This window comes from Primulina huaijiensis, chromosome 4 (assembly GCF_012295235.1).
Source record: "Primulina huaijiensis isolate GDHJ02 chromosome 4, ASM1229523v2, whole genome shotgun sequence".
Lineage (NCBI taxonomy): Eukaryota > Viridiplantae > Streptophyta > Magnoliopsida > Lamiales > Gesneriaceae > Primulina > Primulina huaijiensis.
In genome coordinates this window covers 25624936-25694676 of record NC_133309.1, presented here as the reverse complement: position 1 = coordinate 25694676, position 69741 = coordinate 25624936, and the positions used below count along the sequence as shown (strand labels likewise).

The 69741-nt window shown below is 36.0% G+C and overlaps 8 protein-coding genes and 1 long non-coding RNA gene across 14 annotated transcripts in view; 7 read left to right on the top strand and 2 right to left on the bottom strand.

Annotated features, from left to right (window-relative positions):
* The window catches only part of LOC140974829 (putative Peroxidase 48), a 2577-nt gene extending 1577 nt beyond the window's left edge, over positions 1–1000 (bottom strand). Inside the window, exons 1-3 of the mRNA XM_073438319.1 lie at positions 624–1000; positions 258–446; positions 1–165 (exon numbers count right to left, since the gene is read on the bottom strand). The exon at positions 1–165 is cut by the window's left edge and continues 1 nt beyond it. Of these exons, the coding sequence (XP_073294420.1) occupies positions 1–165; positions 258–446; positions 624–965 (696 nt within the window). The 5' untranslated portion in view covers positions 966–1000. The remainder of the gene's footprint in view (positions 166–257; positions 447–623) is intronic.
* A 15867-nt stretch (positions 1001–16867) lies between these two features.
* LOC140975789 (uncharacterized) lies at positions 16868–24085 on the bottom strand. Its single transcript, XR_012175034.1, has 2 exons — positions 19699–24085; positions 16868–17829 (listed from the first exon to the last, which is right to left on the bottom strand). It is a non-coding gene; the product is annotated as an uncharacterized lncRNA (long non-coding RNA).
* A 5789-nt stretch (positions 24086–29874) lies between these two features.
* Positions 29875–32831, top strand: LOC140975787 (uncharacterized). Its single transcript, XM_073439700.1, has 6 exons — positions 29875–30201; positions 30338–30470; positions 30947–31050; positions 31138–31282; positions 31571–31711; positions 31806–32831. The coding sequence occupies exons 1-6, from the start codon at positions 30161–30163 to the stop codon at positions 32637–32639; spliced, it is 1398 nt and encodes a 465-aa protein (XP_073295801.1). The 5' UTR covers positions 29875–30160; the 3' UTR covers positions 32640–32831.
* Positions 32832–33671: 840 nt separating this feature from the next.
* Positions 33672–36939, top strand: LOC140975785 (uncharacterized). 3 transcript variants are annotated; one of them, XM_073439696.1, is made up of 9 exons: positions 33672–33937; positions 34315–34413; positions 35019–35092; positions 35331–35433; positions 35621–35671; positions 35779–35929; positions 36012–36150; positions 36360–36462; positions 36653–36939. In XM_073439696.1, the coding sequence occupies exons 1-9, from the start codon at positions 33775–33777 to the stop codon at positions 36802–36804; spliced, it is 1035 nt and encodes a 344-aa protein (XP_073295797.1). In that variant the 5' UTR covers positions 33672–33774; the 3' UTR covers positions 36805–36939. The 3 variants fall into 3 exon arrangements, with proteins under 3 accessions (XP_073295797.1, XP_073295796.1, XP_073295798.1); XM_073439695.1 differs by having other exon boundaries at positions 34312–34413; XM_073439697.1 differs by having other exon boundaries at positions 34312–34413; positions 36600–36667.
* A 415-nt stretch (positions 36940–37354) lies between these two features.
* Positions 37355–42446, top strand: LOC140975784 (developmentally-regulated G-protein 2). The gene is made up of 12 exons (XM_073439694.1): positions 37355–37511; positions 37754–37833; positions 38212–38279; positions 38427–38503; positions 38834–39014; positions 39125–39181; positions 40153–40227; positions 40328–40447; positions 40818–40988; positions 41154–41267; positions 41434–41604; positions 42130–42446. The coding sequence occupies exons 2-12, from the start codon at positions 37764–37766 to the stop codon at positions 42226–42228; spliced, it is 1203 nt and encodes a 400-aa protein (XP_073295795.1). The 5' UTR covers positions 37355–37511; positions 37754–37763; the 3' UTR covers positions 42229–42446.
* Positions 42447–44102: 1656 nt separating this feature from the next.
* LOC140975786 (uncharacterized) lies at positions 44103–45721 on the top strand. Of its 2 annotated transcripts, none has more exons than XM_073439698.1 (3): positions 44103–44821; positions 45167–45238; positions 45458–45721. In XM_073439698.1, exons 1-3 carry the CDS (start codon positions 44234–44236, stop codon positions 45494–45496), a joined length of 699 nt encoding a protein of 232 aa, XP_073295799.1. In that variant the 5' UTR covers positions 44103–44233; the 3' UTR covers positions 45497–45721. The 2 variants fall into 2 exon arrangements, with proteins under 2 accessions (XP_073295799.1, XP_073295800.1); XM_073439699.1 differs by having other exon boundaries at positions 44104–44821; positions 45452–45721.
* A 1021-nt stretch (positions 45722–46742) lies between these two features.
* On the top strand, positions 46743–50005 carry LOC140975783 (uncharacterized). 2 transcript variants are annotated; one of them, XM_073439693.1, is made up of 9 exons: positions 46743–47003; positions 47381–47479; positions 48085–48158; positions 48397–48499; positions 48687–48737; positions 48845–48995; positions 49078–49216; positions 49426–49528; positions 49719–50005. In XM_073439693.1, the coding sequence occupies exons 1-9, from the start codon at positions 46841–46843 to the stop codon at positions 49868–49870; spliced, it is 1035 nt and encodes a 344-aa protein (XP_073295794.1). In that variant the 5' UTR covers positions 46743–46840; the 3' UTR covers positions 49871–50005. The 2 variants fall into 2 exon arrangements, with proteins under 2 accessions (XP_073295794.1, XP_073295792.1); XM_073439691.1 differs by having other exon boundaries at positions 47378–47479.
* A 411-nt stretch (positions 50006–50416) lies between these two features.
* Positions 50417–55543, top strand: LOC140975782 (developmentally-regulated G-protein 2). Its single transcript, XM_073439690.1, has 12 exons — positions 50417–50577; positions 50820–50899; positions 51278–51345; positions 51493–51569; positions 51900–52080; positions 52191–52247; positions 53219–53293; positions 53394–53513; positions 53884–54054; positions 54220–54333; positions 54500–54670; positions 55196–55543. The coding sequence occupies exons 2-12, from the start codon at positions 50830–50832 to the stop codon at positions 55292–55294; spliced, it is 1203 nt and encodes a 400-aa protein (XP_073295791.1). The 5' UTR covers positions 50417–50577; positions 50820–50829; the 3' UTR covers positions 55295–55543.
* A 1298-nt stretch (positions 55544–56841) lies between these two features.
* LOC140975780 (uncharacterized) lies at positions 56842–58451 on the top strand. 2 transcript variants are annotated; one of them, XM_073439688.1, is made up of 3 exons: positions 56842–57551; positions 57897–57968; positions 58188–58451. In XM_073439688.1, the coding sequence occupies exons 1-3, from the start codon at positions 56964–56966 to the stop codon at positions 58224–58226; spliced, it is 699 nt and encodes a 232-aa protein (XP_073295789.1). In that variant the 5' UTR covers positions 56842–56963; the 3' UTR covers positions 58227–58451. The 2 variants fall into 2 exon arrangements, with proteins under 2 accessions (XP_073295789.1, XP_073295790.1); XM_073439689.1 differs by having other exon boundaries at positions 56843–57551; positions 58182–58451.
* The last annotated feature ends 11290 nt before the right edge of the window (positions 58452–69741 follow it).

Sequence of the window (69741 nt, the reverse complement as noted above, 5' to 3'; positions counted from 1 at the left end):
TAATAGACTGACAGTCTCTCTCTCATCAAATCCTCTAGTTGAAAACGATTCAATGGTTTTCGAGAGATGATCTTGCGGACTAGGTAGCTCGTATGTCGCTTCTTCGAAAAACGACACCGTGCTGTCTTTTCTACCAGTGTACAGAGGGTAGAAAGGGCCACCAGCCTGAAATATCAACATGTAAGAGATGAAAAAAAAATTCAAACATTTACAAACACGCAGTCGCACATGTATTAAAATCACAGGGGAAGGCTTACAAGAAGAACGCTTTCTCTAGCTGACAAAACAATAATATCCGCGCAAGAAACGACTCCAGGGCACGATTCTTCGAGCTCGGATTTGATAATGTCGATAACATCAAAGCCCTTCAAGGATACATTTGGTGGAGAGTCTTTTTCACTCTCCATTACATCAGTAGCATCCAGTAAAACTGAGGCATCGCATCCCTATGCAAAAATTGGGCAGAGTAACGGAATATACAATTTTTATTAAATACAAACAAATAATCGCGGCTCAAGAACAAGAACAACGGGAATCATGGAGAAAATCGAAAGAAAATCTGTTGCCAAAAAAGTGAAATCTTCATTTCAAAATCAAATTAATAAAAACAGAGGAAAACTTACCTCCACAAAGCAATCATGAAAGGCAAGTCTCAGCAGAGCCGGGGCGACATCGGGCCGCAGCTCATACAACTCTCGAACAATTGACCGGATTATCTGCTCAGCGAACGGGCAAGATTCATTATAGTAATCATACCTGAGCCATTCATGAGGAGGGTCCCCTATTTCATTTTCTTGGAGCTTTCTATCGATCGATATATCCCCGAGAATCGAAGGCGGATCTTCTCGAGAGTAATCTGCATTCTGAAACACACCCTTTCTATTAGTTTCCGCACTTTGGTTCTTGAGAGAGATCAAAACACACAGCAGAAACACAAGAAAACTCAGTTTTCTAGTGAAATCCATGCCAAGAACTTCAACTGAAAAATCCCACTTTTCAATTTCTGCAATGGAGTTTGCGATTAATTTTGTTTGCTGTTCAGAAGATTTGAGTGGCGGAAATGAGTTTAATGGGACTTGTGAAGCCAAGTCGTTATTCTGTTGAGAAGCGGGAATGGACAAAGGCAAATTGACTTAGGTGCCCTTGTATTATTGTAAACAGAAAAGCGAGATTGGAGGAGTTATTCGACAAATTACAAATTACAAATTAGTGGGATATAATTTATTTTTTAAATATATAGAAGCGGAAATTATTTTTATGCTGGAATTTATCATTTCATTATTAAAATGATATTGCGCCGCTAAGTAATAATATTTTTACGAAAACTCTTATAAGATTGTTTCACGAGTTAATTTAATGAGACGACTGTCCTGTGCCAAGCCGACTTATGAAAAATATTAATTTTTTTTATGTAAAAAATATTGCTTTTACTTGCATATATGGATTGGATCTACACATCTTGCGGATATAGATATATGATTAAGAACAACAATTTACAAATTTTTGGAAGAAATGAAATGAGCATGTTTCTTGTGAGACGGTTTTACGAATCTTTGTCTGTGAGACGGGTCAACCCTACTGATATTCACAATAAAAAATAATACTTTTAACATAAAAAGTAATAATTTTCATGGATGACCCAAATAAGAGATTCGTCTCACGAAATTGATCCGTGAGATCGTCTCACGAGAATTTTTGTGAAATGAAATAAAGAGAAATTAGAAGCAATTGGATTTATTTTAGTTATAATTATTTGGATTTTAATGTGAATGCAAATATATTATGTTTACATTTTTGTATTTGGATGAGTGGATTCAAGAAGTTGAATTTCAAATCCATTAGAAAAAAATGTCAAACATGATGTAATCTATACAAGATTTTTAAAACCTCCAAAATTTAAAAGTGCCAATATTGTAAATTGCTTAATTTGTTTGAGTGATCACACGTAAACATCTAAATATTAAGATCGATCAAAACAAGGTAAAATGATAAAACCAAATCAATGAAAGATCACAATCCATCAAAACTAGGTGGAAAAGTACGTAACAACATACGACTATAAAAGTTCTATTCCACTCTTCTCAACCTTGAAACGATGGAGTCCCAAATCTTTGCAGCAGAAAACCATTTCCATCGTCTTCCACCGGAGCTAATCATCTCCGTTTTCGACAAAATCTCAGATGCCAAATGCCTGTGCATTTGATGTTCGGTCTCCAAGCATTTCGCCGCATTTGTTCTTCAAACCTCATTCGTTTCTGTGCAAATTCCAACCGTTGTTCTCCCATTTGCTGGGGTTCCAATGTTTTCTGCTGATCCTGTTTGGCCACCAGGAGTTGCCAGCTTCTTGAAAAAATTTCATCGCCTTGAATCTGTAACGATTCGATTTTCATTCTGTAAATCCAATATTGGCTGGATGAGACAGCATAGATCTCTACCTTTACTTAGGTGGAGATCGGATTCATCTAGCTTCATCTTTGTTTTAGTCAGGAATTGCGTAGCTTCGTCTGATGATGGTAGTACATGCACGGAGGCCACAAGTACATGCATAGTAAAGCAATTTTTTCGCCAGATTTTAACTCACCTGCAAGATGCCACTTTGAGGTTTTCTTATATCAAAGAGCTTCTTGCTGTTCTTCCTAACGTAAAGAAAGTTTCGGTAGTGGACTCTTTGAACCAGGGGAGTGTTGTTTTCGTAGAAGAAGACATTGCTAGTGCGAAAAAGGAGCCATCGGAGGGTCTCCATGAATGCTATGTAAAGTGATGGAAAACATCCCAAGTGAAACTACCATTTTCTAGATGTGTGATGAAGGATGTGACCCTTTTTTCAGTTCAAAAAAATGAGGCTTGTGATGTTTTCAAGGCGGAGAAGTTATTCGAAGAGAAAGAATACCGTGAACTCGCCATAAGTTTGATGAAGGAAGAAGCCTCTTTTGAACCTACCTTTTCCCTTCCCATCGAAGCCAATTTTGCCGACACTGTAAGTATGGCATTGTTGAATTTCATTCTACAACTGGAGAACTGCAAAGGTCCATTTGGTCTCATTTATTGAACTTCGTTTTCAAATGTACAATAAAAAAATCATCGTTCAAAAAGGTGTACCCTAGGCAGCGTCCAGCGCGGGGCACTCGCTCGACTTTTAAAACCACCTAGGAAATTTTACTTTTTTAAAAAAAGGTTTTTCGACATATTTTTTAATCAATTTGTATCGGATAAAGATTAGTAATATGTCATTAATTTTGAGTATATAGGAGAATTATTAGAGAAATATATAGATAAACAAGAAGAAAACGCCGCATAGGCGCTAGGCAGTGGGTGATCGTTTCTTTTGTTACACTTCGGTTACGTTTAAGTAATTAATTCAATTACAAATCAAGTATAACTATGTCACATCAAAAGAATTTTACAAAAATGTTCATTCAATTTAAAAAACTATCACATTAACTGTAAACAAATATATCTAACATAATTGGTCCATTGATTTTCTAAAAAATTCAACCCATTTCAATGGCATATCTATACATGAAAACTCAAGAATTTGATTTAGATCGACAAAATTTATTAATATCTAATTTTACTGTTACAAATGCAATACGTGTTCATGAGTCGCTAGTACATATATAAATACTAATTACTCAAACCTCATTAAAATACCTAAAAATATCAAACATTTTATTATTAAATAAAACAAATAGTTCAAAAAAAATATAACAACCACGTCCAAATAAAAAAAACAATAAATAAGTATTGCTTTGATTATTGTATCTATTTAAATCTTTTATAGAGATATTCTATCAACAATCAATCAATTTTTTGAAGGAAAATGTAAAGATGCATTATCATATTTTAGCAGTAAAACTGGAAGTATCAAATCTTAAAACCATAACCACCAACGAAAATTTAAATCGAACCAAATCAACCAAAATTTATTGTTCGGTTTGGTTTTTCGGTTTCAACCATTTAATGCGCAACCTAGTCGAATCTCACCTAAATGGTGCAGCCGGTCCTTGATGGATCATTAAGCTATTTAAAATCTGTTTCGACTTTCAAAATCGTTAGGGTTCATCGGTGTTGCAGACCCGATTTGGGTAGCATATTCATGAAGTCAATACAAAAAATTAAAGTAAATTAAATTAAATGAAGTGTTAATTATTTGATACCCCAACTTTCTTTAAAATTTGTAAAGCTTCACTATTTTGTGGGATTTGCTAATGGAAGAGTGAACTATTTAGATTTTGTAGATGACGCTATTTTCCACGACATTTAATATAACTCCTAACTTTCATCTTAATTTTTTTATATATATAAAAAAAAATAGAATCTTAGATGATAATAATATGGATTGGATCAATAATTAATAGTTAATGAAATTGTAAACCTTAAAATGATAATGAATTAATAGTATATTATTACTATGATGAACAAACAACATTTATCAAAATCAAATCTTTCAAAACAAACACCAAATCAATGAAAGATTACAATCCATGAAAAATAGGTGGAGAAGTTACACCAAACGAGCATAAAACTCTACTGAACCTTTGGAAGAAGATGATGGAGTCTGAAGATCAAAACCATTTCCATCTTCTGAACCTTTGGGAGAAGATGATGGAGCTTGAAGAAAACTATTTCCATCGTCTTCCAAAGGAGCTAATCATCTCCATTTTCGACAAAATCTTGGATCCCAAATGGTTATGCATTTGTTGTTCGGTCTCTGTTGGACAAATTCCACCGCTTCCACCGCTTCAATCATGTTCCACCGCTTCAATCACGTATCATCCCAATAATTTAGCTTCTATTACAAATCATTCCAATTTGCTATTCCTTAATGATTGTAATTATTGTTAGTTTCTATTATTACTCTTTTTTACCTTGTATATTGTACTTGTAACCATTATATATACATTGTTCGATAATGAATGAATACAAAAAAGGTTCACAAAGTTCACATGGTATCAGAGCGGTGAACAATCCCATTTCATTTTTTATTTTTCCTTCATCATGGCCGAAGATGAAGAGATATCAAACACCACTATGCCACCATCCATCAAAACAAATTCCTACGCCATTCATCATTCTGATAGCCTGTCCACAATCCTTGTCACTCCTCTCTTAACAGGAGACAATTATGGATCTTGGAGTCGTGCAATCACGATGGCGCTTCGAGCAAAAAACAAACTGATTTTCGTTGATGGCTCTCTTCCGGTTCCTTCCGAAAAGGATGACATTTCTAATTGGGAACGATGCAATGACTTGGTAAGTAGTTGGATTCTCAACTCTGTTTCCCCGAACATTCGTCCGAGCATCTTGTACGCTGATACTGCAGCACAGATCTGGATTGATTTAAAGGAGCGCTTCTCTCAATCAAATGCGCCCAAAAGTTATCAACTGAAGCAATCTATTGCTGCCCTCAAACAAGAAGGCATGTCTGTCTCCTTGTATTTCACACAACTAAAATCATTATGGGATGAACTCAACTCCCTCATTCCCATTCCTCCTTGCATCTGTAGCAATGCAAAAGGCATCATTGACCATCAACATCAAGACCGTGCTATGGAATTTCTGCAGGGACTTCATGACAGTTTCTCGGCTGTTCGAAGCCAAATACTCCTAATGGAACCATTTCCTTCTATTCAGCGTATATATAATCTGGTACGCCAAGAGGAGAAGCAACAAGAAATCAATATCCGGACAATTCCCAACATCGACTCCGATGCACTTCAAGCATACAAAGCAGCGCCTCGACCTTTTGGAAAACGTCCGCGCCCTTTCTGTGATCATTGTAATAAACACGGCCACACACTCGCCACATGCTACCAACTCCATGGATTTCCCGACAAACAAAGAAAAAAATCAGTCCCGTCACCAACCACTACCGTTGCCCCTCCTACTCAATTGACGCCTGACCAATACAACAAAGTCCTTGCACTCATGGCCGCCAAAGAATCAGATGGACCATCTGAAAGGGGATCGGTTACGGTGACCGGAAGAGCAACGGAAGTTTAAAAATCAAATTTTTATGTAAAAATTTCGGCCACCTCCATATCTTGGTGTAGCAAATACAAAAACAACAAAATGTCATACATAGTGTGTTTAGAAAAATACCTATCAACCTCTTGAGGTTGATGATGGCTCCAACTAAGGTGTAAACACCTTAGCTCTTGTATGGCAAGAACTTCTACAAGCTTCCAAAGAGCACTCCTTGCTCTAAAATAAAGCCCACCACCAACTAGGTAGATCCCCTCATATTTTGCACTAGAAAAATATGAGGATTTTTCTTTGAGAAGTGAGTGTTTTCTCCAACCATTGAAGAACAAAAAAAATGGAGAGAATGAATAGTATTTTCGGCCACTATTCATGCTAGGAGAGAAGGAGAGACATTTTTTTGTTGTGGGAAAAGTTAAAGTAAAAAAGTTGCATGCCAAGCCTTGATTATACAAAAGTTGTCTCCCAACCTTTCACCTCCCATGCATGCAAGTTATATTTGATTTTTAACAATTAAAAATCCATGAACTTATTTTTAATTATCTCAAACATATTTGAGACTAATTAAACATTACTTGAATTTACTCAAGTCCCACTAGTTAAATAATTATTTAAATTGAGCACTACAAGACTCAATATGATTTAATTAATTCAACACTTGAATTAATTTAATTTAGTCCATAATAATGTTTATGAAAATCACAATTTTCAAATACATTATTTATTTGGCCAACTTTTAATTTAAGAACACATTCATAAATTAAAATTACATTTCTCTCATAGAAGTCATACTTCTATTTTTCCTTACGCCTATAAACTCATTTATAAGCCGTTCAACACATTGAACTATTTTCTCCTTTATAGAAGTCATACTTCTAATTTTCCTTACGCTTATAAACTCCTTTATAAGCCGTTCAACATATTGAACTATTTTACTTCTCAACGGGATCTAGAAAGCTAGTACTTGTGTGGCCCTCAATGGTTCATTGATACAACTAGCCGTGGGTTCACATCTCCATGTGATTCGGACTAAACATGTCCTTATTTGAGCATACCCCAATTGCTCCACTCTTACTTATCAACTCCTTGATAACAAGAACGTCAGAACTCAAGTCTGATAGTACCCAACCAATCATGTTAAACGCCTAGCAGCATCGCTTACAAGATTCCCTAGGTATCAAATGATAGTGCCTGCAAGAACCATTCAATGATGGTTAGCGTACAGTACGGTCTCTTCATCTCATATATCCCGATCGATTCGACAACCATTTGTTTATCGAGAGTTGCCAATGAATCGATACTATGTGTCATGTCGTAGTTGCATCGATGGTGTAATCTATGAAACCCCTTTCATAATTACCACCATACTCTGATCAGAGATTTCAAACTACACGCACATGAAAACACATAGGATATCCATACCCGTAGGTAAGCGGTGAATCCCCGACTACAATGCATCGACTCCTATATGTTTAGACAGAACACCCAACCTTGCCACCTGATGACCCCATGAGAGTCGGTAAACAAGTCAAAGTGTAATTCTAGCACATAGAGTCTCAATGTTGTCCCGTGTCATAAGGACTAATGGTGTACAACCATAAACTAGGACTTTTCCACTCGATAAGTGAGAACCACTTGGAAAGTTCTTTAATGGAGGGTTGTTCAGTGCACTCTACCAGGAGCACCTATCTGCATGCTCGGATATCACAATGTCACCTACCAATGAAACATGGTACTCACATCGCAGATACTAGTCTCAAGCTCGAGCGGCCTATATCCTTCTTAGCGGCGGCTGAATCGACTAGGAACCGTTTAGAATATACAGTATTCCAAATATGAGTTTCATGATACGCATCATATGAGCATCTCATATTCTTTCTACTATTTGTATATTCAAGGGCTTTATCTATGCAATTAGCATGGGTATATAGATAAAGATGTGCCAAAACAATAATTTCAAATATTATTAAAATAAAGATTGTTTATACATAGAGTTTCATTGTGAACACTCGGCCAACACTTGGCTCGACGTGCACCTACTCTAACACCATCAGCTCACTTAGCAGGTACAATTCTAACTTGTTCTTTCCCTTATTGGATTATTGATTCAGGGGCATCAAACCATATATGCACATCTTTATCCTCGTTCTCTTCCTATGCATCTGTCGACAATCCTTTATCGGTTCAGATACCCGATGGTTCTTATGCGCCTGTGATTCACATAGGCACTGTTCGCTATTCTCCATCGCTCACGCTTGAGAATGTTTTCCACATACCATCTTTTAAATTCAATCTGCTATCTATATCACAACTAACAAAATCAAGTAATTGTGATGTGATTTTTTCTTCTTCTCAATGCCTATTTCAGGACCGAACAACGAAGAAGATGATTGGTCGGGGTAGTGCTCGCAATGGACTCTTCTATCTTGATGCACATTTATCTTGCAATTCTGCCCTTTCATTTCAATTATGTAATAAGTTTGATATATGGCATGCTAGACTCGGCCATCCATCAACATCTCGTTTTAATTTCATTGTTAAGAGTTTTCCCAACGTTAATGCAAATAAAAGTTTCATTTGTGACGTTTGTCCACGGGCTAAACAATAATGCCTCTCCTTTCCTCGCAGTACCTCGAGTTCTTCTCATTGTTTTGAATTAATTCATGTTGATATTTGGGGTGCTTTTTCTATACCATCGCATAATGGTTCACGTTATTTCTTGACGATTGTAGATGATTATTCAAGATGTACTTGGATATATTTAATGAAAAACAAATGTGAAACCTTTAATATGTTGAATCATTTCTTCAACCAAATCAATCGGCAATTTTACAAAAAAATATCAAAAATAAGTTCTGGTACAGGAGGAATTTTTCTCCCTCAATTGCAAGTCATTCGTTCCGACAACGGCACTGAATTTCTTTCTAAGCAAATGCAAAATTGGTTTCACGCTAATGGCATTACTCACCAGCGAAGTTGCGTTGCAACTCCCCAACAAAATGGGATTGTTGAACGAAAATATCGTCATCTTCTTGATGTCGCACGAGCTCTACGATTTCAGGCCAATCTGCCACTTTCCTTTTGGGGAGATTGTATTCTTACTGCAGCATTCCTCATTAATAAACTTCCAACACCAATGCTACAGTACAAGTCACCTCATCAAATTTTACTTGGAACCGCTCCATCGTACTCATCCTTACGGGTTTTCGGCTGCTTATGTTTTTCAAAAAATATGCACATTCAACATAAGTTCGATGCACGAGCCAAACCCGGTATCTTTGTCGGTTACCCTTTTGGACAAAAAGGATATCGCGTTTATGACATTACCACGCGACGAATATCCGTTCCCCGCCATGTCATCTTCCATGAATCTGTCTTTCCATATCGTGATATTCATTCTCCATCATCAAGTGAATCAATCTCCATCACTCCACTTAATGACGATGAAACATTTGATATTTCTATTCTTTCAGTGCCTCGTTCTCACAACAATGACGCGCCTTCATACATGGACAATATTTCTCATAATGTTCCATCAATGACTGCGCTTCCAATCAGTTCACAACCTAATTCAGATAATGCTTCACAACCAGCGGAAACACCCTCATGTTCTACTACACCAGTACCCACTCATCCTCAACGGGCTCGTCGCCCCCCACTCATCTCGACGATTACATATGTCATAATGTTTCTTCGTCCACCAATTTTCCTTTGACGAATTATTTTTCTTTATCGCGCTTTCACAGCTCTCATCGCGCTTTTCTCTCTACCGTACTTAGTAATCACGAGCCACGCTCTTATTCCCAAGCTGTGAAATCGGTCCACTGGCGTGAAGCAATGTCAAATGAAATTCGTGCCCTTGAATCAAATGACACTTGGTCTTTATGTCAACTTCCTCCTAATAAAACACCTATCGGTTGTAAATGGGTATACAAAATCAAATATCATTCTGACGGTACAATCGAACGTTATAAAGCACGTTTAGTAGCCAAAGGATATACTCAAATTGAAGGTGTCGATTATCATGACACCTTCGCACCAGTTGCCAAACTTGTCACTGTATGTCTCCTCCTTTCCATCGCGGCCATAAAAAATTGGTCCCTTAATCAACTCGACGTCAATAATGCATTTCTCCAGGGCGATCTCAATGAAGAAGTTTACATGAAACTTCCCCCTGGCTTCTCTTCCACCGATCCCACTCAGGTCTGTAAACTCCATAAATCACTTTATGGTCTCAAACAGGCTTCCCGCCAATGGTTCTCCAAGTTTTCATCGGCCTTAATTCAACGTGGTTTTCAACAATCCATTTCAGATTACAGCCTCTTTACCTACCACCATGCTAACACTTCTGTTTTCGTCCTTGTTTATGTCGACGATATCATCATTACTGGCAACAATGACACAACAATCTCTGATGTCAAACTTTTCCTTGCTCAATCCTTTTCCATCAAAGATCTTGGTTCTCTACGTTATTTCTTAGGCATCGAGATCTCTCGTTCCTCTAAAGGCATTTTCCTCTGTCAGCGAAAATATGTGCTTGATATATTAAGTGATTCTGGTATGACTGGATCTCGACCTTCCAATTTTCCGATGGAACAACATCTTCAATTACGACCAATTGATGGTACTCCACTTTCCGATCCGGCCAGTTATCGTCGTCTCGTGGGCCGCCTTCTTTATCTCACTGTCACTCGCCCTGACATCCAATATGCTGTAAATACACTTAGCCAATTCATGCACAATCCTCATTCTGTTCATCTCGATGCTGCTAATCGAGTTCTTCGTTATCTCAAAGGTTCTATTGGTAGAGGACTTTTTCTCTCCGCATCCAGCCCTCTATCTTTGGTTGGTTATGCTGATTCTGATTGGGCTGGATGCCCAACTACTCGTCGCTCCACTACTGGATACTTCATCATGCTCGGTTCTAGCCCTGTTTCGTGGAAAACCAAGAAACAACCAACTGTTTCTCGCTCGTCTGCTGAAGCAGAATATCGCTCTCTCGCTTCCCTCACGTCTGAACTACAATGGTTATGCTACATTCTCCAAGATCTTGGCTTTCCTCTCCAAGATCTTGGCTTCCCTCATGAGCAATTGGCAGACATCTTTACTAAACCACTTGGAGCAGAAACATTTCATCACCTACTTCGCAAGTTGGGTGTCCTTGACCTCTCAATCCCACCTCCAACTTGAGGGGGGGTGTTGGACAAATTCCACCGCTTCCACCGCTTCAATCATGTTCCACCGCTTCAATCACGTATCATCCCAATAATTTAGCTTCTATTACAAATCATTCCAATTTGCTATTCCTTAATGATTGTAATTATTGTTAGTTTCTATTATTACTCTTTTTTACCTTGTATATTGTACTTGTAACCATTATATATACATTGTTCGATAATGAATGAATAAAAAAAAAGGTTCACAAAGTTCACAGTCTCCAAGCATTTTGCCGCGCACTTGTTCTTCAAACCCGCTCCGTCTCTGTGCTGATCCCATCCGAAATGATCCCATCCAATATGGTTTCTCCTGTTTGGCCACCAGGAATCATAGACTTTCTGAAAAAACTCCACTTCCTTGATCCTGTAACGATTCGATTTTCATTCGGTACATTGTGGAATGCGGCACGCGAGTCTAAATCGTTGGTTAGGTGGAAATCTGATTCATCTAACTTCACACTTGTTTTCACCAACAAGTGCGAAAACAATGATAGTATACGCATGTTGGATGATTTTTTTAATATTGTTGTATCTTACCTGCATGATAACACGTTGGGGATTTGTTATATAAAAGCGCTTCTTGTTGTTGTTCCAAACCTAAAGAATGTTGCTGTGGTAGACTCTATGAACCAAGGGCGTATTCTTCTGGAAGAAGAAGGCATTGCTAGTATCATGAAAAAAGAGAGCCGTGTATCCATAATTGCCACGTAAAGTGGTGGAGAAGATCCCAAGTGAAGTTGCCATTTTCCAATTGTGTAATTAAGGATGTGATCCTTTTTTCCATGAGAAAAACTGATGGTTTCATGGAGATTGAGAATTTATTTGAAGAGAAAGAATTATGTGAACTCGCCATGATCCTAATGAAGGAAGAAGCCACAAATTCTGTAACTTCTACCCATTTGCGTCCCACGGAATCCTGTTCTCATTTCTTCCCCGAATTTGTGATTTTCATGCATCGAATAGGGGTCTGTAGAGGTTGAGATGGTCGGATTATTTGTTCAATTTCTTGTCATTGCCAATAATTTTTGTTCTCATTAATTAATTAAATTATAAATGCATCATTTTATTTTATAATAAATTTAGTTAAGATTTAATATGTATATTAAAAATCGCAAAACATTTTTTAGGAAATACGTGCACACCCCCTTTATATACCTGCTATTACTTCTCAACTTTTAACCCAAATATATACATACATAAAATTTATAAATGAAGAAAATGATGTAATAAAAATCAAAACATATTATAACTAATTAAATAAAATAAAAGGTTATATTTTTAATGGTGATATATCTTCTTATTTAGAAATTTAAATTTATATGTCAACTTTATAGATTCATTCATGAGATTGTTGCTTTTTTGTAATAGTCATATAATTTTACGCATAAAAAAATATGATGGAAAGAATTAAGATAAAATCATGTGGGATGACAACGTCGCGTATACAATGTTTTATTCTTTCTATATTTTATTTAATTAATAATTTTTAAAAAATATGAAGACGTCGATCAATAGGTTATCTCGCGAATTTATTCTAAAATAAAAGATGTGCTAACCACGCTGTGGAAAAGAATCAACTTTTTTTTGCAAATAAAACCATAGTGCTAAAATACTTTTACCTAGTCGTCCACTATCTTTATGTTAATTAAATTCAATTATACACAAAGGCAACGTATTTTGTGTTTATTTTTTATTAATCCATTAAACTTATTTTAAATCATAAAAAATTAAAATTGATCTCTATGATTTCTAATAATACTGATTTCAATAATCTATCTTTCACACTTCACATACAACAAATTAATAGTTATGATATGATACATATGGACAAGTAGTATTAACTTCATATTTTTAAAAGAATTTATATTTCATAAAACTCTTTGTGACTAAGTGAATTAGACTTAGTCACACTTCAGCTTCAGTTAATAATGCCCTGGTTTGTAGATTAGGTTTGAATCATTTATGTAACGTTTCCATTTTGTTCTACATGTCTGTTTTGTAAGGCTTGTATAAAGCCACAATATTATTCATTCAATAAAGTGAGTCTTGAACCTACCATTTTGGGTTAGAGTTTGAGAGCACAACAAAGTGGTATCAGAGCGCCATAACAGGGGATGATCGAGTGAAGTTTAGAACAACAGTCTTCTACAAGAAAGAGAGAGAGCAAAACAGAAAGTGAGAGGTGAAACACTTGGTGAGAATAAAGACAGTTCGAAGAGCATATGGGACTCAATGGGTCAAAAATATCAAGGGTCAACATGAGTCAAGAGGGCTCAATTACAGGCTTTAAGAAGAGAATTCGAAGAGCTGCAAATGAGAGAAGGAGGAAAGGTGGACGAGTACTTAGCTCGGACACTAACAATCGCAAACAAAGTGAAAGCTCATGGAGAACAAATGGGGCATGTTGTCATCATTGAAAAGATTTTGAGATCTATGACCTCGAGATTTGATTATGTGTTATGCTAGTTCAATGATCTGGATAAGTTAACAATATATGAACTTCAAAGTAGCCTACTTGTTCATGAGCAAAGAATGAACAGTCAAAATGGCAGAGATGAGCAGGCTTTGAAGGTCTCTTATGAAGAAACGGATAAGACGCAGAGGCAGAGGTGGTCCAAGTGCATTCAGAGGTTGCGGAAGCAGCAGATGCAGATAGACATTCAACAAGTACTTTCTATGTGTGGAAGTGGTGCAAGGCATTAGGGCAATATTCATAAGCCAAAAGAAGCATGCTAATGAAGTTCTTGAGATGTTTGGCTTGAAGCATTGCAATCCTGTGAAAAATCCAGCAGTACCAGGGTTTAAACTTGGAAGATATGAAGATGGTATCAGTGTTGATGCTACTGTTTATACACAAATGGTGGGCAGTATCATGTATTTAACTGCCACCTGACCTGAGTTAACATATGTGGTGAGCTTGATCAGCAGGTTCGTGGAGAGGCGGACAGAATTACATCAACAAGCAGTGAAGAAGGTTCTTTGTTACTTAAAGGGTACTACTGAGTTGGGAATATTTTACAAGAGAGGTGGAGAAGAGAAGTAAGTGGCCTACTCAGATAGCGACTATGAAGGAGAAGTAGAGGATCGGAAAAGTATGTCTGGGTACGTGTTCTTGCTTAGCTCATGTGCAGTAGCATGGTCCTCAACGAAACGACCGGTAGTCACTATCTCCACCACTGAAGCTTAGTTCGTAGCAGCAGCCTCTTGCGCATGTCAGAGTGTGTGGATGCAAAGGATTCTCGAAAAGCTTGGTCATGAACAAAGTAAGTGAACAATTATTATGCATTGTGGTTCAAAAGATTAGTATGCTGACATTATGACTAAGCCCTTGAAGCTGGAGGTGTTCACAAGATTAAGGGAGCTGCTTGGAGTTTGTTTAGTATCAGAGATAAACTGACAGCAATTTTCAGGTTAGTTTAAGGGAAGATATGTTGGTGTCTTTGTGACTAAGTGAATTAGACTTGGTCACACTTCACTTGCTGCTTCAGTTAATAATGCCCTAGTGCTGTAGATTAGGTTTGAATCATTCCTGTAACGTTTCCATTTTGTTCTACATTTATGTTTTGTATAAAGCCACGATATTATTCATTCAATAAAGTCAGTTTTGAACCAACAATTTTAGGTTTAGAGTTTGAGAGCACAGCAGTATATCACATCAAACAACACTATCATTTGTAACCATATAATTATACATATGAATTACTCAAGGAGATGATGAGGCATAGATTTTCAACATTTATCAAATCAAATCTTTAAAAACAAACATCAAATCAATGAAAGATTACAGTAAACCAAGCGAAACAAAAACCAAATCAATGAAAGATTACAATTCATCAAACGAAAAGGAATGCTGAGAGTGTAAATTGTGATCAATTACCAGCAGCAGTAACAGGTTCAAATTCATACTTATGAAAAAAATGCCTCCAAGTTCTGTGCACTCTTCTTTCATCACTACATCACAAAGTGTACTCCAAATATCCTTTGACAAGGAGAGAAATGGTGCAGCACCTTTAGGGAATTCAGATGATAATATCTGGGAGGTCATAACCGTGACCTCCTGGAGCAGAAATCCAGGTACCGTGACAACCGATGACCACCATATCTTAACCATGGAAGGCAGAGTGTTGTGGATGAGGGAATCACTCTCATCCACCATTGGAATTTGAAATTTCCCTTCAACGATTGCCTTTTCTTGCACAGACACTCTGCCTATAGAGTCTTCCGCGATCACTGTTTTCAAATTGGGAATGATGCTGGTTATATCAGCCACGTAACGAAGATACAACTTCGTACAGTGAACACATCCTTCAAAAATAGTGTGAATTTCATATGACTTGTCCTCTGAAATATTTTCTTCAACGGACACTGCAAAATCCTTGAAAACGGACTTATTGTTGAGAAGCTTATTCCCCTGGAGGAGAAGAAATGCAGAGTCGATGCAGCACCACCTCAATAAAGGCTGCTGGCTGTGTGGATGAACACCATCTGGAGTAAGGAGACAACTTTTCCCATGGGTTTGGGACCCCACGGGGAAAATCTGAAACGGGGATGGGGATTTCCGATTTTTTCGGGTTCGGGTTCGAGGATTTTTTTAAATCTCCGAAGTAGTTCGGTGCGGGTATGAGAGTACTATCTCCATTTCCGAAATCCACGAAATCGTCCCGAAGATAATATCAATAATAAAATAATAATATTATTATTAATATTGATATTGATATTAATATTATCTCTAATAATAAGTTTTGGTTTGAGAAAATCTCCAAATCCGTCATCGTCTTGTCATATTAATATTTTTGAAACGGGGATGGGGGGAGTTTTAGGTTAGGGGATTCCCCGAACCCGAAAAAACGGGGATTGGGGCGGGTATGGGGGTGGGGATTGAATTCGAATATGGGGATGGCAAACCCGCCCTCACCCCGGCCCATTGCCATCCCTAATCTGGAGTGAATTCAAGGGTCACTGCATCGATGCAGGAGAAACGCCGTAGAAAGTTCAGCATCCCTGATGGCCAGACGGGAAAGGAGTCGGGGCCGACATCAACATGAGTAGGCAATTGAATCTTGACGTGTTTTGTCTCAAAAACTAGCCCAGCCACTTCTTTGGAAGTTAAAGAACTCAAGCAGAGGGTTTTCGACTCACATTTATTGAGAACAAAAGATAGTATTTCGGGAGGGAGATGAGAAGTGCTATCCGACGCCATTGACAAGTTTCGATAGGTTTTGATGTGACGTGACGTGACGTGATGGGGACGGGGACAGGGACGTTGACGGGTTTTTTATACTGAGTCAAAGTTGTTGAGCACACAACCGCTAAGAGTCCCCTGAGTGCAAAATTAGTTTATGAATAGTTTGATAATGCATTGCGTCATTTATCCACTTGTAAAAATAATTTATAAATGTTGATTAAAAATTTTGATGGTTGCTTTTAGTTTTTCTTTAAAAAAAGATGGTATTAATATACACTTTTTTTTATTAGCACAAAAGCACTTATGAACTATCTCACGGGTCACTCTCTCCTAGGTTTCCTCATGAAGCGGCCTGCGAGGGTTTTCTTCTCTCTTGGGTTTCCTCGTGAAATCGCTGTGGGAGTTTTCTCTACATTGATTGGGTTTTCTTCTCTCAATTTCTCGCTCGGAATCGTTCTTGCACGTGAGTGTTTTCTCTTTTCTACATGGACCCAGATGAAGTTGCTCGATTGGTTACTAACCTTAAGCTTTCTTCAGTACCAAACAACGATCCACGCCTTACAATTGAGGCTGACTTTCTTTTGATTGGCAAGCAACGTATGGGGAATTGCCTTGTGGCTAAGGTCTTCTCTTCCAAGGCCGTTAACCGTGAGGCCTTCGTGACTCATATTTCTCGCATACTACAAGCCACAAAACACATTGAGATCGGCGCCTTAGGAGATAATATGTTTCTTCTAGATTTCAAATCCGTGCTGGATAAAAAGCGTGCTCTCTATGGTGGCCCATGGAATTTCTTCAGAGATATAATTATATTTCGGCAGCCGAGTGAAATGCAAACGCCTAGCATGATGACTTTAACGGAAATTTCCATCTGGATCCAATGCTGCAATCTCCCACTTATATTCATGCATAAGGACTTTCTGGATAAACTGGGACAACACCTTAGGGCCGTAGAAGAGACTGACACGAAAGAGAATGGCTTCGCTATGGGCAGATACGCTCGTGTTAAGGTACATATTGATATTACGAGGCCTTTAAAACAACATATCCGACTTTCTCTTCATAGCGATGAGGAAGACGTCTTTGTGATATTGTCATATGAAAGATTGCCAAATTTTTGCTATAATTGTGGCCGTATTGGACATTCCTTCCGGGATTGTGAAATAGAGCCTAAAGAGATTGGTAAGATGAGCTGTGGTAGATAGTTGAAAGCTTCTACAAGGGGTGGGGGACTTATCAAATCACGACAACCCCCCCCCACCACCGAAGTTGCAATGCAGCAAGTCAATCTATACTTCGGGCAGCCCCTCCTACAGTTCTGAGTATCGGTGCAAGTTATTCGAGTGGTTTCTTACACAAAGACGGAAAGGGGGTTGATGTTGCTGGTCAAAGTGTGGATGATCAATCTAAAGAGGGGATTATAATGACTATTGATATATTGTGGGGCTCTTAACTCCTAATCGTTATTACAATGCACTTTGCTTAGGGTTAATTAATTACAGCGGAAAACGAATTTAAATTTTCTTTACAATGAGCCCAAAACATATCAACTGTAATTATAATACGAAAAGTAGTATATAATATAGTCTCATCTATCTCAATCACAATAGAAAATAAGCCCACACATAATCCATATCAACTATATACAACCAAACTCATATCATCGGGACATGCTCCGGTATATAGATACATATATATACACTTGGAAAGACCACTAAACATCAGCTCAAACTGTGACTCCCTCCAGAAGTACCATCTCCGGTCTCCTGATAACTTGAAGTACTTGTCATTGTCCACATACAAAGACAACAACAGCCCCTATGGGGTGACCAAAGCTCAGTCTGAAACAACCACAATACATACCACAAGTATCTAAACAATGATATATGATATGAAATGCATGTATGTCGTGGAGGTATCAGGTCAAATGCTCATCCACTGAGCACATGTTAGAATCAAACGAATCGCTATCAAATCAATGCTCGAACTAGCACATCGGCTTCAATCAGGGATACTCGTATGATAGCGTCGACAAAGCGCCATCAAATCCCAAATCTCAATCAATCATCGGGGCCACAAATGACTATGTGTTAAGGACCACATAATGCCAAACATAGCATCGTGTTCACAAACCCCATAATCAAATCCAAATCATATCAAGGTATTCAAGGATCATAGCTCAACGTGTATGTCATGTATGCCACATAAACTCAACAAATAAGACATATAGACATATATTCTCAATCAAATCAATCAAACATATATCATATGATACAAATACCTGTCGTATGTTACTCGATCGCAACATACCTCAATTCTTCGTTTTCAGTCGATGTAGCTTTAAGAATTTAGTACAGAAACTCCATCTACATCAATAACACATTCATTTCAATCAATAATTTCATTCAAATTCAACAATATAAGTTTCAAATATCTTTTGAAACTTCAAAAATTCGTATCAAATCAAAATCATAGCATAATTCAATTCCGACTTCAAAACTTAGTTTCTTGTCGGTTAGTATACCACATATATTAATCTCGACTTTAAATACATGCTATTCCAGCACTTCAATAATTAAAGGTGCTGAAACTAGAAGAAACTTACCTCAAAAGAAGCTCCCGACGCGAGGATTCCGAATATATATTTTGTTCCAAGTTTGGACAATGTTTCGAGGTGATTTCGTACAAAAGAAATCGATTTCTAACTTATTCTCTCAAAAATTCAAAGGAAGAAGAAAGGAATTAATGTAAAAATTCATTCTTATCAACTTTAAAACGTGTGCAACAGCTGTATCGGTGCTGGGGCAGTCAAGTTTGGGCGCCCTAGCGCTCCTACTACTGCCGGAACACCATTTGGCTTGGTCTCGCGCTGGGGGGCGCAAAAATTGGCGCCCTAGCGCGAATTTTTCTATCTGAAACATTATTTTAAGTTTTGAATTAGCAACTGCAACACACATGATACATTTTGGAATGATTTTGCCCTTATTTTGAAAATGGATTTAGATAAAACTCAAAACATGAAAGTTTTATTACTATGTATTAGCTTTCCAATGAAGTTGGCCTCATTTCATTTGGACTAATACTCAGTTAATTATGCTAAAAACTGTAACATGTGTCACTTTCTATTGCGGTTCAGCATATTTTTCACGCACAAATCAATTTCTAATACAATCTTTCATCCTCACCACTTATTTTCTCACTTTCATTGTCATGATATACATCATATACGTAATCACATGATAATTTCAGGAATTATCGATAATCAATATAAGATTTATGATAATATGATACACGCTCCTTACATATATTGGGGACACCAAAAACACCACGTAGATTGGCTGTATGTGAGTCACACCATACCCATCCTTATTTGTCTATTGAGCAGTTGAATCCAGAAAAAAGCAACCACGGGGAGCAATCTATTGAGAACGCTTCTAGTCTTGCTTATCCAATGGACGATCAGGAGACTACGAAGCACCCAAAGCCTAAGTCTCATACACGTTGGAAACGCAGGGCCAGGGAGAAGGGTTCTCTATTAGGCCAGCAACACCATTTGTCTACTCTGTTCAGTGGTAGAGTCCATGGCGAGACGAGCTCTCAGCATGATCATCCAGTGCTCGGGACAAAACGCGCTCTTGAGCAGCTGATGGATGGTACCAACAGTACATTTTCAGCGATGGTTGCCAAGCAACCCCGCCGACACCAATGAGTTGTATAGTGTGGAATGCTCTGAGGCTTGGGAACCAACGGGAATTCCGTGAACTTAAGAGATTAGTCGCTGAAAAGGACCCGTCTCTACTATTCATTTCAGAATCTAAAATGAGAGACTATCAGTGTTGATGGTGGAAAAATATTCTTGGATTTTTCGGTGTGTTTACTGTGAGTTGTCAAGGTAGAAGCGGGGGATTGATTCTTTTGTGGAAAGCACCGTTGGATGTCACGGTTCACTCCTATTCGTCCGGCCATATCGACTGCATGGTGAAGCATTTTGAGAAATGTTGGAGATTTACTGGATTTTATGGCAACCCGGAGGCTAGCAACAGACACCTCTCATGGGAGCTTCTTCGACGGTTATATGGAATCCAGGAATTTATAGGTGTCCCGTGGCTTGTAGGAGGAGACTTTAATGAAATCTATTTTGATCGGGAGAAATTGGGAGGTAATTTGAGGCCTTTACATCAAACTCAGGCATTTCGAGATGCCCTTGATGATTGCACACTACAGGATTTACATGGCAGCGGTGAATTTTTTACATGGGTTAATCGGCGCTCATCAAATAATCTCATTTTTGAACGCCTTGATAGGTATGTCGGCACATTAGAGTGGAGACTTTTGTACCCTACAGCTAGAGCTGAATCGTTGGAATTCTATCATTCGGATCATCGGCCTATTCTTCTGGAACTGGGCTCCGCGACAACAAATCTTCATCCACATAACTCTATGTTCCGTTTTGATACTCATTGGGCCACGGAATTGGATTGCGCGGAAGTAGTTGCTCGAGGCTGGTGCTCAAATGATGCCACACTCACGCTTTCAGACCGCATCATGAAATGCAAGCTAGCCCTCAGTGCATGGGCTGGAGATCGATTTAGACGCATTCCGAGTCAAATAAAGCAAAAAAGATCCCTCTTAAATCGATTGAAGACTCAAAATTCTTTCATGCTTGTACCTCAACCAGAAGGGTGGAGAATCTTATTAGTGGGCTGTTTTCGGTGCATGGTGACTGGTGTTCTGATAAGAGGAGGATGGCCGAGATTGTTGTGGACTATTTCTTTAATTTATTTACATCGGGTAACCCAAGGATCCAAGATATGAATCCGGTGCTCGACTGTGTTCAACCGAAGGTTAATGAGCAGATGAACTCGGTGTTATGTTCTCCAGTTTCGGCTGAAGAAGTTAAGAAAGCTTTGTTTGATATGTATCCGGAGAAAGCTCCAGGACCTGATGGTATGTCGGCATTCTTTTTCCAGAAATATTGGTAGGGTGTAGGCCCGGAGGTTTCAGAGGCTGTGTTGAGGGTACTGAATGATGGATCCCCGCTTCATGAGTGGGATGAGACTATAATCACTCTCATTCCAAAAATTAAAAAATCCTATGCTTATGAAGGACTTCCGACCTATTAGCTTATGTAACGTCTACTATAAAATCGTCTCCCGAGCCTTGACTAATCGTTTTCGGAAGATTTTGGTAATGGCAGTAGATGAGTTCCAGAGCGCATTTGTCTCGGGTAGACTGATAATAGATAAAATCTTACTGGGTTATGAGGCTCTACACTAGATACGGAGCAGGAAAAAAAGGGAGCAAGGGATACGTGGCATTAAAGCTCGATATGAGCAAGGCGTACAATAGAGTGGAATGGGGTTTCCTAGAACAAATTAAGGGTAAGCTCGGATTTGATCCTATATGGGTTGAGAAGGTGATGCGATGTGTTCGTACTATCAAATACTCGATTGTACTCAATGGCGGTATTATAGGCAACATTAATCCGAGCAGAGGGTTGCATCAAGTGGATCCTCTATAACCCTTTCTATTTGTTCTGTGCGCTCAAGGGCTGTCATCGATTTTGAGCTCCTTTGAATCACGTAAGTTGATTACTGGTGTCCATATTGCAAACTCTAGTCCCCAAATCTCTCACTTATTCTTTGTTGATGACAGCCTCATATTTTTAAAAGCTACTATCGCCGATTATTTGAATCTTCGTCAGTGTCTATCGTTGTACGAAAAAGCTTCGGGCCAGCTAATAAACTTTGAGAAATCATCTTTATCCTTTAGTCCGAATACGGATCCAGTGATTGCTGATCAGATAAAGAGGATGTTATATATATCTACTATGCAGGGCCATGACATTTACCTGGGATTTCCGACCTTCTCTTTGCGTAGCAAAAAGCTCCAGTTCAGATATTTAATTGAGACTATAGTGAAACACATGAAAGGGTGGGGCAACAAGATATTTTCTGCCGGAGGCAAAGAAACGTTAATCAAATCTGTTTTACAGTCCATCCCCACATATGCTACGTCTTGTTTCCATATACCTAAGGCGATCTGTGAGGCTACTGAACGAGAATGCGCGAATTTTTGGTGGGGCATGGAAGAAGGGAGACGGCGAATGCACTGGAAAGATTGGCTTACATTATGTGTGCCAAAATGTATGGGAGGAATGGGTTTCTGTAAACTGGAAGTGTTCAATAGAGCCCTTCTTGCGAAACAAGTTTGGAGAATTGCCACTAATCCAGACTCTCTTGTAGCTCGGGTCTTTAAGGCGAGATATTTCAAGCATCATAATATTATGGACGCTCTGTCAGGTAATAAACCCTCGTTTATTTGGAGATCACTTTTGTGGAGTAGAAATCTACTGAGGAAAGGGCTGTGTTGGCGGGTTGGTAATGGAGAAAAAATCGCAACTTTTCGAGACCAATGGATTTCGGGATTGCAGTCTCTAAGGCGGCCTGCAGGTATCCCGAATAATTTTGATAAAGTAAACTCTTTCATCGTGAATGGAGCATGAATGAGTCGCTGATTCGAACCACCCTCCCGTCCTATATAGCTGAAGATGTTCTAGCTATCCCAGAAGCAAATAATGCGACTGAGGATTCTCGATTCTGGCTCTATGATCCTAAAGGAAAGTACACTATGTGGAATGGTTACAAGCTTGATATCGGGTTCTTTGATATGCCCAACCATACCTCGACCACCCATGCGAAATCTTGGTGGAAATTTGTATGGTCATTGTCAGTTCCTCCTAAGGTTCGGATTTTTTTGTGGCGAGCCTTGCAGAACATTATTCCATCTCGCGCGAACCTGCTGCGGCATAATGTTCCCATCATCGATTTGTGTCAGTTGTGTGGTTATGGTTAGGATTCAACCGAGCACGCTCTGTTTTGGTGTCCATTTGCAAAGAATTGTTGGAAGGATACAATATTTCATCCTTTTCTGAAACAGGTAAAAGACATGGATTTCTTGGATACCTTCATCCGAATGAAAGCAGTGTTAAGCAAGGAAGATATGGAGGTTATTGTGATGCGCACCTGGGCTGTCTGGCATGATATATTGCGGCTTTGGCATGAGAAGGTGCCTGGATGTGCTCACTTGGGTGTGGAGTGGAGCGCCACCCTTTTGAAAGACTTCAAGGAAGCTAGGGAATCCTTACTTACCGCACCTGCTCCGAAGCCATTATCCCAGCTCGAATGCTGGACGAGACCACAAGTTAACACCTTCAAACTTGAGATAGACGCGGAGGTTAATTTTGACACTAGTGGTTATTCGATTGGGGGCATAGTGCGAGATCATGACAGTCAAATACTGCTTGCCTTCGGAAAAAGAATCTCTAAGCCACAGTCGATGGCTTTCGCTGAGCTCCTTTCAATAAGAGATAGGATGAGGTTGTTGCAGGAACGTGGGATAGAAGCCCATGTAATTACTATTGACTCTCTACTGGCGGTGCAAGCAGTCATCAACCCAGCAGAAGATTTAAGTTATTGTGGTTCGCTGGCATTGGAAATTCAGAACTCACTGGACAGCCGCACTGATATCGATCTTAGACAGGTTGGCAGATCGGCAAATCAGGTGGCACATTCACTTGTATTTTTTTCGCTTTCTTCCCCTGCTCTTTTTGTTTGGGAAAATGGGGTTTTTTCGTTTTGGTTGGTGAATCTTGTAACAGACGATTTATTGCATTCTGAATAAAATTACAGGTGTTACAATAAAAAAAGATGGTATTAATTATATTTTTATATAGGAATGTATTTTCATTATTTTTAATATGCAACTAAACTATATCTTATTTACACGTATTTTGTTTCATTTTTATAATAACCTGAAAGTTTTTAGAAAATAAAATAAAATAAAATGAAATGCCTTATTTGTATATTAGTGGAAGATATATTTTCCAAAATTTTAATGGGAGAACGGGAAAATATGTTTATAACAAATTAGTTTTTAAAAATTATTTTACAAAAAAATATAGAAAATTAATTAAATGAAGGTGATACCTCAGGGGAGGGACTCGGCCCACTCTCGATAACCTAGGTGAAATCAGGCCCAATATGCAGAGTTTCGGAAGGTCATCTTCATGGTCAGAGCCCGTTAGAAGGTCACCTCATTAACTTGAAACTGTCAGATCTAGGGGCCTACCCGAGACTACTTCTAAGCAGATTCGTTGGAAGGTCATCCGGGAGCTCATCTTAGCCGACCTCCCATACTTCCATAATCTCGTCGATCAGAAAGAGATGGCCAACATCCCATCATGGTCCGAGCTGACCTCACAGAATATGTTATCGCATCGACTGAGGATGTCTCGGCCGAGCTCTCACAGGGATCCGGTTATGAGACGGGCTCGAGGAGCTCCCACTCGAACATCAAGGCGTAGCCCGCAAAAATAAATCTCTTAAAGATTTGATGTAATTATAACTGAGATTCTGATAATCTAGAGTCCTATAGAATCAGGGCTCTATGAAATACCTGTTTTAGCCATCAAGGACTCTACGAAATACCTTTTTAGCCCTCGAGGAATCTCAGTCATATAAGGACTCTTCTCCTATATATATCAGGTTCTAGTAATTGTTTGTTCATTCATACATTCACTCATTCTAAACACTTAACAATATTTTTTCGGTTTTCTATTATCTGACTTGAGAGTCGGGAGGGGCTACGCCTGAATAACCTTCCGGCCCCCTTCTAACGTTCTAATTTGTGCTTCCAGATTTCGAAGGTGCGATCCGAGCCTCCCACGCGAGATCCGACCTCCCAGCTACATCGCGGTTTTCAGCAATAACGTAAGGGAATAATTCAAAACAAATCAAATATTTTGCAAGTTATTTGACACATCAGAATCAAGAATTCATAAATAAGTATTGTTGTTGTACATGAATAACCCTAACAACTTCTCAGAGAATGCATATCCTATTTAATACTTTAGCATATATTATATATAAACGGAAACTTCGGTTTTAATTTTGAAAACCAGAAATCGAACCATAATTCTGAAATTAGAAAAAACTTAAAACCACGCATAATCTACCAAAACAATCATTTAAACCGAACTAATTTTTAAATAAATATTTCTCGCACGTGCATTATTTCTAGTGTATAATACATATTTGAAACTCAAATACTATGAAAATTGTGATAAAAAAAAAATACTATGAAAAATGACGCAAAACCCGATTGAAGTAAAACTGAAATTTAAATAGAAAAAAATACCCAAGCTTGGTCATCTCCATTCCATACGACTATAATTCAAGGTAAACCAGAGTGAATCAATGGAAGTTTGAATCACCCACGGCGCTATGAAAAAATCTTCCTTGGTGCAGCTTTTGATGGATCGTTTGGCCAATTGAAATCCATCGACTTTCAAAATCGTGAGGGTTCATCGGTGCTGCAGACCCGATTTGGGTAGCATATTCATGAATTCAATACAAAAAAAAATTAAATGAAGTGTGATTTGATACCCCAAATTTCTTTAAAATTTGTAAAGCTTCACTATTTTGTGGGATTGGCAAATCCCACAAAATGAGCTAATGGAGGACTGAACTATTTAGATTTTGTAGATGACGCTATTTTCCACGACATTTAATATAACTCATAACTTTCATCTTAATTTTTTTATTAAAAAAATGAATCTTAGATAATAATAATTTGGATTGGATCAATAATTAATCAGCAATAAAATTGTAAACCTTAAAATGATAATGAATTAATAGTATTTTACTCAAATTAAAGAGATAATAAACAACATTTATCAAAATCAAATCTTTCAAAACAAACACCAAATCAATGAAAGATTACAATCCACTAGTTTCAGCAAACGAGTATGTGATCCTTTTGTCCATGAGAAAAACGGATGGTTTCATGGAGATTGAGAATTTGTTTGAAGAGAAAGAATTCTGTGAACTCGCCATGATCCTAATGAGGGAAAAAGCCACAAATTCTGAATATGTGCATCACACATATTCTTGTTCTCATTTATTCTCCGAATTTGTGCTTTTCATGCATCGAGTAGGGGTCTGTAAAGCTCCAGATGGTCGGATTTGTTAAATTTATAAATGAAGAAAATATATATTATGATGTAATAAAAATCAAAACATATGATAACTAATTAAATAAAATAAAAGGTTATATTTTTAATGGTGATATATCTTCTTATTTAGAAATGTTTAATTTATATGTCAACTTTATAGTGGTCGATTGGAATTTAACAAACCCTCTTATGTAGTGAACTTTAAACGTGGGGTGGCGGCGCCAGCTTGGGGTTAGGGGGTGCCAGCTTGGGTTCTTGCTGCTGAGCACTTGGTGTTATATTGTGAGATGAAATTCTGTTTGGTCATTGACATCTCTAATGTTTGTATTTCTCAGATTCTTTCGAGACAGTTCGCTTAGCTCTTAATCCTGTAGGGGTTCTAGCCTTGGATGTCAATTTTTTGCTTCTGGGCACTAGCTTTATTTCCATTAAAAATATGTATAGCTCGACCAGCTGTGTGGCTCATTTTCTAGCTCACAGAGCTTTAGATGTTTCTCTAGATTTCCAATGGTTAGATGGAAATATTCCATCTTGGCTTTCTTCTGTTGTTCTTCGGGATTTTTTTTTTTAACGTTAAAAAAAAAAGTTAAATTACTTGTGTATTTTTTTAATATATTTACAATGTAATCGATCAACTTATCTCACGATTCATGAGATTGTTGCTCTTTTGTAATAGTCATATAATGTTACACATTAAAAAAAATATGATGGAAAGAATTAAGATACAATCATGTGGGATGACAAGGTCGCGTATACAATTTTTTATTCTTTCTATATTTAATTTAATTAAAAAAATATGAATATTAGATCTTTCACCTTTCTAAGACGTCCATAGGTTCTCTCGCGAATTTATTCTAAATTAAAAGATTTGCTAATTACCGCAATGTGGAAAAGCATCAACCTTTTTTGCGAATAAAAAACATAGTGCTAAAATACTTTTACCTAGTCGTCCACTATCTTTATGTTAATTAAATTCAAATTATTTTTTTATTAATCCTTTACAAAAATGTAAACTTATTTTAAATCATAAAAAATTTAAATTGATCAATGTTATTTCTTATAATACTGATTTAGATCATCTATCTTTCACACTTCACATACAACAAATTAATAGTTTTGATATGATACAAATGGAGAAGTACTATTAATTCATATTTTTAAAAGAATTTATATTTCGTAAAATTTTTATAAGACCGTTTTCACTGGTCAATATTGTGATAGTAACATATTACAAAACTGACTCATGAAAATTTGTTATTTTTTATATGTCAAATGTATTATTTTTCATTTAAAATATGGACTGAGTCGAAACGTGAAAACTATATTTTTATATATTTATGTTTTAGATGTCCGCATTATTAGTTGCGCCGAGCACATCGTATATTACTAAGGTAAAAAATGTAATATAAAAAAAACTATTCCGGAATATATATTTATTCTACATGTTGGGATGAATTATATGGACTATTTGGTATAAATTAATATAACTTTCCATTTATGAAACAAATAGTATAATTAAGAAAAGAATTGCTTTATTATTCTCGGTTTATTTCATCCTACTCATGTGGGCATTGCTTCCATGATAGGATGGATGACCAAGATTTACCCATGCATATGTAGCAAGATCTTACCCGTTGAAATGAAGTGAGGGTAGTGCCCTAGGATCTCATCCACCATTATTCTCAGTGTTGAATAAAAAAGGAAGTTATCACCTCCAATACTTTTTAGTAAGCCAGAATGGTAGTTTTAGATTTACCTTCCATTCTTGGAAATTAAGGATAAAAAATAGAATAACAACAATTTTATTATAAATCAAAGAATAAAAGAAAATCTTACCCCATCTCTTCTACTTCTCCTCCACGAGAAAAACAAGAGTACGTTTCTTGTGAGACATTCTCACGGATCTATATTCGCTAGACAAGTTGATCATATCTATATTTATAATGGAATATAATACATTTGACATAAAAATAAAAAAAAATTAATGAGTTGGGTCGTGTTATATATTTATCTCACAAAATTGATCGATGAGACGATCTCATATGAGTTTTTATGAAAACAAAAACACATGAAGATTAACATTATTTGTTTTAATTAAGGAATTTTTGTGTATTCCTATTTTTATCAAATTCACAAGGAATATTTATGAATTTTATATTTTATTGATTCTCTATTATTTGAAAAAGGTATGTCTTTTGTGAAAAGATTCCACGAATCTATATCCATGAGACAAGTCGATCCGATTCATATTTAGAGTGGAAAATAATATTTTTGCATAAAAATTATAGTATGTCTCTTGTGAGACGGTCTCACGAATTTATATATATGAGACGAGTCGATCCGATCTATAATTACTGTGAAAAATAATACTTTGACATAAAAATTAATATTTTTTTGAGTGAGGTCAGGTCGAAAATTCATCTTATAAAATTTTGTGAGACGATGTCACAAAATTTTTTGTGAAAAAAAAATATTTTTTCGTAAAACGGATCAAATAAGATATTTATGTCACGAAATTAATTGGTAAGACGATTTCATAAGAATTTTTGTGGAGTATGTCTCTTGTGAGACGGTCTCACGAATCTTTATATGTGAAACGGGTCAACCCTACCAAATTCACAATAAAAAGTAATACTCTTATCATAAAAAATAATTTTTTTTCATGGATGATCCAAATAAGAGATCCGTCTCACAAAATACGATCCGTGAAACCGTCTCACACAAGTTTTTGTCATTTTTGTGATTAGAAAATAGACGTGTATATGATTTCGTTGAAAGAAGTTTGATCTTTCACAATTATATGAGATACTTTGTCGAAAAATGCAAGGAGAACATAGAACATTGTTTGCTTTGTATGTTATTATATTCTTCTTCTTTTAATGGAATAATATTATTTGTTTATTTTCTATTTGTTTTTATTTTCCAATTTTATTAAATATAAATACATGACATTCCAACTCATATACAATTTAAAATATTATATTTAAATTTTTATTATTATCTATAAAAGTTGATAAAACAACAAACACGTGATCCTAAAAATTATATAATAACACATTAAATTTCTAATTTCCCAATATAAATTGAAATTAAAAGAAAGAAAAAAAAATGCTATACACACAAAAATAACATGAAGCTAAAAACATGGGGCATGCAGGTTGACCCGATTTGTCTCTCTGCACTCCCACTCTCATGTGGACCCTACCCCGCCACCTCGTACTCTCTCTAAATTCTGTCCACGACACCTTTTCAAATCCCCAAAATACCCTTCCATCCCGGAGCTTTCTCTACTTTACAGCCCGTAATCCACTGAAGATGAAGCCCCGTTGTCGTCATTTCATCTCATACTGTTACACCATTTTGGTTCGAATCCGACGTGGCACACCACCTCTCCAGAATCCACTCTCCACCGATATATATATTATATATAATTAACATGTGTGTGTGTATATTTGTATCTTCGATCTTCTTGAGAGGTTCTTTAATGGCGATTTGATTGCCTTTCTGATTCATTATAACACTAATAATTCTGTAGAAAAAAAGGAAACCAGAAACCCTTTTGATTTTCAGTATATATAAAGTATTCTTTCTCTTGATTCCCTCATTCGAACCTGCTTCTTTTTCTTTCCAGTCTTGGTTATTCTTGGCGTATATTTCAGGCATTAGACATATACATACAATATATATATATATATGCACATACACGGAGATTTTGATCATTCTTGAGGAAGAGAGAAGAGGGAACCGCTGAAGGAAAAGAAAATGTTAGACGGGATATTGAAAAGCAAGTTTTATTCCAGATGGTAAGTGCTGCAATTATGGCGATAAATTTGATTTGCTTGGATAGTTTTTATTTTTTTTCAAATGATTTTGGATTTATTTTTTGATTAATTATGTATTTTCTTGGTGGGGTTCTTGCTTTTTTCTTCTTGAATCTAGTAAGTCGGATATTAAGCAGACGAGGACTCGAATTGAGCTGATAAAGAAGAAGAGAAACGCAATGCAGAAATATTTGCGGAACGATATTGCCGATCTTCTTAAAAATGGATTGGATACTAACGCCTATGGAAGGGTAATTCTTTCAAATTTGTTAATCCGGATTTTGCGTGTTTTATTTATTTAATGAGTTTCTATTATGGGAAAATGGATTTTCAAGAATTTATTGATTTGAATTTGTTTTTTTTTTTAAATTCTTTTCATTCAGTTTCTTGGCTAATTGTGTAAATGATTACGTTTCTTTTGGCAAAATCTTGAAGGGGTTTCTTAAAGATTTCCATCCAACATGCATGGATAAGGGGGGATGCACGATTTTCATTGGATTTTTAAGCTGTCTCAAGCAATTAATTGTCATTTAATTTTCGGCAATTTAAATTTTGATGAAGATATGAATATTTGAGCTGTAAAATCTGTGATTTACAGAAAAACTGAACTGTCTTGGTTGTCCTGTTTGTACGAGGTGGTTTGAGCTCGGATCATGATTTTTAATGGAAGAATAGCATATTAAGAGTACTCGAATTTTATGTATAATTTTTTTCAATATTGAAACAGGCTGAAGGACTTATAAACGAGTTGAATAGGTCCAGCTGTTTCGAATTCGTCGATCAATGTTGTGTAACCATCGCAAATAATCTTGGAACCGTGGATAAACAGAGGTATGATCTCCAGTGTAAACATCTAAGAAACATGATAAATGATATTGCCTACGCATTGGTCTGAAACTTGATGTTTTATGTTCACAGTGAATGTCCACAGGAGTGCAGGGAAGCTGTAGCTTCTTTGATGTTTGCAGCAGCAAGACTTGCTGAACTGCCAGAGTTGAGGCAACTTCGAACTTTATTTTCCGAGAGATATACGAATTCGCTGGATTTTTATGTCGACAAACAGGTATAGTCTGTGGTGAATAACTTTGTATCAAATTATAAGTTGTTGTTCCACATGTTCGAAGTATGTGATCATTCTGTCCGATTCTTATTTCCCTTTTTCTAGGTCATGCTCATTTCTTATTTGATACATATATGTAAGATATGCACATATCCACTATATCAATTTTCTGAATGAATATGTAGTCTTTCAAATACCAAAACTGCAATGATTTAATCGATCGAATATATATCTGCTTGCGTCCGTCCAGTCACTTGAATTTTATCCAAGAGTTTCGTATTTCTTGTGTAGTTTATGGAGAAGTTGAAATCAAGCCACCCCGCGAAAGAAATGAAGCTTCAGTTATTGCAAGATGTTGCTGCAGAATCAGGAGTGGACTGGAGCTCAAAAGATCTGGAAAACAAGCTGTATCATGAAACTGCTGGTAAAAAGGTGAGAGCTGAGTCATATTTTCATACATTTTAAACACAAACTAGGCCTAATTCCTAAAGATTATTTTTTTTCAAAATTTTCAACTATCTTACAGGATACTGCTGATGATTTCAAAGATGAACTGTACGTTTCGCGTGATAGGATGGAAGGTTCAGTTCTAAAGAACGAATCCAGGAACAGGTCAGATTATGTACGCTGGAACCCTGGAAAATGTACTGGTTCTCAGAGGAAAGATGGCCTCTCTGGTTATGAGCAGAAATACACAAGTGAAGGTGTTCCAATCAAGGACATTCAAGTGGATACTATCGCAAGAAATGAGACGTATAACCAACCAGAATATCGTGTTCCGAATGAAGAAAAACATGAAGAAAAGCCTCTCAAGTACGGGTCAATCCCTCCTCCATATATCAAATCCGATGTGAAAAAAACGACGAGCCATGAAAAGGCGGAACCTAAAGAAACAGATGATCAAGAATATCCCACTGTCAAAGCTAAGCCAGCGCCGAAATCTGTGAGGAGGCGGCCCCTCAAATCCCCACCAGCACACGAGAACGAGGAAAAATCGAAAGAAACAAACAAAGAACAAGCAGTGGCACAGGGGCAAAGAACCTTGAAATTCTTAGACGAGGAGGGCGACAACAACGAACTAGACGAAGAAGAAAAGATGATGGATAACCTTCTACTTCATTACAGCAGGAAAAAAACACCCCGTGGAATCTTCAAATCAGACTCAAACATCAAGCTGCCACCAAACAGGGTATCGTCTCTTCCCGGTGAAGTCACGAGCCCAACCAACGAGCCCCATAAAGGACACGCTAGAGCGTTTTCTTTACAGCCCGAGATGTTGAACGGAAACGGCCATGTGCATCCCAAACTGCCGGACTATGATGAATTTGTGGCCAGATTAGCAGCTTTTAGAGGGAAGTGAAGTATACCTGATGTACGTGTATTTGATAATTCTTCATTATCAGATTCCTCCACATTCTTAGTTAAATATATTGCTCAAGTAATATGTACACCAGCTGCTTTTTATGGTTACTAGATGATAAAAATACATACTTGATTTGATTGTGATGTACAAACTCATACCAGTTTACAATAATCCTGTAGATTCTTTTGGCAATTAATGTGTCATGTTCATGTTTTGATTATTTTCGATAATCAATAAATTAACCAAACAATGGTTGTTAATAGATTACATAAAAAGACTTTCACACCCCGAATTGATGAAGTAGGTGATAGTGTGATTAGTAGTCGACAGTTCAATTGCTTTTACCAATATTTTTTCGGATGAGTCTGTCACGCGTGCAAGTTACCTAATTAGTGTGGTTTGTAAACACATATAATTTATAGATCTTTGGAATTGCACCTTTAGTAGAAAGATATAAATTTAGGACCAAGCGCAATTTGATTGATATATTAGAAAAAGACTATCAATTCTTGCAAGCGATTCTGCAAGTACATAGATTTCTTAATTAAGTTATTTACTTGTTAAAAATTTTAACTGTTAATCATTATGAACAATTAAAGTAATATATAAGATAAAAATAAAGAAATATTTTAATAATTTTAAAAAAAATTATAAATAAAAATATGGAGTATGATAGTTATAGAATTTTGGCAAAAATTTGTGTGAGACGGTCTCACGGGTCGTATTTTGTGAGACGAATATCTTATTTAAGTAATCCATGAAAAAGTATTACTTTTTATGCTATGAGTATTACTTTTTATTGTGAATATCGATAGGGTTGACACATCTCACAGATAAATATTCGCGAGATCGTCTAATAATAAACCTACTCATAGATTTTTGGGTTTTACGATTTTTTTAAAGAAGTTTTTATGAATTATGATATTTAAAGATGTTATATTATAATATGATCAAATTAGTTATTAAAAAAATATTAAAAATTTAATATATAATATAGATGTAGGGTCCACCATTTGTCAGAATTGGGCCGTAGCGATCCACCCGTTCCCCGTGATCCAGCAGCTATCTGAATCTTCTTTAAGCCGCTCACAGCTCCACCGACCGGATCTTCTCACTCTCAACGGACAGGACGATGACAGGTGGAGGTACAGGATTGCCGGAAGAGTCTCCGACGCAAGAAGGCGGTGGCGAGTCGGAGGAGGAACAGGTGATGAGTGAGGTTCACCTGGGCTGTCCTCCGAACCACTCCGGTCCTCATATCTCCCATTTTACAGTCTCACTTCCACGTCGCAAGGGTATTTTCCCCTCCATTCTTCGGCTTAATTCAATGGATTTTTTGTACTGAACTCAACATATGATTATTTAAGAACACTCTCTATGTACGAAGCAGTAAAATCAGTAGTTGCTCATGTAGGACAATTTGATCGCTCTATGTAATATGCGTCAGCTCTGTCAGTATTTGATACGGGCACTTGAGATATGGGAGGAGGCTGTTTAATGTAGAGAAAGTTGCATTTTTCCGAAAAATCTTTGCATAGAGTTTAAATTTTTTTGGGTTCATCCACCTCGTTCGTATTGAAATGTATCTCTATTCATGAACTTTACTACAAGACTTGCAATTTAGTGGTTTGTTATAGATAACGGTTTCTTAATATGTTTAATGATGTAGCAGTGGAATGGATTGGAGATGGTTCGGGTACAGTGGGGGCAAAAGTTTGTGAAGTTGATGAAGATGGCGATTTAATTCTACCTCGGCGGACTCAGCAGACTGGTAAGTGTTCTTCAACTATTAGAATTATATAGTTTTCATCACATCTTGTCTTTTGATGGCTTTTATTAAGTTTCAGTCATGTTATATTACTATTTTTAAAGTATTAGAAAATTGTTCACCATGTTTACCGACCGTGTGATGAGAATGTATGAGTTTTCTTTTTGTTCAATTTAGTAGAGTTCATGTGTACGTTTGTGGGTGGTTCATCTTTAGATCCTCTCAGCTAGCCTCGTATAATGCAATGGTATCTTCAGTTGAAAAGTTGTATTCTCCATGTAAATTGACCTATGTTTAATTTGAACAGGAGAAGCCATTTTAGATCCTTTGCTTTAACAAAGCACTCGACTTTTTCTGAATTTGAAATAAAAGTTGTGTCAATTCCAATATAGGCTTTTGGCTGCTGTTTGTTGATTTTCTTAGGTGGTAGTTCGGAAATTAAAATGTTAACCAGAAGTCTTCTGATTAAATGGCTCCTACGTCTTATGGTTCTGAAATTTTGAAAATACCCTTCACTCAATCTCCCAATCCTTCAAACAAATTAGAGGGAAAATTAAAACAAAGAGGGTGAAAATTTTGTTGAGAAATGCTGTTTCTTTAATGCTCAGATCGGGGGAATGATTCTTTTGTCATCACCATACAGCATCATGTTACCTCATCTATCCCAAGTGTTGGTCTCCAGGTACTGAAATCTTCATCTTCTCGGAATGCTCATCATACCTTCAGTTCAAATGAACTTTTCTATTTTTACCCTTTTTAAGATGTTACCATGTTTTGGTAGTGATGTTTCGTTCTTTTGTTTAATTCCAGTGGATTCATCTCTTATTTTTCTTCTCAATAACAATCTGTGTATTTAACAAGCCATTCGGAAAGCTTCTGTTCTGTCTGCGTGCTATTCTTACGAGTTTTTCCTCGATCAGGTCTGGGGAGCAGAATTGGTGTTGGCCGATTTTGTGCTGCATATGATGTATAATTCGTCCAAGTTTGATGGAATTGTTGCCGTAGATCTTGGAGCCGGTACAGGTAAAGTTGTTTATGTCTGGTTTTATGGGTTTGTTGAATCATTTCGTCCCTATGATCAAGTCTTCTGATTTTTGGCCCAAGGACAGTAAATAGCGATTGATAGAACCAGCAAACTTTAACCAGTCAGTTTATGTATTTCTCATCGTGGTTCTTGTATGAAAGGAATTTCTTTCACTTTTTTGAACAGGTTTGATTGGCATGCTACTTGCACGTGCTGCTAACACAGTCTTCATAACTGGTAAAACTTTATTTAATTAGATGCCATGACTCTTTATCACGAGTTTGGATTCATGGATCTGTCATCTGATTCCTTCGAACTATCATTTTCGCTTTGCTGGTTAACAGACCATGGCGATGAAGTACTTGGTAACTGTGCTAAGAATGTTCATCTGAATGTGGGATTATACCATGAAAAGGCTTCTGTATATGTACGTGAACTTGATTGGAACCATCCATGGCCCCCTAAGGACATAGATTATTCATCAGCTCAGAAGAGGTATCTTGTTCTGTAAAAATTATCTACTAGAACAAAAAAGTTTGAGGATATTGGTAAATATAAGTTCCATCACCGTGTCCAGCTATGGTTGGATCGTCTCTGAAGTGGAAGAGTTGAATAGAGCTTCTTTGCTTGTAGCTGCAGATGTAATTTACGACGATGATTTAACCGATGCTTTGTTCAGTACATTAGAAGTTCTCATGTCCACCGATCAAGAAAAGGTACATCAATTCTTTGAACCTGTTTTAAATGTGAATTACAAGACGCATAAGCTATATTGACGTGTACAAGATATCAATAATAAACGCTGCTACCGGACAAGAAATTTGATTTGTAATAATCTGTCTTGACGATGATTATGAAACTTTTAATGGGTTGTTGTGAACCATCATTTTATCCTTAAAAGCCTAGTTCCTTTTACTCATTCCAGGTATTATACTTGGCTCTCGAAAAACGGTATAACTTCAGCATGAACGATCTTGATGTTATTGCAAATGGGTATTCCCACTTTCTTAGTTATCTCAAACTCGAAGGTAAGCATTACAGTTGTGTGTCAAAGCCACAGCAAATCCAAATTTCAGCCAACAGTCTTCCCCTAAAATAAAATTTTATTTTTTTAGTAGTAAGCATCTTTCCAACTAAATTTTCAAATCCGCCGCTGTTCCAACAGTTCAGTGGTTCCGGTTACCCGTTGTTTATCTTGTGATTTTGGCTTTGGCCTAGATGATTTTGAAGAAGAAGATGCTGCGGAGGAATGTTGGTGTGGTTTTGTTGGAAAGCGCGTCAATCTTGAAGAGATTCCTCAATACATGCTAGGGTACAACAGAGGAAATGCTGTCGAGATTTTAGAGATTAAATATGTGAAGAACAAGTGAACAACCGTAATTCTTGATAATTTTATTCAGTTTATCTTGGATATTAGTTAAGTTGTTCTCTCTTAGTTTTGAGTGCTGGTTTCGGAAAATATTTTTATTCAGTTATATCATGCATCATTTTACCCCTTTACACTTTCAAAAGCTTCTAATTTCATTGACAATATTATTTTCAACATTTCAATTTCGTCATCAAAATTAATGCTCGCACTACGATCACTAAATATACTATTGATTTATGAAATATGAATATCGAAGCAGTTCACATTCAATAGAAACCATAGCAAAATAAACAAAATAAGATCACATTTCTTAGAATTTTTTGTTAGTTAATTTTCATCGAAAAGCATGTTTTTAAATTTGAATGAACATGATAAACAAATAAGCGGAAATAAATTGAGCATTATCTCCAACATACCATTGAATGATTTGTAAATATTATGTTTTCCTATTTCGAAGCTTTCTAAAAAATTCAATCCATCTGCTGATGATGTATGCTTATGATTATGAGATGTTTGCTTATGTCCATTTATAGACACTCGTACCCGCTTTGTTGGACACTTTCGAGTTTCACGCTTCTTAATGCGAAAGCGTGCCACAGCTGAATAGCAACCCTAACCCTAGCCAGAGTAATCACGCTTTCTTCATAAATAATCATCACCCCCTCCTCTCAATCAAAAATCATCTGCTGTATCTCACCATTCCATCGAGTAAAAATCTCTCCCCGTATCTATGTTTTGAGTTTTATTAAGAACACAGATTATTGCATTATCAATTCCTTCGATTGGATTATACCTTGATTTTACTTGATTTTTTCCTTTTTTTTTTTGCTCAATTATATAAGTTCGACCGAAACCATGTGCTACAATATTGAGTGTATCTTTGTCCGTGTAACTGTTTTTTGAAGCATATTTAGTTGATGGATGATATCAGTTTTTGTGGATGATTACAGCTGAGGCAGGATGGGGATCATTGAGAAGATCAAAGAAATTGAAGCTGAGATGGCCCGGACGCAGAAAAATAAAGCAACAGGTTTTTTCTTTTTTTTTCCCAGTGTATGTTAACTATCATTATTAATTTGGATGATAGATATTGTATTTGATGTGTGACTTTTACGTTGGGTGTGAATTGAGCTGGAAAATTTTAATAACGAGATCAGTTATGCGTTTTGATATACATTTGATCTTCACGAATTCATTCTTACCATCCGATTTTTATACTTGCTTTATATCTGGATTTGTTTACTATCCTATCGATGGTTTTAATTTGAGTTTACTGAGCTTGATTTGTATTCAAGATTATAGTCTGCGTTCTTTATTTTACGGTTGCTTTATTTGGTTTTTATTATAGGCATGTGACTTTGTTCCTTGAATCTAAACGTTATACTGATGAGGTACTTTAACCATACAGAATACCACTTGGGTCAGCTAAAAGCTAAGATAGCGAAGCTGAGGACACAATTGTTGGAGCCGCCGAAAGTATATGACTTCTTGATTTGTATATCAGTATTCTTAGTTTTCAAAAAATTGCTACTTAGTTTTCAAAAAATTTCTACTTAATTTTTCGATTAGTGGCTTGATGATGTTTTGCAAGCCATGTTCTGATGGCTGTTCATTATCGATCAGGGTTCAAGTGGGGCCGGGGAGGGTTTTGAAGTTACAAAATTTGGCCATGGACGTGTTGCACTGATAGGCTTTCCCAGGTCTGTTTTCTCAATACTTGTTGGAAAAAGTGAGAGAAAAAAGACAATTGCTGGAGCTTATGACTCTAAAATTGATGATTAGTCAAGTGTCTTTTGATGGTTCTTGTCTCATTCGATACTATTGTAACTTCGTCCAATGGCTACCATTTCATCTTTAACCCTTAGAAGTTGTTCTTTTTATATGATAGAATTTGTTGGAAGACTGTTAATGTTAGTTGTGAGAAATGTAGCTTGCCAATTTGAATTGCATTTTAACTTTGAAAGCTGAAGCTACATTATTACCTTCATATTCTTCTTTTGGAGATGTGTCTTACAAGGTTTTACTTTCAGTGTTGGAAAGTCAACACTTTTGACACTGTTGACAGGAACACATTCCGAAGCTGCATCGTATGAGTTTACCACCCTTACCTGTATTCCTGGGATCATTCACTACAATGATACTAAAATACAGCTCCTCGATCTTCCTGGAATTATAGAAGGTGCATCAGAAGGAAAGGGGCGTGGTAGGCAGGTGAAAATTTTGTTTACAAATAAATATTCTACAAAACAATTGTTACAGCAGCGATGCTGAAGAAATGTTGAAAATCTAAACCCTGATAGAAACTTCTTTTTCAATGCCAGGTTATTGCCGTGTCCAAATCTTCCGATATTGTGCTGATGGTTTTGGATGCTTCAAAAGTAATAACAAGTATTATCAGTTGCAATGAATTAATGACAAGTTATACTAATGCTAATGCGTATTCAACATTATGATGATTCATGCCTGCTTGATATCTACATGTGATGGGATTATTCGAAAGAATGGCCTATTTGGAAAGCATATACATAATATCTTGGCTGCTGAAAATATTTGATTTTAGTTGCGAACATGCAATAGTGAAATTGTATTATTATTATCTTAATTTCATGTTTTCATCACATATTGAAAATGAAGTAGCATCATATAATTGAAATTTATAACCATGTAAATTGATATTAAATTACGTTTATGGTTGTGTATTCAGCTTTTTATCTCGAATTTAATGTCGAGGTCCACATTTTGTGAGATGTATGTAGTTTCGTAAATTTACCCTTGGATTGCTATGCATGCTGTTAGTTGTGAGTAATCTGTGTGCTCACGTCGCATATGCTAAGATCAACATTTATATTTATGGGATGTTACCTTGAACTCATTTATGTGACCAGTAGCATGAGCTGATGACTGATAACAAACAAAAATCCAATTCCGGTTATAATAATTCAGAATATTGTGGTAACTTTTTATCATTCCATAGCCAACATCTCATGATCGCCATAATAGTTTCCTAATAAAACAGCCAGAAATGAAGACTTCTACATAGGGGATCATCTTCATTGCCCTTCCCGTTTTCTGTCCGGTTGCATTGATGTATTCTTTCTTTCATCACGGACATGAGCAATGAATGCCAATTTTGCATGGAGAAAGAGTTTGATTTTTGCATGATTGTAAAAAATATTCATGTTGACATTTTCAGAAAGACTGGTCATGTTCCTTATTTTGCGAGTCATTGAATATCATTTGACTTGGCATCTTCTGCTCTGTGATAATTTCACCGACAATCCAATTATGCAACTTTTTTATTTAATCGTTTACCTGGGTGTACACCTTTCACCTAAATTTGTAATTTTAGAGTGAAGGGCATCGGCAAATCTTGACGAAGGAGCTTGAAGCTGTGGGTTTGCGCCTAAACAAAAGACCACCTCAAGTAATGCATATTATTGGCGTTCAACTTTGTTACATATTATTGTCAGTAGGAATCAGGCCTCCTGCTTTAGAAGTTGTCTCATCATGACTCTTGCTGACAGATATACTTCAAAAAGAAAAAAACAGGGGGGATTTCTTTTAATAGCACGATGGCATTAACTCATGTTGACGAGAAGCTTTGCTATCAAATACTACATGAGTACAAGATTCACAATGCTGAGGTACTCTCTCTCCCTTCCCTACACCTCCCCCCCTGTTCATCCTCTTCTCTTTGCGGCATGATGACCAGTTCTGTAAATTTACTCGTTTTAGTTATCTTTTACTACAAATTATTTACTCTCTGTAATATTTCTTTTCTTTATGCATGCATTCCATTTTCTGTATTGACAAAAACTTCAACCTTTTGAACCTTTCTCATAACCTCTAGTCGCTAGGTAATATGTGCATAATACTTGTGCATATGTGGAATTTGACCATGTATGGGCACACTGGGATGTTATTAGAGTTGTAGATACTAGATTGTGAAGATCAACAATTACCTTGGGCCAAGATTTCACTTGACGATGTTGGGTTTCATGTTGTTTGTTTAAGGTTTTGTTTCGTGAAGACGCCACAGTCGATGATCTCATCGATGTTATTGAGGGGAATCGTAAGTACATGAAATGCATATATGTCTATAACAAGATAGATGTGATCGGCATTGACGATGTGGATAGATTAGCTCGACAACCAAATTCAGTTGTTATTAGCTGCAACTTGAAGGTATGTAAATCTTTAGCACACCGTGTTTGACACATGCTAGACATGTGTTGTTTTTTGGAAGACAGCCATTTGACATTTATTAATGTTTATATAGGAACTTAAATTGGGTCAAACAATTCACGGTCAGTTCCTTTGTAACATTGTGTGTTTTTGTTGCTTCAACAGCTAAATCTGGACCGACTGCTTGCAAAAATGTGGGAAGAGATGGGTCTTGTGAGAATATATACAAAGCCTCAGGGCCAGCAACCAGACTTCTCTGATCCAGTTGTCCTTTCTGCTGTATGTTGTGTTTCTCATCAATAATCCACTTTCTATATTTGTATTCCCCCTCTACTGAACCTATTTTGTGGCTCAGGTTCTATGTAGTTCTGTTACATTGACGTGTACGTTAATTCTCTTTTTGGAATGTATATTATAATCTTCATTGCATTTTATTTTGTTTCAGGGTAGAGGTGGCTGCACAGTTGAAGATTTTTGTAACCATATTCACCGGAGCCTGGTAAAGGATGTAAAGTATGTTCTAGTTTGGGGTGTGAGTGCAAGGCACTATCCACAACATTGCGGTCTTAGTCATTCTCTTCAGGACGAGGATGTGGTACAGATTGTTAAGAAAAAGGTAATGACCTAAAGCTTATCCTAGATGAGTTTGTTTTGTCACAACTTTTTTTCCGATGCAACATAACTAAAATTGAAGGGTTACTATAGCAACCTCTTTAATATCATCATGTATGCATATTTAGAGAACCATTGACAGAAAAATCACAGTTCCAAACTAGTTGTGTATGTCTCCTGATTCTGTCGTGCTTTATTTGTATTTAAACTCTGCTGTGATTAGAAAAACTGTAAATTGTTTTGTACATTGGAAATTTGGAATGGATGTTGGTAAGGGGAAGAATCTTGAAGGAAGCTTGAATATGGAAGCATGTTCATCTGTCAGTGAATTCCGACAATTATGTCTAACTCAGTTATGGCACACTGCTTTTTTCCCAGCTCAAAGTTTTACGGTCTTCTTTTTGTAATTTCCGAACCACACACCAGATTATTCTTTAGATGTGGTGTATTTTGGTTCATATAAATTGTTCTGCCCGCCCTCAATTATTTTTTAAATATAGATATCAAGCACCGACTTGTCTTTATACAGGAAAAGGATGATGGAGGGGGTAGGGGCCGGTTTAAATCGCACTCCAATGCCCCTGCTCGAATTTCCGACCGCGAGAAGAAGGCTCCGTTAAAGACATGATTATGTGAACTTCTGGTGTGTGTTTTACTTAAATATGGATGGCTTAAGATAGTATTCTTGCCCGAGGAATCACCTTGGAGGAAATAGCCAAAGATCATCTCGAGGACGTGGAGCTATATTTACAAGGGATTCATAGTCAAGGGACGATTGAAAAAAATAGGTGAATATTTGATTAATCTTGAGAATTGTTGTACCGTTATTCGATAGCTCCTTGTCGATTTCTTCATTTTACCCGTTACTTGTGTGTGTGTTAAATAGCGTCTAAGGTGATGTAAGAAAGTCTACGGATCACAACTTAGGCGTAAATTTTGTTACTAAAAGGAAATGGCGTTTCATCGCATGTCCATGGCCACACGCATATATCATCAAAAACAATTTTAAAAGCTATTTATTTTATATTGCAAGTTTAAACGATGTAGGATACTCGATTAAACGGACAGAGTCTGTTAGTGAATTTTTCAAGTCAGCTCGATAAATATTTGATTCATATTCGAATTTATTTAACTCAAGTCAAATTCGAACATGTTCAAATTTTTTTCGAGTCGAACTAGGCCAAAAGTATTTTGTTCGATAGTTAATATGTTGTTTATGAGTCTTAATATTTTTATCAATATAATGTAATTGTATATTAAATGTATATATTTCAAGCTTTCAGACGTTTCGAGCTTTCGAATTTTTATTCTCGAACATTATTATACGAATAATATGAGGTTGAGCTCGAGCCAAAAAATTCGAGCTTCAAATTAGATTTGAACTCGAATATATTTAATTTGAGCATTAAATATTTAATAATATTCGATTTGTTTACGTCCATAAATGTTTTTATTGTTTATAATTAGATGATAACTGATAATGCATCCATGCCACATAATTTCCTATATTTGATCACATAAATTTTCAAAATCATAATTTGTTTTATACATACAAAGGAACAATATATATACATTGAATCAATTCACAATCGACTCACGTGATCTTGATGCCAAAAGTACAGATTTAGTAATTTGTTATGCGCACATATTAAAAAAGGAAAAAGAAAATTGTTTTGAATACGTTCAAGCGGAAACTAAACTGGATTATCATTTTCTTGAATGACTCTTTTAATCCAATTAATAAAATATTAGTACAAGTTTATTTGCATGTGCAGTAATCAGGTACGTAAAAAGGTTATTCTATATGGGTGGTGATAAATAAATAAAGTATTTGTTTTGGAGGAGTGAATTGCACAATTAGCTTCAATTTAAAAGTCGTAAAACAAGACAATCTCTCCCCCTCCATTATTTTTTTTATGAGGTGTATATCCAACAATCGATATTTAATGAATTTAATTGTAGATTTTTGTTTATTTTATAAAAATCTAATGATATTCAAAATAGTGAACGATTTGTTGTGAAAACTTGCAACATATTGTAAAACAACACTAATGATCTATCAAATAAAACAAGACATGTTGTCTATTATGTTCGAACTTACTCACTTGAAAGTCATTGGAAATACATGTTTGAAACCTTTGACTTCTTGCTAAAATCAAGTCGCTTTCACATTAAATAAACCGTGCTTGAATTTGCTGACCTTGAATAATCCAGAAAGGCCTTCGAAACTTGGAATATAAAAAAATAGGCCGTGCTCGTGTCCATCTTCGCTTGGTTCTCGTTTTCGAAATAATATAATAAAAAGTAAACAATAATAAAAATAAAATAATTAAAAGTCCGATTTTAGAATTCAGGGAATACATATTATATTATGTGTTACTGGATAACGTTTTACCACATAAAATATAGTAAACGTGTCTCGACTCTAAAGCACGACAACAAAGCAGTGTGTATTTTTTTTAAAAAAAACTAACAGCAAAGTCTTAGTTTACAAATTTGGAGTTGTCCCAAGTCCTACGTTTTCATCTCAGCTAGTCTCAAATTCTTGAAGAGCAGACAACACGAGTTTAGTTCAATCGAAGGTAATCGCAGGAACGCAAACACTAGAGAAACTTCAGACCTGGCAAACCTGAATGGCGGAACCGAAACATTACGATGCGTCGTCGTTCCACCAGCCTCTCCTCTCCGAAAGCAAGCCCCAATCATCCCAATACGTCGACATTCTCCCTCCGTATCCTCCGTCCTACCACCGTGGTGTACTCCGTAAATCATGCCGCTGCGGTGTGATATCCTGTTCCGTCGTATTCATCTTCCTCGTGGCTGCCTTGGTCCTCCTCTGGCCGTCCAAACCCAAGCTCTCCATCGTCCACCTCAGCCTTAATCGCCTCAGCTTCCATGCGGTCCCCGAAATCTCACTCGACGTGAAGCTGAACCTCACCGTTAGTGTTAAGAATCGGGATTTTTACTCCATCGACTACGATTGGGTGAATGTCACGATCGGGTACAGGGGACAGAACCTGGGGAATGCGTCTTCGGAGGGCGGGCAAGTGAAGGCGCGCAGCTCATCGTACGTGAACGCCACGCTCGATCTGGAAGCGGTGGAGATCTTGAGCGACGTGGTTTTGTTGGTGGAGGATGTGGCGGACGGTGAGATCACGTTCGACACAGAGTCGAAGATTGGTGGAAAGCTCAGGCTTTTCTTCTTCGACTTGCCTCTCAAGGTAAATTTTTGCTGTATTTCTTGGAAAGTTTTCATTTTTTCAACTTGCGTTCCATACTGAGCTACATATATCAACGTTTGAGTACCATAATGGTCTGGTTGCTCATCTTACATCCAGAACCATGAAAATTGAGCCATCCCAGTTAATATTTTGATATTTTAAATTGAATTACCCGAATCCAAAATTTTCTAAAACTAAAAAATTGAGTTACATCGTCATGTTAATCACTAGTCCAGTAGGACAATCCGAATCCAGAGAGTTACCCGTCGAGAGATTCACTTCAAAGTTTCTTGTGGAGTTGATATCATATCTTAATACGTGTCTGATATTTGTAATTTGATACAGACGACCATATCATGCGAAGTCGTTGCAGATACAAGCAACCAAACGATTAGTTCGCAGAATTGCTATCCTGAGGTAGACTTGAACTCTTTGCTGATTTCATAATGTTCCCATTGATCATGATCTTATTATTGGGGGCAAATGTAGGATAAAGGGTATGTAATTCTTGATTTTTAATGTTAAATTTGGAAACTATTATGCACCAACAGATTTATTTCTTACACCATTGTGTCCAATCATTCTTTCCTTGTGTTTTTGTTTGTTAGACTAATTTCCATTCGTTGACAATAATAGTGCACTGGAGAGATCGAGCCAGGGGGTGCCGCGGTGTGAATGATTTCGACAGGTTTCAGGTGTGAGTTTCCATGTAAATCATATATCAGACCCTCCCATCAAAATTTCAGGGAAAATCTTTACCTCGATGTAACAAACAGACGCTGTAAAGTTCAAACTAATTATATCATTTACTACTTGAGGTTGTAAATTAGCATTTTATTGATCATATTTGTTGATTTGTACAACCTCGTCATAGCAAATAAAATCATTGAACTTCAGTTTCCCTTTGTCGATATCAAGAATGCTCGTCTATGCCTCTTAACCCACTGATATTCTCCATGATGATGCCTGCACCGGAACGACCCTGGATGGCTTGTCGGTGAACACAGGCATGTGGTTATCTTTGCGCCATCTCTGCTGGCTCTCTCGGCCGACCGGACACCTCTATCAACCCTTGCAAGCGATGCCAATGGCGTAATCGATGGCCGATCGGGACTAGTCCGGTGGTAAGCACCGGACAAACAATCACTTGGGTAACACATCTTTTCCTCTGTTACAAAAATTTTCTTCTCCCTATAAGAAAGGGAGAATCTTGGGGTTGTGTCGGAAGGACGTAAAAGCAATGGAAGGAGGGAGGAGAAGAAAAAGCATCGAGTGTGATTCAATAAAAGTTTGGATTTTGTTTCATTAAACGTCTGCACAAGAATTTTCCATTCCGGTAAAAAGGAAAAAAAAATTATATGAATTATTATACAATGATTCGAGTCGAGGGACGTATATATTTTTAAATCTACGTATAAATAAATTGGGCCACATTGATTTAGTGGGCTAGTTAATTTTATGGATCCAATAGCGTGGGCCTAGGAGCCCATAACATATTGGTCTAAAACAAAAGAAACCATGACTGAGGTGGGGCAGTTTACCCAGTATCGAGGCATTATTAAACAAGATGCACAACTGGCATACAATATNGAGACGGTCTCACGGGTCGTATTTTGTGAGACGAATATCTTATTTAAGTAATCCATGAAAAAGTATTACTTTTTATGCTATGAGTATTACTTTTTATTGTGAATATCGATAGGGTTGACACATCTCACAGATAAATATTCGCGAGATCGTCTAATAATAAACCTACTCATAGATTTTTGGGTTTTACGATTTTTTTAAAGAAGTTTTTATGAATTATGATATTTAAAGATGTTATATTATAATATGATCAAATTAGTTATTAAAAAAATATTAAAAATTTAATATATAATATAGATGTAGGGTCCACCATTTGTCAGAATTGGGCCGTAGCGATCCACCCGTTCCCCGTGATCCAGCAGCTATCTGAATCTTCTTTAAGCCGCTCACAGCTCCACCGACCGGATCTTCTCACTCTCAACGGACAGGACGATGACAGGTGGAGGTACAGGATTGCCGGAAGAGTCTCCGACGCAAGAAGGCGGTGGCGAGTCGGAGGAGGAACAGGTGATGAGTGAGGTTCACCTGGGCTGTCCTCCGAACCACTCCGGTCCTCATATCTCCCATTTTACAGTCTCACTTCCACGTCGCAAGGGTATTTTCCCCTCCATTCTTCGGCTTAATTCAATGGATTTTTTGTACTGAACTCAACATATGATTATTTAAGAACACTCTCTATGTACGAAGCAGTAAAATCAGTAGTTGCTCATGTAGGACAATTTGATCGCTCTATGTAATATGCGTCAGCTCTGTCAGTATTTGATACGGGCACTTGAGATATGGGAGGAGGCTGTTTAATGTAGAGAAAGTTGCATTTTTCCGAAAAATCTTTGCATAGAGTTTAAATTTTTTTGGGTTCATCCACCTCGTTCGTATTGAAATGTATCTCTATTCATGAACTTTACTACAAGACTTGCAATTTAGTGGTTTGTTATAGATAACGGTTTCTTAATATGTTTAATGATGTAGCAGTGGAATGGATTGGAGATGGTTCGGGTACAGTGGGGGCAAAAGTTTGTGAAGTTGATGAAGATGGCGATTTAATTCTACCTCGGCGGACTCAGCAGACTGGTAAGTGTTCTTCAACTATTAGAATTATATAGTTTTCATCACATCTTGTCTTTTGATGGCTTTTATTAAGTTTCAGTCATGTTATATTACTATTTTTAAAGTATTAGAAAATTGTTCACCATGTTTACCGACCGTGTGATGAGAATGTATGAGTTTTCTTTTTGTTCAATTTAGTAGAGTTCATGTGTACGTTTGTGGGTGGTTCATCTTTAGATCCTCTCAGCTAGCCTCGTATAATGCAATGGTATCTTCAGTTGAAAAGTTGTATTCTCCATGTAAATTGACCTATGTTTAATTTGAACAGGAGAAGCCATTTTAGATCCTTTGCTTTAACAAAGCACTCGACTTTTTCTGAATTTGAAATAAAAGTTGTGTCAATTCCAATATAGGCTTTTGGCTGCTGTTTGTTGATTTTCTTAGGTGGTAGTTCGGAAATTAAAATGTTAACCAGAAGTCTTCTGATTAAATGGCTCCTACGTCTTATGGTTCTGAAATTTTGAAAATACCCTTCACTCAATCTCCCAATCCTTCAAACAAATTAGAGGGAAAATTAAAACAAAGAGGGTGAAAATTTTGTTGAGAAATGCTGTTTCTTTAATGCTCAGATCGGGGGAATGATTCTTTTGTCATCACCATACAGCATCATGTTACCTCATCTATCCCAAGTGTTGGTCTCCAGGTACTGAAATCTTCATCTTCTCGGAATGCTCATCATACCTTCAGTTCAAATGAACTTTTCTATTTTTACCCTTTTTAAGATGTTACCATGTTTTGGTAGTGATGTTTCGTTCTTTTGTTTAATTCCAGTGGATTCATCTCTTATTTTTCTTCTCAATAACAATCTGTGTATTTAACAAGCCATTCGGAAAGCTTCTGTTCTGTCTGCGTGCTATTCTTACGAGTTTTTCCTCGATCAGGTCTGGGGAGCAGAATTGGTGTTGGCCGATTTTGTGCTGCATATGATGTATAATTCGTCCAAGTTTGATGGAATTGTTGCCGTAGATCTTGGAGCCGGTACAGGTAAAGTTGTTTATGTCTGGTTTTATGGGTTTGTTGAATCATTTCGTCCCTATGATCAAGTCTTCTGATTTTTGGCCCAAGGACAGTAAATAGCGATTGATAGAACCAGCAAACTTTAACCAGTCAGTTTATGTATTTCTCATCGTGGTTCTTGTATGAAAGGAATTTCTTTCACTTTTTTGAACAGGTTTGATTGGCATGCTACTTGCACGTGCTGCTAACACAGTCTTCATAACTGGTAAAACTTTATTTAATTAGATGCCATGACTCTTTATCACGAGTTTGGATTCATGGATCTGTCATCTGATTCCTTCGAACTATCATTTTCGCTTTGCTGGTTAACAGACCATGGCGATGAAGTACTTGGTAACTGTGCTAAGAATGTTCATCTGAATGTGGGATTATACCATGAAAAGGCTTCTGTATATGTACGTGAACTTGATTGGAACCATCCATGGCCCCCTAAGGACATAGATTATTCATCAGCTCAGAAGAGGTATCTTGTTCTGTAAAAATTATCTACTAGAACAAAAAAGTTTGAGGATATTGGTAAATATAAGTTCCATCACCGTGTCCAGCTATGGTTGGATCGTCTCTGAAGTGGAAGAGTTGAATAGAGCTTCTTTGCTTGTAGCTGCAGATGTAATTTACGACGATGATTTAACCGATGCTTTGTTCAGTACATTAGAAGTTCTCATGTCCACCGATCAAGAAAAGGTACATCAATTCTTTGAACCTGTTTTAAATGTGAATTACAAGACGCATAAGCTATATTGACGTGTACAAGATATCAATAATAAACGCTGCTACCGGACAAGAAATTTGATTTGTAATAATCTGTCTTGACGATGATTATGAAACTTTTAATGGGTTGTTGTGAACCATCATTTTATCCTTAAAAGCCTAGTTCCTTTTACTCATTCCAGGTATTATACTTGGCTCTCGAAAAACGGTATAACTTCAGCATGAACGATCTTGATGTTATTGCAAATGGGTATTCCCACTTTCTTAGTTATCTCAAACTCGAAGGTAAGCATTACAGTTGTGTGTCAAAGCCACAGCAAATCCAAATTTCAGCCAACAGTCTTCCCCTAAAATAAAATTTTATTTTTTTAGTAGTAAGCATCTTTCCAACTAAATTTTCAAATCCGCCGCTGTTCCAACAGTTCAGTGGTTCCGGTTACCCGTTGTTTATCTTGTGATTTTGGCTTTGACCTAGATGATTTTGAAGAAGAAGATGCTGCGGAGGAATGTTGGTGTGGTTTTGTTGGAAAGCGCGTCAATCTTGAAGAGATTCCTCAATACATGCTAGGGTACAACAGAGGAAATGCTGTCGAGATTTTAGAGATTAAATATGTGAAGAACAAGTGAACAACCGTAATTCTTGATAATTTTATTCAGTTTATCTTGGATATTAGTTAAGTTGTTCTCTCTTAGTTTTGAGTGCTGGTTTCGGAAAATATTTTTATTCAGTTATATCATGCATCATTTTACCCCTTTACACTTTCAAAAGCTTCTAATTTCATTGACAATATTATTTTCAACATTTCAATTTCGTCATCAAAATTAATGCTCGCACTACGATCACTAAATATACTATTGATTTATGAAATATGAATATCGAAGCAGTTCACATTCAATAGAAACCATAGCAAAATAAACAAAATAAGATCACATTTCTTAGAATTTTTTGTTAGTTAATTTTCATCGAAAAGCATGTTTTTAAATTTGAATGAACATGATAAACAAATAAGCGGAAATAAATTGAGCATTATCTCCAACATACCATTGAATGATTTGTAAATATTATGTTTTCCTATTTCGAAGCTTTCTAAAAAATTCAATCCATCTGCTGATGATGTATGCTTATGATTATGAGATGTTTGCTTATGTCCATTTATAGACACTCGTACCCGCTTTGTTGGACACTTTCGAGTTTCACGCTTCTTAATGCGAAAGCGTGCCACAGCTGAATAGCAACCCTAACCCTAGCCAGAGTAATCACGCTTTCTTCATAAATAATCATCACCCCCTCCTCTCAATCAAAAATCATCTGCTGTATCTCACCATTCCATCGAGTAAAAATCTCTCCCCGTATCTATGTTTTGAGTTTTATTAAGAACACAGATTATTGCATTATCAATTCCTTCGATTGGATTATACCTTGATTTTACTTGATTTTTTCCTTTTTTTTTTTGCTCAATTATATAAGTTCGACCGAAACCATGTGCTACAATATTGAGTGTATCTTTGTCCGTGTAACTGTTTTTTGAAGCATATTTAGTTGATGGATGATATCAGTTTTTGTGGATGATTACAGCTGAGGCAGGATGGGGATCATTGAGAAGATCAAAGAAATTGAAGCTGAGATGGCCCGGACGCAGAAAAATAAAGCAACAGGTTTTTTCTTTTTTTTTCCCAGTGTATGTTAACTATCATTATTAATTTGGATGATAGATATTGTATTTGATGTGTGACTTTTACGTTGGGTGTGAATTGAGCTGGAAAATTTTAATAACGAGATCAGTTATGCGTTTTGATATACATTTGATCTTCACGAATTCATTCTTACCATCCGATTTTTATACTTGCTTTATATCTGGATTTGTTTACTATCCTATCGATGGTTTTAATTTGAGTTTACTGAGCTTGATTTGTATTCAAGATTATAGTCTGCGTTCTTTATTTTACGGTTGCTTTATTTGGTTTTTATTATAGGCATGTGACTTTGTTCCTTGAATCTAAACGTTATACTGATGAGGTACTTTAACCATACAGAATACCACTTGGGTCAGCTAAAAGCTAAGATAGCGAAGCTGAGGACACAATTGTTGGAGCCGCCGAAAGTATATGACTTCTTGATTTGTATATCAGTATTCTTAGTTTTCAAAAAATTGCTACTTAGTTTTCAAAAAATTTCTACTTAATTTTTCGATTAGTGGCTTGATGATGTTTTGCAAGCCATGTTCTGATGGCTGTTCATTATCGATCAGGGTTCAAGTGGGGCCGGGGAGGGTTTTGAAGTTACAAAATTTGGCCATGGACGTGTTGCACTGATAGGCTTTCCCAGGTCTGTTTTCTCAATACTTGTTGGAAAAAGTGAGAGAAAAAAGACAATTGCTGGAGCTTATGACTCTAAAATTGATGATTAGTCAAGTGTCTTTTGATGGTTCTTGTCTCATTCGATACTATTGTAACTTCGTCCAATGGCTACCATTTCATCTTTAACCCTTAGAAGTTGTTCTTTTTATATGATAGAATTTGTTGGAAGACTGTTAATGTTAGTTGTGAGAAATGTAGCTTGCCAATTTGAATTGCATTTTAACTTTGAAAGCTGAAGCTACATTATTACCTTCATATTCTTCTTTTGGAGATGTGTCTTACAAGGTTTTACTTTCAGTGTTGGAAAGTCAACACTTTTGACACTGTTGACAGGAACACATTCCGAAGCTGCATCGTATGAGTTTACCACCCTTACCTGTATTCCTGGGATCATTCACTACAATGATACTAAAATACAGCTCCTCGATCTTCCTGGAATTATAGAAGGTGCATCAGAAGGAAAGGGGCGTGGTAGGCAGGTGAAAATTTTGTTTACAAATAAATATTCTACAAAACAATTGTTACAGCAGCGATGCTGAAGAAATGTTGAAAATCTAAACCCTGATAGAAACTTCTTTTTCAATGCCAGGTTATTGCCGTGTCCAAATCTTCCGATATTGTGCTGATGGTTTTGGATGCTTCAAAAGTAATAACAAGTATTATCAGTTGCAATGAATTAATGACAAGTTATACTAATGCTAATGCGTATTCAACATTATGATGATTCATGCCTGCTTGATATCTACATGTGATGGGATTATTCGAAAGAATGGCCTATTTGGAAAGCATATACATAATATCTTGGCTGCTGAAAATATTTGATTTTAGTTGCGAACATGCAATAGTGAAATTGTATTATTATTATCTTAATTTCATGTTTTCATCACATATTGAAAATGAAGTAGCATCATATAATTGAAATTTATAACCATGTAAATTGATATTAAATTACGTTTATGGTTGTGTATTCAGCTTTTTATCTCGAATTTAATGTCGAGGTCCACATTTTGTGAGATGTATGTAGTTTCGTAAATTTACCCATGGATTGCTATGCATGCTGTTAGTTGTGAGTAATCTGTGTGCTCACGTCGCATATGCTAAGATCAACATTTATATTTATGGGATGTTACCTTGAACTCATTTATGTGACCAGTAGCATGAGCTGATGACTGATAACAAACAAAAATCCAATTCCGGTTATAATAATTCAGAATATTGTGGTAACTTTTTATCATTCCATAGCCAACATCTCATGATCGCCATAATAGTTTCCTAATAAAACAGCCAGAAATGAAGACTTCTACATAGGGGATCATCTTCATTGCCCTTCCCGTTTTCTGTCCGGTTGCATTGATGTATTCTTTCTTTCATCACGGACATGAGCAATGAATGCCAATTTTGCATGGAGAAAGAGTTTGATTTTTGCATGATTGTAAAAAATATTCATGTTGACATTTTCAGAAAGACTGGTCATGTTCCTTATTTTGCGAGTCATTGAATATCATTTGACTTGGCATCTTCTGCTCTGTGATAATTTCACCGACAATCCAATTATGCAACTTTTTTATTTAATCGTTTACCTGGGTGTACACCTTTCACCTAAATTTGTAATTTTAGAGTGAAGGGCATCGGCAAATCTTGACGAAGGAGCTTGAAGCTGTGGGTTTGCGCCTAAACAAAAGACCACCTCAAGTAATGCATATTATTGGCGTTCAACTTTGTTACATATTATTGTCAGTAGGAATCAGGCCTCCTGCTTTAGAAGTTGTCTCATCATGACTCTTGCTGACAGATATACTTCAAAAAGAAAAAAACAGGGGGGATTTCTTTTAATAGCACGATGGCATTAACTCATGTTGACGAGAAGCTTTGCTATCAAATACTACATGAGTACAAGATTCACAATGCTGAGGTACTCTCTCTCCCTTCCCTACACCTCCCCCCCTGTTCATCCTCTTCTCTTTGCGGCATGATGACCAGTTCTGTAAATTTACTCGTTTTAGTTATCTTTTACTACAAATTATTTACTCTCTGTAATATTTCTTTTCTTTATGCATGCATTCCATTTTCTGTATTGACAAAAACTTCAACCTTTTGAACCTTTCTCATAACCTCTAGTCGCTAGGTAATATGTGCATAATACTTGTGCATATGTGGAATTTGACCATGTATGGGCACACTGGGATGTTATTAGAGTTGTAGATACTAGATTGTGAAGATCAACAATTACCTTGGGCCAAGATTTCACTTGACGATGTTGGGTTTCATGTTGTTTGTTTAAGGTTTTGTTTCGTGAAGACGCCACAGTCGATGATCTCATCGATGTTATTGAGGGGAATCGTAAGTACATGAAATGCATATATGTCTATAACAAGATAGATGTGATCGGCATTGACGATGTGGATAGATTAGCTCGACAACCAAATTCAGTTGTTATTAGCTGCAACTTGAAGGTATGTAAATCTTTAGCACACCGTGTTTGACACATGCTAGACATGTGTTGTTTTTTGGAAGACAGCCATTTGACATTTATTAATGTTTATATAGGAACTTAAATTGGGTCAAACAATTCACGGTCAGTTCCTTTGTAACATTGTGTGTTTTTGTTGCTTCAACAGCTAAATCTGGACCGACTGCTTGCAAAAATGTGGGAAGAGATGGGTCTTGTGAGAATATATACAAAGCCTCAGGGCCAGCAACCAGACTTCTCTGATCCAGTTGTCCTTTCTGCTGTATGTTGTGTTTCTCATCAATAATCCACTTTCTATATTTGTATTCCCCCTCTACTGAACCTATTTTGTGGCTCAGGTTCTATGTAGTTCTGTTACATTGACGTGTACGTTAATTCTCTTTTTGGAATGTATATTATAATCTTCATTGCATTTTATTTTGTTTCAGGGTAGAGGTGGCTGCACAGTTGAAGATTTTTGTAACCATATTCACCGGAGCCTGGTAAAGGATGTAAAGTATGTTCTAGTTTGGGGTGTGAGTGCAAGGCACTATCCACAACATTGCGGTCTTAGTCATTCTCTTCAGGACGAGGATGTGGTACAGATTGTTAAGAAAAAGGTAATGACCTAAAGCTTATCCTAGATGAGTTTGTTTTGTCACAACTTTTTTTCCGATGCAACATAACTAAAATTGAAGGGTTACTATAGCAACCTCTTTAATATCATCATGTATGCATATTTAGAGAACCATTGACAGAAAAATCACAGTTCCAAACTAGTTGTGTATGTCTCCTGATTCTGTCGTGCTTTATTTGTATTTAAACTCTGCTGTGATTAGAAAAACTGTAAATTGTTTTGTACATTGGAAATTTGGAATGGATGTTGGTAAGGGGAAGAATCTTGAAGGAAGCTTGAATATGGAAGCATGTTCATCTGTCAGTGAATTCCGACAATTATGTCTAACTCAGTTATGGCACACTGCTTTTTTCCCAGCTCAAAGTTTTATGGTCTTCTTTTTGTAATTTCCGAACCACACACCAGATTATTCTTTAGATGTGGTGTATTTTGGTTCATATAAATTGTTCTGCCCGCCCTCAATTATTTTTGAAATTTAGATATCAAGCACCGACTTGACTTTATGCAGGAAAAGGATGATGGAGGGGGTAGGGGCCGGTTTAAATCGCACTCCAATGCCCCTGCTCGGATTTCCGACCGCGAGAAGAAGGCTCCGTTAAAGACATGATTATGTGAACTTCTGGTGTGTGTTTTACTTAAATATGGATGGCTTAAGATAGTATTCTTGCCCGAGGAATCACCTTGGAGGAAATAGCCAAAGATCATCTCGAGGACGTGGAGCTATATTTACGGAGCGATTCATAGTCAAGGGACGAGTGAAAAAAATAGGTGAATATTTGATTAATCTTGAGAATTGTTGTATTCGATAGCTCCTTGTTGATTTCGACATTTTACCCGTTACTTGCGTGTGTGTTAAATAGCGTCTAAGGTGACGTAGGATCACAACTTAGGCGTAAATTTTGTTACTAAAAGAAAATGGCGTTTCATTGCATGTCCATAGCCGCACATATATATCATCAAAAACAATTTTAAAAGCTATTTATTTTATATTGCAATTTTAAATGATGTGGGATATTCGTTTAAACGAATAGAGTATGTTCGTAATTTTTTCGAGTCAGCTCGATAAATATTTGATTCATATTCGAATTTATATAACTCAAGTTAAATTCGAACATGTTCAAATTTTTTTCGAGCCGAATTAAGTTAAAGTTATTTTGTTCGACAATTGATATATCCGTTCGCGAGTTTTAATATTTTTATTAATATAATGTAATTGTATATTAAATATATATATTTAAAGCTTTCATACGTTTCGAGTTCTCGAATTTTTATTCTCGAACATTACTGTCCGAACGACATGGGGTTGTGCTCGAGCCAAAAAAATTCGAGCTTAAAATCGGATTTGAATTCGAATATATTTAATTTTTAATAATATTTGATTTGTTTACGTTCATAAATGTTTTTACTGTTTATAATTAGGTGATTACTGATAATTCATCCATGCCACATAATTTCCTATATTTGATTACATAAATTGTCAAATCATAATTTGTTCAATATATATACATTGAATCAATTCACAATCGACTCACGTGATCTTGATGCCAAAAGTACAGATTTAGTAATTTGTTATGCGCACATATTAAAAAAAAAAAGGAAAAAGAAAATTGTTTTGAATACTTTCAAGCGGAAACTAAACTGGATTTATCATTTTCTTGAATGACTCTTTTAATGTAATTATTAAAATATTAGTTCTATGGCACAAGTTTATTTGCATGTGCATTAATCAGATACGTAAAAAGGTCATTGGAAAGTCATTACGTCTATTATGTTCGAACTTGCTTACTTGAAAGTCATTGGAAATACATTCAAACATGTTTGAAACCTTTGACTTTACTCTATACCCGTAATAACTTGCTAAAATCATAAATCGCGCTTGAATTTGCCGACCTTGAATAATCCAGAAAGGCCTCCGAAACTTGGAATATAAAAAATAGGCCGTGGTCGTGTCCATTTTCGCTTGGTTCTCGTTTTCGAAATAAAATAATGAAAAATTCCGATTTTAGCAGTCAGGAATACATATTATATCACGTGTGTTACTGGATAACGTTTGGTTTTACCACATAAAATAGAGTAAACGTGTCACCACTCCACAATGTAGTGTGTGATACTAACAGCAAAGTCTTAGGTTAGTTTCAATCTCAAAACTCTACATTGTACAAATTTCATCTCAGCTAGTTCCAAATTCTTGAGCGTAGACAACACGAGTTTAGTTCAATCTGGGGGTAATCGCAGGAACGCAGACAGTAGAGAAACTTCAAACCCGGCAAAGCTGAATGGCGGAACCGAAACATTACGATGCGTCGTCGTTCCACCAGCCTCTCCTCTCCGAAAGCCAGCCCCAATCATCCCAATACGTCGACGTTCTCCCTCCGTATCCTCCGTCCTACCACCGTGGTGTATTCCGTAAATCATGCCGCTGCGGTGTAATATCCTGTTCCGTCGTATTCATCTTCCTCGTGGCTGCCTTGGTCCTCCTCTGGCCGTCCAAACCCAAGCTCTCCATCGTCCACCTCAGCCTTAATCGCCTCAGCTTCCATGCGGTCCCCGAAATCTCACTCGACGTGAAGCTGAACCTCACCGTTAGTGTTAAGAATCGGGATTTTTACTCCATCGACTACGATTGGGTGAATGTCACGATCGGGTACAGGGGACAGAACCTGGGGAATGCGTCTTCGGAGGGCGGGCAAGTGAAGGCGCGCAGCTCATCGTACGTGAACGCCACGCTCGATCTGGAAGCGGTGGAGATCTTGAGCGACGTGGTTTTGTTGGTGGAGGATGTGGCGGACGGTGAGATCACGTTCGACACAGAGTCGAAGATTGGTGGAAAGCTCAGGCTTTTCTTCTTCGACTTGCCTCTCAAGGTAAATTTTTGCTGTATTTCTTGGAAAGTTTTCATTTTTTCAACTTGCGTTCCATACTGAGCTACATATATCAACGTTTGAGTACCATAATGGTCTGGTTGCTCATCTTACATCCAGAACCATGAAAATTGAGCCATCCCAGTTAATATTTTGATATTTTAAATTGAATTACCCGAATCCAAAATTTTCTAAAACTAAAAAATTGAGTTACATCGTCATGTTAATCACTAGTCCAGTAGGACAATCCGAATCCAGAGAGTTACCCGTCGAGAGATTCACTTCAAAGTTTCTTGTGGAGTTGATATCATATCTTAATACGTGTCTGATATTTGTAATTTGATACAGACGACCATATCATGCGAAGTCGTTGCAGATACAAGCAACCAAACGATTAGTTCGCAGAATTGCTATCCTGAGGTAGACTTGAACTCTTTGCTGATTTCATAATGTTCCCATTGATCATGATCTTATTATTGGGGGCAAATGTAGGATAAAGGGTATGTAATTCTTGATTTTTAATGTTAAATTTGGAAACTATTATGCACCAACAGATTTATTTCTTACACCATTGTGTCCAATCATTCTTTCCTTGTGTTTTTGTTTGTTAGACTAATTTCCATTCGTTGACAATAATAGTGCACTGGAGAGATCGAGCCAGGGGGTGCCGCGGTGTGAATGATTTCGACAGGTTTCAGGTGTGAGTTTCCATGTAAATCATATATCAGACCCTCCCATCAAAATTTCAGGGAAAATCTTTACCTCGATGTAACAAACAGACGCTGTAAAGTTCAAACTAATTATATCATTTACTACTTGAGGTTGTAAATTAGCATTTTATTGATCATATTTGTTGATTTGTACAACCTCGTCATAGCAAATAAAATCATTGAACTTCAGTTTCCCTTTGTCGATATCAAGAATGCTCGTCTATGCCTCTTAACCCACTGATATTCTCCATGATGATGCCTGCACCGGAACGACCCTGGATGGCTTGTCGGTGAACACAGGCATGTGGTTATCTTTGCGCCATCTCTGCTGGCTCTCTCGGCCGACCGGACACCTCTATCAACCCTTGCAAGCGATGCCAATGGCGTAATCGATGGCCGATCGGGACTAGTCCGGTGGTAAGCACCGGACAAACAATCACTTGGGTAACACATCTTTTCCTCTGTTACAAAAATTTTCTTCTCCCTATAAGAAAGGGAGAATCTTGGGGTTGTGTCGGAAGGACGTAAAAGCAATGGAAGGAGGGAGGAGAAGAAAAAGCATCGAGTGTGATTCAATAAAAGTTTGGATTTTGTTTCATTAAACGTCTGCACAAGAATTTTCCATTCCGGTAAAAAGGAAAAAAAAATTATATGAATTATTATACAATGATTCGAGTCGAGGGACGTATATATTTTTAAATCTACGTATAAATAAATTGGGCCACATTGATTTAGTGGGCTAGTTAATTTTATGGATCCAATAGCGTGGGCCTAGGAGCCCATAACATATTGGTCTAAAACAAAAGAAACCATGACTGAGGTGGGGCAGTTTACCCAGTATCGAGGCATTATTAAACAAGATGCACAACTGGCATACAATATAGAGTAGGTCTCTCGTGAGACGGTCTCACGAATCTTTATCTGTGAGATCGATCAATGTTATCGATATTCACAATAAAAAGTAATATTTTTTTCATGGATAACTTAAATAAGATATTCAACCTACGAAATTGATTCGTGAGACCGTCTCACAAGAGTTTTTGTGTACAATATAAATTAAATAGTTACATGCCAACCCCGTCTTGTGTCAAGTTTGAAACCAGATCTTGATTTCGAGACTAAATTTTAATAAACTTCTTCTCGACTCAAATATAATAATAACAATAATAAATCAAACGTCAACCCTCCAACTTATAAGCCTAAATTAATATGAGAAATATTTATTTCGGTCAGCTTAAAATTTTTTAATCCACTAGCTTACATATTTGACTTTTCTTATGTTAATGATTTTCTTAGCTATAAAAACATATAGAATGCTGAGTGTTAGACAATATTTTAATAAAAAGGGTTATCATATTTCTAAATAATAGATTTGTATAGAATAATGTACAAATTTTTTTTTAAAAAAAATAGAAATAAATCCATTCGGCCATTGTCTCGTAGAATAATAAAGAAATTGAGTTGTTGCAACGACCATCCATAACGTTCCCTCCATTAATTCAAACCAACTCATTAGTCATTACAAGTAATGTATTGTTGTTTTAGCTTTGAGTGAGTGGTTCCCAACATGAGAAATGACATTTTGTTGTATGTACTCGAAACGTGGTGTTTTGGCTAATATACCTTTCGAAAAGTTGTAATTACATTATCAATCAATTATAATTTTTGATAAAGTGATAAAACTTATATATTTACTCGACTGGGATAAATTATTTATGAGATTTAATGTTATTTTCTTTTTTTCTCTTCTACTTGGGAATTGGGAAAAGATGGATAGCAAGAATAATGGGTTGGCCTATTAAATGCCACACCAACCAAAATCCATACTTAGTTGACAAAAAAAATATATCCCTAAAGTTTAGGGACATTTTTGTAGTTTCACTTATTGGATGTGCCACTAGTGTAATTTTTGTCATAAAAGTAAGTGAAAGTGCACCAATATCTTTCGGATCTTGTCACATGGATCTAGATTTTTTGACATTTAAGGATGTTTTAGGCTAATTTGTAAAGATTATCTTCAAATATCTTCAAATATTACACGATGTATCGATATTTTTACACATCAGTGTGTGTTGTATCGACGTTATTTTCGACAACATATGACATTGTCATGTTGAAAATTTGCCATTCCCATGCAACAACACAAGTCCTTTTTAAAACAAAAGAAACCTTTCACATAGTAAGATTTGATCATCCACGGGTTACTTTATGCTTTTTTGAAACAAAATTTGACTAAAGCACATGACCAGATTGTCCCTTCTAAATGACACATACTAGATAATTTTCTTGATAATTTTAGTAATTTTTTCAACATGACGTTCACCGACTATAAATAAGCCAATCCAAGGGATTAGCACCACACTCTCCCTAAAAACACACACTCAACTTTATGTCTGATCTTCTTTGATGGATGGAGAAGCATGGGATCTCCCGGCCACCAATGGCGAACATATATGCTGGCCAAGAAGCCACTCCATTCGAAACTATGACCGATTCGTGCCTTATAATTATCCGGTAACACGATCAAAAGCTGCTCCTATTTGGATGCAACTGTGGAAGAAGATCAAGAAAGAGAAGAAGAGAATGTTCCAATGTTCAAACTCGATGAGATTCACTTATGATCCTGACTCTTATTCGCAGAATTTCGACGATGGGTCGATCTGGGCCGATCCGGATGATCTCTCTCGTTCATTTTCAGCTCGTTTCGCTGTTCCATCGAGGATCTTTGAGAAGAACGGATTGATGGTTTGATTATATAATAAGTAATACATCAAAGAGGAGAAAATTTCAATGTCTTATTTCATATTACTATGCATTTAGCATCATTTTCTTCGGTTTTGTTTAGAGCTTAGCTACTAGTTAGTGTTCAGAGTTTGTAAATCAAATATGATCATCTCTTATTGCTGCTGTCTGACATCAATCTCAAGTTCATCAGTAAATCAAGTCAAATTCTTGAAAAAAATAGGAAAGGGGTAAATAGAATTCAGCATTTTGATCTAATATTTATATTTTGGTATTCTTTTCATCATTTTCTCTTTATTATGATTATTATTATCTTTGTGTCTTCATTTCCAAGCTAAGTAAAGTTAGATGCTTTCAATGTTTCTTGATTTTTTTGCAGCCTAATCTCAACTTTTCCCTGTTTTTGATATGGAAAACAGTCATTAAAGACAAAAGGAATACATTATCTTTACAACGAGCAAGGCTACCCTCCACCGAGTGTAATTTTCTCCCTATGTCAATATCGTTAGATTATACGAGTCTATTATATTTTAATGAAAATTGACATAATGTGTTGATAATCCAATATTTCACCACATCACATGAGACATACGCTCATGTATAGGATAGAAAAATCCATTTTCATAATGGGATTTTCATTCAATTTTGTGGCACAAAGTGTCGAATTTAGTTCGTTTACAAACCCAACTTTGGTTCTTCAAAAAAAAAATCCCAAGTTTGGTAGCTTTAAAAAAATCCAATTATCATGAATATTTAATTGAATTTAAAATGAGAAACGGCAGCAATTAAATTTCTTCACAGCAGCCATTGAATTTATTGCGTGGATGTATATATTGAATACTCATATATTCCCTATAAATATATTAACTTTTATAGGGAACATAAATGCTATTATTTAATATATTTTATTCACTAGCCAGACAAGTGAGTAAATTATGCAGCAAAAATATTTGACTTAATAAATTAGCTGACTTAATTTAATAGCCTACGGAACAGTCAAAAAATTTATATCATTGTATTAGGTCCACATTTCGGCTCAAATTAAAATTATGGTTTTTTAAACCCATAGGTATATTGTTTCAAAACAAAAAAATCCATAGGTATATACATTTAATGATATATTTGATTAATTGTGTGTTTTATTTGTCTTTTTCTTCATAAAATATATCTAGATTTCTTTTGATATTGTCTTTTTTTAATAAAAAAAAACTTTCTTAAATCTTAAGTAATATTAGTATGCTGTGACACTAGATTTCTTTTGGTGTTGTGCACTTTTTACACAAGATGATCAGTTGATCATCTGATGGACCTCACACATTGTCAGATAAAATTGAAAAATTGTCTGTGTTTTCAGCCATAACACATAATCCAAATCCATAAAAACAAATATATTTGAATGTTAAAAAAGGAATCTTCTGAAAATTTTTCTAAACTTGTTTATCTAGACAAAGACAAGATTACAACAATTTTCTAATTAGTCAAAACATTGAATCTTATTATTAAACAAACCTATTTTATGTAATTTAGTGTGATGGAAGTCTTTGGTTGTCTCCTCCTTGAGACATTATTTAACTATTTCTATTTTAAAATGTCTATAATATAATGGATCGGAGGTGATAAATCATGCTGCCATAATTGAAATTAAGCATGTGAAATAATAAAATAATCATTTTCAGTTTTGATTATATTCGTGGAGAAATTTAATTTGTAGTTCGAGGCAACTTTATGTTGATAATACGGTGCTTTTATGAAAGTCATAAGTTAAAATTTATAAGTAATTATTGCTTGGGTAAGTAAGATATATGTCGTGATCAAATAGTTTATTATTTATGTTTTCCATTTTTTTATTCATGAATGTCTAATTTGCCTTTTTAAAAAAAAAATTGATAATGACGTAAGTAGAAATATTGGATTAAGCGTACATATAATGTGTAAGAAAACTATTGTTATTGTTAATGATCTTTTGAGAAGGTCTTGTATTTCAAATTGTTCAACTTTCATGTACGATGTATTTTATGAATGTTATATTGTAACCAGAAATATTGCTAAATCATGTTATTACATCGTACATGAAAGATGAACGACAAAATTGAAATTTTAATGTCATTTATTTGATTAACTAATCTTTTCATTATTTGTTGAAAGTAAATTTGAAGTAAAGAAATTAATTTTTTGTTTTACGAAATATACGAGTACTATTTCAACTCAAATTTTACAATAATTTCAGCTAAAAAATAATTTCTTTATCCATATATTTTAATTTATTATTTAATCTTACGAACTAAATATTAAATAATGAATATTAAATAACATGAAGATAATGATATATTGTCAATCTAATCATGTTAAATTAGTAAATATGTTAATATATTGATTATTTGAATTTTTTTTAAAAAAATCATTATATAATATATAATTAACTTATTTTCCACGACATTAAAATATTCAATTCGAAATCAAGAACGATATTATAATTTTTTTTTAAAATGAAAGTACAAATTTTCAATAAATCAAGAATATTAAAAATTAATTTGTTTGAATGTTATTTATTTAATATTTATTATTTAGGGGCTGATGGAGTACTAATGTATGCACGCATGGGTTTTTTGTAAAATAGGTCAGCAACAAATGAATTAAAGTAAGTAATATAATGTCATACGTGTTGAAAAATTATTTAAAAATGTGTTAAATATTTGTGTTGAAAATGTGAATGTTGAATGTTGAAAATTAGGTAAAATTAGGTGTTGAATATTGAAAATTAGTGTGTGATGATGTAGGTAATGATGTATTTTATTTTTGGATTATTTGTAAAAAATTTTCTATAAATAGATCTCTCATTTGTGAAGAAAATCACAATTGAGTTGAGAGAAAAATATTATAAAGTGTGTAGTGTGATAATTTTGAGAGTTTGAGATTTTTACTTTTTTACCGTAAATTTTTACTTTTTCACAACACGTTATCAGCACGAAGCTCTAAAAGTCCTCCATATTTTTCCAAGCTCCGAACAGAAGAAAAAGGTAACAAAAGTAATAATATTTATTTTACTGTTATTTATTTATTGTTTATATATGTAATATATAATATAATGTTATTGTTAGAAATAATAAAAATAATTTTTTCAAAAACTTGTTATAAATCCTGGGAGGATGTTAAGACGACATCCCACACTCCCGGTAAGGGATACGACAAGTATAAAAGCCTATAAGGTTTTTTAAACAAAATAACTTATGACACCTAATTATAATAATGTGATATGATATACATAATTATTTAAATATGACTAATATTATATACACCATATTATTACCATAAAATTATACAAATACATACATTTATTTTCTTATACACCAACGGTAATAAACGGTAACAAAACGGCTAGTTTTTGCTCTATAAATACAATCTCACAAATACATTCAATCACTCCAACTTTCTCTTCTTCTCTAAAAATTATTCTTCATCAAATTTTCGAAGAAAAAAAGAAGATGGCTTTCACGAGGTTATTTTTAATTATTTTGGTTATCATACTCACCAGTCTTGTATTTATCGGAGAATATCCTCCTCGTGTGTTTTCTTTATTTTTACGAATACTTGTACTTGTTGTTTATCCATTACTTTGTATTGCAATATTCATTAACTAATAAAATGCATCGTAATTTTTAGTACCACCATGGCAAACTTGGCAAAGCTCGAATTCATCGCTCTTGATATTACTGGGAAAAACTATATGCCATGGACTCTTGATGTAGAAATGCATCTTGAGTCATTGGGTCTAAGCGAGACCATTAAAGAAAATGGTATATCTTCATCACAAGAAAAAGCAAAAGCTATAATATTTTTACGACGACACCTTGATGAAGGTTTAAAATGTGAATATCTCATCGAAAAAGATCCCATGGCTCTGTGGAAAGGATTAAAAGAGAGATTTGAACATATAAGGGAAGTTATACTTCCGACCGCCCGTGATGAATGGAATATGTTAAGATTCCAAGACTTTAAAAAAGTCAGTGATTACAATTCAGCGATGTATAGAATAATCTCGCAGTTAAAATTTTGTGGACATGAGGTTACAGAATCGGAAATGCTTGAAAAAACATTTTCCACGTTTCACGCATCAAATATAACACTACAGCAACAATATAGAGTGCGTGGATTTGCGAGATATTCTGAACTCATCGCCTGTCTTCTTGTGGCGGAAAAGAACAACGAGCTATTAATGAGAAATCATCAGTCCCGACCCACTGGATCAACAGCATTTCCAGAAGTAAATGCTGTAAGCAAAAATGAATTTAAACCTGGAAACCAAAATCAAAGTTACAGACAAGATTTTGGTCGAGGACAAAATCGAGGTCGTGGTCGTGGTCGTGGACGTGGACGTGGACGTGGAAGTGGTCGTGGTCGTGGACGCGGCCGTGGTTTTGAAAATAATCGAGATAGTTATTTCTATAACTCATCTCAAAAGAACGTCCCAAACCACCCACCGAAAAGGCATCAAGAGAATATGAGTGTTAATGAGAATCACTCAAAAAGATTTGAAAGTTCTTGTTTCAGATGTGGTACTCCAGGACATTGGTCCCGTATTTGTCGAGCCCCTGAGCACCTTTGTAAACTTTATAAAGAATCAATAAAGGGGAAAGAAAAGGAGACCAACTTTACTGAACACAGTGAACCTTTGAGTGGTTCAACTCATTTTGATGCTGGAGATTTTCTGATTGATTTCTCAGATAATGATCAATTTGATGGTGGAATAAATATGTAAAATATTTTATTTTTTATGTATTCGTATGATAATGTTTTATAGTGTGTTATATTGTATTGTATTTTATTGTCAATAATTTTATTTCATTGCATATTTTTTTGAAGTTCAAATATGGAAAATGCTACGAACCAAGCTGAAGTTTGCATACCTGATAGTGGTACAACGCACACTATCCTCCGAGATAAAAGATATTTCTTGGAACTAAAACCAACAAAAACAACGGTGAATACAATATCAGGTCCTGTAGACTTGATTAAAGGATGTGGTAAAGCACAATTTTTGTTACCTAATGGTACAAAATTTTTGATCAATGATGCTTTATATTCACCACAATCGAAAAGAAATTTGTTGAGTTTTAATGATATATATTCCCATGGGTATGATACTCAAACAATGAATGAAGGGAATGAGAAATATATGTGTCTTACCACATATAAATCAGGAAAGAAATATGTGATTGAAAAACTACCAATGCTCCCTACTGGATTGCATTATACACATATACGTCCCATTGAATCAAACATGGTAATTGATAATTCTTCAATATTAACCAATTGGCATGATCGATTAGGACATCCTGGTTCAACAATGATGCGAAGAATTATAGAAAATACACATGGTCATCCATTGAAAGACCAGAAGATCTTTCAGAATAATAAGTTTCAATGTAAAGCATGTTCTCTTGGAAAACTTATTATAAGACCATCACCAGCCAAAATCCAAACTGAATCACCAATGTTTCTTGAACGTATTCAGGGTGATATTTGTGGACCAATCCATCCACCATGTGGACCATTCAGATACTTTATGGTATTGATTGATGCCTCCAGCAGATGGTCACATGTATGTTTATTGTCAACTCGAAATGTTGCATTTGCAAGATTACTTGCTCAAATAATAAAATTGAGGAATCAATTTCCCGATTATACAATCAAGAAAATTAGACTTGATAATGCTGGTGAATTTACTTCCCAGACTTTCAATGATTATTGTATGTCTATGGGAATCATTGTTGAGCATCCTGTTGCTCATGTACATACTCAAAATGGATTGGCTGAATCATTGATTAAACGTCTGCAAATGATTGCTAGACCAATGATTATGAAAACAAAGCTCCCTATTTCTATATGGGGACATGCAATTTTACATGCTGCTTCATTAATTCGCATCAGACCAAGTGCATATCATAAATACTCCCCATTGCAGCTTGCATTTGGTAAAGAACCAGACATTTCTCATCTGAGAATTTTTGGATGTATGGTGTATGTGCCTATTGCACCACCTCAACGAAAGAAAATGGGACCTCAAAGAAAGATTGGAATTTATATTGGTTATGATAGTCCATCGATCATTCGATATCTTGAACCACAGACAGGCGACGTGTTCACAGCACGTTTTGCTGATTGTCATTTTAATGAGGAAATCTTCCCAATGTTAGGGGGAGAACAGAAACATACCGAAAAAGAAATTACATGGTATGTATCATCATTGTTACATCTGGATCCAAGAACAAAACAATGTGAAAAAGATGTACAGCAAATTGTGCACTTGCAAAGAATAGCAAATCAAATACCAGATGCATTTGCAGACACAAAAGGGGTAACTAAATCATATATACATGCTGCAAATGCCCCTGCTCGAATTGAAATTCCGAAGAAACAAATTGAAGATAGTCATGATGTCATTAAACGCCTGAAGCGTGGAAGGCCAGTTGGTTCCAAGGATAAAAATCCTCGAAAAAGAAAATTCATAGAGAAACACAATGATCACAAAATAGAGAATGATGTTCCTGAAGAAACACATAATGATCACAAAATAGAGAATGATGTTCCTGAAGAAACACATGATGATGAAAATGTTTTGTCAGAACCACAAACTGACGAGAATCATGAAATCTCTATCAATTATATTAATACTGGAAAAATATGGAACCGAAAAGATATAGAAGAAATTGATGATATATTTTCTTATAATGTGGCAATCGACATCATAAATGATAATGAAGATCATGAACCAAAATCTTTTGGTGAATGTAAAAATCGGCAGGATTGGATAAAATGGAAAGATGCCATCCAGGTTGAATTGGATTCGCTAAATAAACGTAATGTTTTTGGACCTATAGTCCTTACACCTGAAGGTGTAAAACCTGTTGGATACAAATGGGTTTTTATTCGAAAGCGAAATGAGAAAAATGAAATAGTAAGATATAAAGCTCGACTTGTTGCACAAGGTTTTTCTCAAAGGCCTGGAATTGATTATGAAGAAACGTATTCTCCTGTGATGGATGCAATTACGTTTCGGTATTTGATTAGCTTGGCAGTATCTGAAAATTTAGAAATGCGTCTTATGGATGTTGTTACAGCCTACTTATATGGATCACTTGATAGTAATATATATATGAAAATCCCTGAAGGATTTAAGATGCCTGAAGCACAAAGTTCAAAACCCAGAGAATGTTATTCTGTGAAATTACTAAGATCATTATATGGGTTGAAGCAATCCGGCAGAATGTGGTATAATAGGCTAAGTGATCACTTGATGAAAAAGGGATATGTAAATAATTCAATATGCCCTTGTGTTTTCATTAAGAAAACAACATCCGGATGCGTAATTATTGCTGTATATGTTGATGATTTAAACATCATTGGAACAAATAAGGAAATTCAAGAAGTTGTGTCATACTTGAAAGAAGAATTTGAAATGAAGGATCTTGGAAAAACCAAGTATTGTCTGGGTTTACAAATTGAACAAAAAGAATGTGGAATATTTGTTCACCAGACAAATTATACAGAAAAGATCCTTAAACGTTTTAATATGGACAAATCAAATCCTTTAAGTACTCCAATGGTTGTTAGATCATTAAACATAGAAAAGGATCCATTCCGTCCATGTGAAGATGATGAAGATATTCTTGGTCCAGAAGTACCATATCTAAGTGCTATCGGTGCCCTTATGTATCTTACAAATTGTACAAGGCCTGATATATCTTTTGCCGTAAATTTATTGGCAAGATTTAGCACATATCCAACAAAGAGACATTGGAACGGAATTAAACATATATTCCGTTATCTACGAGGAACGACAGACTTGGGACTTTTGTATTCAAAAGATGCTAATCCAAGTATAATTGGTTATGCCGATGCTGGATACTTATCTGATCCACACAAAGCACGTTCTCAAACTGGATATGTATTTACTCGTGGAGGCACTGCAATTTCTTGGCGTTCACAGAAACAAACACTTGTAACAACTTCATCAAATCATGCCGAGATTATTGCACTACATGAAGCAAGCCGTGAATGTGTGTGGTTAAAATCAATGACTCAACATATCCAAATCTCATGCGGATTATCATTCGACGAGAAGCCTGTGATACTATATGAAGATAATGCTGCATGTGTTGCTCAAATGAAAGAAGGATACATAAAAAGCGACAGAACTAAACATATTCCTCCTAAGTTCTTCGCATTCACCAAGGAGCTTGAGAAGAATAAATGTATTGATGTTCGTCACATTCAATCAAGTGAAAACTCATCAGATCTCTTCACAAAGGCACTTCCTACGACAATATTCAGAAAGCACATATATAATATTGGGATGCGCAATCTACGAAATTTGTGAAGAATTGTTCGTGTCAACATGAGGGGGAGTTTACGTGACTGCACTCTTTTTCCCTTACTATGGTTTTTATCCCAATGGGTTTTTCCTAGTAAGGTTTTTAACGAGGCAGTATAAAAACACGTAATGTATACAATCATTATGATCATCATCACAAGGGGGAGTGTTGAAAAATTATTTAAAAATGTGTTAAATATTTGTGTTGAAAATGTGAATGTTGAATGTTGAAAATTAGGTAAAATTAGGTGTTGAATATTGAAAATTAGTGTGTGATGATGTAGGTAATGATGTATTTTATTTTTGGATTATTTGTAAAAATTTTCTATAAATAGATCTCTCATTTGTGAAGAAAATCATAATTGAGTTG

Excerpts from the sequence above, each read along its gene's own strand:
- LOC140975783 (XM_073439691.1), top strand. The coding sequence starts at position 46,841 with ATGACAGGTGGAGGTACAGGATTGCCGGAAGAGTCTCCGACGCAAGAA. Across the intron at positions 48,738-48,844 it reads TAACACAGTCTTCATAACTG|ACCATGGCGATGAAGTACTT; the intron begins GTAAAACTTTAT and ends GCTGGTTAACAG. Across the intron at positions 49,529-49,718 it reads TAGTTATCTCAAACTCGAAG|ATGATTTTGAAGAAGAAGAT; the intron begins GTAAGCATTACA and ends GCTTTGACCTAG.
- LOC140975787 (XM_073439700.1), top strand. The coding sequence starts at position 30,161 with ATGTTAGACGGGATATTGAAAAGCAAGTTTTATTCCAGATG. Across the intron at positions 30,202-30,337 it reads AGCAAGTTTTATTCCAGATG|TAAGTCGGATATTAAGCAGA; the intron begins GTAAGTGCTGCA and ends TCTTGAATCTAG. Across the intron at positions 31,712-31,805 it reads ATGAAACTGCTGGTAAAAAG|GATACTGCTGATGATTTCAA; the intron begins GTGAGAGCTGAG and ends ACTATCTTACAG.
- LOC140975786 (XM_073439698.1), top strand. The coding sequence starts at position 44,234 with ATGGCGGAACCGAAACATTACGATGCGTCGTCGTTCCACCAGCCTCTC. Across the intron at positions 44,822-45,166 it reads TCTTCGACTTGCCTCTCAAG|ACGACCATATCATGCGAAGT; the intron begins GTAAATTTTTGC and ends AATTTGATACAG. Across the intron at positions 45,239-45,457 it reads CGCAGAATTGCTATCCTGAG|TGCACTGGAGAGATCGAGCC; the intron begins GTAGACTTGAAC and ends TGACAATAATAG.
- LOC140975782 (XM_073439690.1), top strand. The coding sequence starts at position 50,830 with ATGGGGATCATTGAGAAGATCAAAGAAATTGAAGCTGAGATGGCCCGG. Across the intron at positions 54,334-54,499 it reads ATCCAGTTGTCCTTTCTGCT|GGTAGAGGTGGCTGCACAGT; the intron begins GTATGTTGTGTT and ends ATTTTGTTTCAG. Across the intron at positions 54,671-55,195 it reads TACAGATTGTTAAGAAAAAG|GAAAAGGATGATGGAGGGGG; the intron begins GTAATGACCTAA and ends GACTTTATGCAG.
- LOC140975785 (XM_073439695.1), top strand. The coding sequence starts at position 33,775 with ATGACAGGTGGAGGTACAGGATTGCCGGAAGAGTCTCCGACGCAAGAA. Across the intron at positions 35,672-35,778 it reads TAACACAGTCTTCATAACTG|ACCATGGCGATGAAGTACTT; the intron begins GTAAAACTTTAT and ends GCTGGTTAACAG. Across the intron at positions 35,930-36,011 it reads TATTCATCAGCTCAGAAGAG|CTATGGTTGGATCGTCTCTG; the intron begins GTATCTTGTTCT and ends CACCGTGTCCAG.
- LOC140975780 (XM_073439688.1), top strand. The coding sequence starts at position 56,964 with ATGGCGGAACCGAAACATTACGATGCGTCGTCGTTCCACCAGCCTCTC. Across the intron at positions 57,552-57,896 it reads TCTTCGACTTGCCTCTCAAG|ACGACCATATCATGCGAAGT; the intron begins GTAAATTTTTGC and ends AATTTGATACAG. Across the intron at positions 57,969-58,187 it reads CGCAGAATTGCTATCCTGAG|TGCACTGGAGAGATCGAGCC; the intron begins GTAGACTTGAAC and ends TGACAATAATAG.
- LOC140975784 (XM_073439694.1), top strand. The coding sequence starts at position 37,764 with ATGGGGATCATTGAGAAGATCAAAGAAATTGAAGCTGAGATGGCCCGG. Across the intron at positions 37,834-38,211 it reads GCAGAAAAATAAAGCAACAG|AATACCACTTGGGTCAGCTA; the intron begins GTTTTTTCTTTT and ends TTAACCATACAG. Across the intron at positions 40,228-40,327 it reads TAAACAAAAGACCACCTCAA|ATATACTTCAAAAAGAAAAA; the intron begins GTAATGCATATT and ends TCTTGCTGACAG.